Source organism: Gossypium hirsutum, chromosome D12 (genome assembly GCF_007990345.1).
Source record: "Gossypium hirsutum isolate 1008001.06 chromosome D12, Gossypium_hirsutum_v2.1, whole genome shotgun sequence".
NCBI classification, from domain to species: Eukaryota; Viridiplantae; Streptophyta; class Magnoliopsida; order Malvales; family Malvaceae; genus Gossypium; species Gossypium hirsutum.
This window is the reverse complement of record NC_053448.1, coordinates 10282896-10347463: the sequence shown is the minus strand read 5'-3', so window position 1 is coordinate 10347463 and position 64568 is coordinate 10282896. Positions and strand designations below refer to the sequence as shown.

Here is a 64568-nt window from a genome sequence, read left to right as displayed (position 1 = left end):
CAAACCTGTTAATTAACATGGGCATGGGGCTTGCACACACGGTGTGGGAGAAGCGAACGAAGCTAGATATGATCGTATGACACGGCCGTGTGAACCCACACGCCCAAGGAACACGGGCATGTACTAAATTTCAGACGCGCCCAAATTTTAAATTCGCGAATCACACGGGCTGAATTTGGGGGACACGGGCGTGTGACATGGCCTTGTGCCCCAAATCTTTAAATACTTTACACTATTCAATTTCTTCTCCATTCAAAAACCCTAACCCTAGCCGCTGCAACTCCACACGGCCCTCCTGCCACGCCTGTGCGCCGCCTTCACTTCATTTTTTACGTTCAATCTCTCTCCCTTAGCATTTGTTTACTCCCTTCACTTCTATTTTACTCATTACTAATGCTTATTATTAGCATAATCTTCATTTCTTTTGAACTATTTTTCATTTTGCTCATTATTTTATCATTTAGTTTGCATTCTTAGGTTAGTTATTATACAATGCATGTTAAAATCAAGTGATTAGTGAAACTTCATACCCATGACTTTACCATGCCCATCCTCATGACATTTCCATGCCAATGTCTCTCATGTAATTTGCATTTTTAAATTATTTGTCATACATTTCATGTTGTTAGGAAAGCTTCATTCTTTTGTCTTACATATGCCATTACTACATACATGATAAAGTCATGAAATTATTATATTAGTATGTTTGGTTGTGGTGAAATTCAGCTTTTTAATTCAAATTGTATTCCTTCTACTTTGACCACTCATCAAGATGACTTGATGATTCTGATTGCAGGTACCATGTCGTCTTCAAGAGGAAAGAAAACCACCGTACCAGCCTCGAAGAAAAGGAAGGGAGCGTCATCTTCCGTGGGTCCAACCGTAAAAATTCGTCACCCTCTCCAACCTTAATTGCAGGCCGTTACATTGATTGGGCTGCCATAAAACAAGTTCAGATGGCTGACGCATTTGGGCTCTCCTAACCACCGACCCTTGGGAGCTATTTTTCGGGATTATCGAGCCGACATACCTCGAGCTCACAATGGAACTCTGCTCAACGTTCCATATTCAAACTGTAATGACAAGGTAGGATGATCCCGGCATGGTTAAATTTTGCCTAGGCAGATTAATCCGCCAGCTAAGCGTCCTAAAGTTTGGTGCGGCACTAGGCTTATATATAGAGGAGTTCAGGGAGGAGAATGAACTACATGCTCTCAGTCGCCACATACATTTCTCTCCCTCGAAGTGCTAACACACTTTAGCCCCTAGCACAGGCTCGTCCAATCCTAGCAGCTCCAAGGAATTAGTTCTCCTACCATCCTTGAGGTACTTATACGCTATTTTAGCTCACACGATTATAGGGAGGCGAGAGAGCACTGGCGTCGTCAACACCCAAGACATCTACTTCTTATGGTGCATGTCGCAAGGGCACGTCATCGACCTTGCCTATTTCATCTCCCTTGCAATTCAGCACCAGACGGAGTGGCATCGGAAAGGGGTCATCTCCATTGGCCCCTACGTGACTAGGCCGTGTGACACTTTGGGCTCCTCGACACCGCAGCCCAAGAATCATCCCTCACCCTCATCGGCCAGATGTCTCCACAAGGCATCTCGAGCATGTTTAGCATGAGGATGATCGAGAGGCACCGAGGAACCTACCCTCCCCAGTATCGTCTTGCCCAACCTACCGAGGAAGAGGTCTACGAGAACATTCTTGATGATGTCCCACCACAACACGAGGACCACCGACTCAGCCACCACCACCCTCTCATCCAGTTCATGCGGCGGCTTCATATGCTGACATATTTGAGCGCCTCACCCGATTGAAGCAGCAGTGTTTTCAACGATTTGACAACATTGATGCTACTCTTCAGCAGATTTGTCAGCACTTCCACATCTCATCGCCAGTCCCACCTCGCGAACCATCCAGCGATGAAGATGTTTAAAAATATTTATTTATTTTATGTTTTTAATTTTTATTGAAACTACTTTTTATTTTATTAGATTTTAGAAATTTTATTTTTAATTATTAAATTCGGTTATTTTTTTGAGTAATTATTCTTCCTAATATCCCCTAAAAAGTTCTTGATTTTATCACAATTATATAGAGCTCTTAAGCTCATCGTCACATAGGAACTACAACTCCACCGGGAAAGGTTCTCTACCACTACTATGTCCTGATTGACCACAACCATAGCTACCACTAGATATAATATTCTTTTGGCGCAAGACTTATGGCCTAATGAACCTCTACGACCGCCAGAGTATCCTCCTCCACTCTCGAACCGATTCCTCTCCAGAACTCCAGTTCGAGGATTTCATCATACAGGAAGTTTCACTTCTCTCCCTATCTTATTTTTATACTCTAATATCTATCTTTGTACATTGAGGGCAATGTACATCTTAAGTGTTGGGGGTATTTATTTCATTATCAGAAAAAAAACCCTGAATAATCACCTTGTTCTCTTGAAAACTCTCATATCATAATTAGGGAAAATTTTAATTGATTTATGATTTTGATTGATATATCTTGAATTAAAACATAGGCATTTATGCATTGATGGTTTAAACTTTAAGACATTAAAGAATCAAGCATGATAAGTTGATTTTTAAGAATTTAAAATTATAGGTTGTTTCCCTAAGTCTAGGTATTACTTTGAATTGGAATTCACGAGTCTAAACATCAAAAAGCCATAATTTTTGTGAGATTTTTTAGCCTTTTGATCATCTATTAATCCTTTTATGCTCACTTTTATTATTGCTTTGAGTGCGTCAGTATTGAACTGTTATTCTAGAACTTGCTTGATTCTGCATGACGAGACTACACCATTTGGTTTGATATATCAAAATGATTAAGGCACTTGGGATTAAACCACTCATGCCATGAAAAGCCTACCTCCACAATTAACCCCTAGTAAACCCCCTAGAGCCTAACAAGCCATTTCTTGTATTACCCTTAATATTAACCTTTAACCCATTATTGTTGAAATTCCCTAATTTAATCCCTATTTTGTCAAGATTTCAGTTGAGGAAATTTCTTAGCTATGTCTTGTTTGTAATAAGTTAGTCTATCAATATTTAACTTTTTCTTAAAAAAAAACTATGTATACATATCTATAATTTCATATTCTGAGAGAAGCTCTATTGTACGCAAGTGAAGATTAACTCTTTTTCTATTTAGGCAATTTTTCAATTCAATCTCGATTCTAACCCTTTCTTTCAGTTTGTGACCACACCCCCTAACCAAGCCGCACTACAATCCTCTAAAGACCTTTTGATTGATGTATCATCTTAAATTATAGTGATGGAGATTTGATTTTCATGCAAGCCTATGGTAATAACTTTTCATTATTGACTATAGAGTGCTTTATTTAATGTCTTTAAACACCTCGAATGATTTGAGTGAATCTTTAGTGAGGATGTGAAACTCTGTGATATTCTGAATCAAAGGTAATTACTTGATGCGGAGAGACACCTAGTTTGCATGATTGAATACTCAACTTGGAATGTTTGAAACTTTTATGTCTTTTTAATTGAATTCTCAATGTATAATTACCTATGGATTATTTTGAGATATTATCGATAAGAATTATAAGTTGAGGAGAATTTATTTTGATTATGAGTTGAGGATTTTGCTTGAGAATAAGCAAATGCTTAAGTGTGGGGGTATTTGATAAACCGTAAATTATACATATTTTTACCCCATGTTTAATGCATTTTATGGATGATTTCTCATTAGAATTGGTGAATTTGATGCTCCTAATGCTTTAATTTCATGTTTTAAACTTAGGAGAGCATAGGAGAGCGAAAGGAATGAGAAATGGGCCAAAAACAGAGAAAATGGGCCAAAGTACGAACTTAACACGGCCTAGACTTCCTCACACGGGTAGACCACACAGCCGTGTCAATCTGACAGAATCTAAGCACAACTCACATGGGTATAGCACACACCTGTGCCATCCTAACAGGCTCGAACATGGCCTGAAGTAATCGCACACGGGCGTGTCCCTGCCGAGCCCAAGTTGAATCCAATTCTGAAAAGGCTAATTTTGAGGGCTAAAAGGCATTCCAAAGGCTATAAATACACCCTAGAAGAGGAGAAAAGGGGACACACAGAATAGGGAGTAAGGAATTACTCCAAGGAATCCGATTGATTCATCTGAGAAGCCATATTCATCATCAAGACTGAAGATCTCTCCTCAATTCCCCTTCAGGAGTTTTGGGTTTTCTTTATGTTTTGTATTCTTTATTTTTCTGAGATGTTCTCTTATTTAGTTATGAACTAAATCCCCTAAATACCTAAGGGGAATGAAACCTAAGATGAATCTTGTTATTATTTTCTGAATTGTATGATAAATATTTAACTTGTTCTTAATTATGTATTTTTAATTCTTGTTTTGATATCCCAGGATACTGATTCAAGATAAGCTCTTATTCAGAGGAGGAATAGACCCTATCTAAGGGTACATTTATCATAATTAAGCGGAGTTGATTGCGCGCTTAGACATAGGGTGACAAGATTTTTCCAAATTAGGGTGAAACCTAATAAGGGGATCCATAGATCGAGTTAATGCAACCTTAGAGTGTTAATTAGAGAAAAGTCTCGGTTATTCAATCTAGGGATTAGACGTTACTAAGCCTTGAATAGGGATAATAATATTACTTAGGGATCTCTTGTTCTCTATGGAACAAGTTGAATGAATAAATCGTCCGATTCGGAGCCATAATAACAAGTAAAGTATAGGTGGATTTTTCCTTAGGTATTATCTTAATTCAATCGATTTTCCCAAAAGCAATTCCCTAATTCTATTCTCTGTGAGTTCTTAGTTTAGATAATTAGTTAGTTAAAAATAAAACCCCATTATTCTTAGGCTAGATAATAAAAGACAGTCATTACTAGTACTTTTAGTTCCTTTGGGTTCGACAATCCGGTCTTGCTAAAACTATACTACTATTTGATAGGTACACCTACCTACATCACGATAATAGTTAGTTTCAAGAATGATTAATTATAATTATTTAAAACCTATCACGAAATATCACGATCAAAAATCATTATTTGCACTGAGGGCAATGAACGCCCAATTGGCCTTGTTAGAGGATGGTTTGATTCTAGCTGAGTTAAAAGCTAGACCGACGTCTCTCCATGAAATTCGTAAAGTTCAGATGAGTGACAGTGAATTGTTAGCTAAGAGAACTCAGTGTGAAACGGGTATTGAATCAAATTTTCATATTGATTCTACTGGTTGCTTGAAGTTTCGGGATAGGATTTGTGTTCCTAAGGATAATGAATTGATTCGAAAAATTTTAATCGAGGCATATAGTGGTTGTTTGTCAGTACACCCCGAAATCACGAAAATGTACAATGATTTGAAGAAAATGTATTAGTGGCCAGGGATGAAAAGAGACATTTCGAAGTTTGTATCAAAATGCTTAGTGTGCCATCAAGTGAAAGCCGAACGCCAAGTACCTTCGGGTTTACTTCAGTCTATCATGGTCTCCGAGTGGAAGTGGGTTCAAATTACTATGAATTTTGTAACGGGTTTTTCGATAACTCCAAGAAAGAAAGATGCCGTATGGGTTATGGTTGATCGACTAACAAAGTCGGCTCACTTTGTCCCAGTGCGAATGGACTTCTCACTTGATAAACTAGCCGACCTGTACATTTCTGAGATTGTGAGGCTTCATGGAGTACCCTTGTCGATTATCTCGGATAGGGACCCAAGGTTTACTTCGAGGTTTTGGAAGAAGTTGCAAGAAGCTTTGGGGACAAAGTTGAATTTTAGCATAGCTTTCCATCCGCAAACCAACGATCAGTCGGAGAGAGTAATTCACACCTTTGAGGATATGTTGCATTGTCGTGTCATGGAGTTCCAAGGCAGTTGGGAGAAGTATCTACCGCTGGTCGAATTCTCCTATAACAATAGCTATCAGTCGATTTTGAAAATGGCACCTTACGAAACCTTGTATGGGCGTAAGTGCTAAATACCTTTGTATTGGACCGAGCTTAGAGAGAATCGGATTCACGGGGTCGATTTAATAAAGGATACTGAAGAAAAAGTTAAAGTGATTCATAATTATTTAAAGGCCCTTTGGATAGACAAAAATCCTACGCGGATTTGAAACGAAAGGAGATCAAATTTTAGGTTGGCGACAGTATTTTGAGAGTGTCTCCTTGGAAAAAGGTTCTCAGATTTGGTAAAAAGGGTAAATTGAGTCCGCATTTTATTAGACCTTATAAGGTGATAGAGAAAATAGGATCGGTAACTTATCGGTTAGCCTTACCATCAGAATTGGAAAAGATCCACAACGTGTTCCATGTGTCCATGTTACGCCGATACTGCTCCGACCCATCACATGTGATTTCTTTGACTGAAGTAGAGATTAGATTGGACATGTCTTATGGAGAGGAACCCGTTAAGATTCTAGTTCGAGAAGTTAAGTGATTAATGAAAAAGAGCATTCCCCTTGTGAAAGTGTTATGGAAGAGACACGGAGTCGAAGAGGCCACGTGGGAAACTGAAGAGACTATGAGAGATCAATACTGGAACTTATTCACCGGTAAAATTTTCGGGGACGAAAATCCCTAAGGGGAAGAGTTGTAACAGCTCGATTTTGGGCCTAGTAGGAACAGTGGTTTCAGAACCACTATTCCAAAGATAGAGAAATTATTTTAATATTATTTTATGTGTGACGACATGTTTATAATGGTGCATGAAAATTTTGGCGAATTAATTTTAGCGTTTGTAGCTTAATCGCGAAAAAGTACTAAATCGCATAAAAAGTAAAAGTTCAATTTCACTTGATAGACATACCAAATAGCTAGAGAGTGAAAATTTAAGGTCTTTAAATGGAAAATAGACCCTTAAAATGCAGCATGGCCGGCCATAGGGATAAAGAATTAGGCTAGTCAATGTTAGGTAAAAATTTGGTAACTTGTTTGACTAAAAAGAAATAAAATAAGAAAAGGTGATATCACCCATTACATCTCTTCTTCTTCACTGAAATTCTCAGCAAAAATAAGGGTTTTGAAGCCTTGAAATTTTAGCCAAGCTAGCCTCTTGCAAGTAAGTCAATTTGAGGGTTATTTTTGATAATTTTTGTACTTTTAGGACCCCTAAAGCTTAATCTAGCTATTGAAGGGACTATTTTGTCAAATGATTGATATTCTAGGGCCTTATCATGAAAGTATTTGTATGTTTGCTGAGTTATGGAAAAAAATGAGTCTTGGTTGTTGAGTGAACAACTTTTGTGAAGGGACTTCTCATGAAAACCCTAATAGGACCATTTTGTAAAGTTTGTAAAATAGATAGTAATGTTGTGAAATTTTGAGAATTTGGGGTGGTTATTAGAGAAATAAATGGTCTGTTAGGCTTGGCTAATAAGGAAATTCGATAAATTTTAATTTTTGGGCCTAGGGGTAAAATCATAATTTTTGTGAAGTTCAAAGGAAAAATGATCATTTTACCAAAGTATGAGTCTTAAGTTGAATTGAATGATTTGTGTATTAAATAAGCTAACTTTTGAAATTTTAGATCAATAGAAACGTGATTCGAGTCTTGATTGAGGGAAGAACAAAATTTACGAGGATTAGGCTCGTTTCTATTATTTTGTGCCGAGGTAAGTACATATGTAAATAATGTGTTATTGTATCTTACTTTTAAATGTTTTATATATTTTTTATCTATCATAATCTTACTTGATACCATAAAAGTATAAGTAGTGTGAAATAAGAGTAATCCACAATATGAACAAGTGCGACAACATCAGGTTAGACACGAGATCCTGTCGAACCTCGGAAATATTATAAGATATAAAATATGAGTCATGAGAAATTGAGTGGTCTGAACTCATGAGTTGAGTTTGAGTTCAAAAGATAAGTGAATTACGTAATGTGGGTCCCGGTACTGACTTTGTGTGCAGACCTTGAGTAGCTCAAGGTGTGACAGCCCAAAGTTGACCCTAGTCGGGAAGTGGTTTCGGGACCGCTAAACCGAGTCACCGAAATGTTTGAATGTGATACTTATTGTGTAGAATATGTAATTATGAATGTGTGAAAATTTCAAGCTTCAATTTGGTTGATTTCATGTGAATTTAGTCAATAGGACTTATGTGAGAAAATTCTAAAATGTGATAGGTCAATGTGTGAGGACCTATTAGTGCATGAGGACAAAGGGGGACTTGCATGTCAAATTCCCCCCCTAATGAGTAGTGGCCGGCCATGACAAGGAAGGATGGGCAAAACATGTCATGAAACATGTTTTGTTAGTGGAAGAATAAAATAAGGAGTATGGGTAATAAAGAAATGGAAAACAAAAGAAAAAAAAATGTGTGTGTAGTGTTTGTCCCCCCATTGCCGTGAGCTAAAGAAGAGAAAGGGGGGATTTTGTTCATCCTTTTCTCATCTTCATGCTTGCCAAAAACTAGAAAAAAAAAACAAAGAAAAATTTTCTCATCCTTTGGTTCATCCTTGGCCAAAAATTTTAAGGAGGAAAGAAGAAGAAAGGTGAAGAGATTCGGCCATGCATGTAGCTAGGCTAAGGTATGTTTGATGATGTTCCATGAGAGGCATGCATGTTTTAGTTGTTAGCTTGAGTTCTACCTAACCCATGGTCTAAATCTTGCTATGTGATGGAAATGGCACTTGACCATGGATGAATCATTCTTGGTTGATGTTTGATGTTGTGGTGATGAGGCATGAGGATGAGTTAAGATTCGGCCTAGGTGGAGGTTGTGTTAATGCCATTGCATGCAAAATATGAAGCTTGTTAATGATGCATGTGATGATGGCTTGATGATTCTTGAACCTCCTTTTTAGCATTTTTTTTGTGTGAGCACATATGTGCATTGGTTGCTAAATGGAGAAGAATCGGCTAGCAAGATGTGTGCTAAGGCCGAATGTAACTTTGCATGTTAATGAGCAATGCATGTGTTAAATTGATGAAAAGGGGGAGGATGCCTTACTAGTGTGTATATGTGTGTATTAAGTGTTGAAATCGACCCCAAAAATGGACATGCATATTCGGCCAAGGGCAAAGAAATTAGCTAATATGTTGTGTTGATGCATGATTTTTGCATGTATGAGACTTTAATGTCTAATGTATAAATATGGGCTAAGTGCCTTGTGTTCATCTTTTGATGCCTAAATGATGAAATCAATTTATTTGTTTGATTAAGCTCAAGAGCAAAGGGGAAATAAAACCGATAAAGGGAAGGAAAAAGTGGTTGAATAGCTAGCGGAATCGTTCGACAACACCCGAGGTAAGTTCTTGAGTAAGAGAGCTTAAATTACGATGTGATTAAATCATGCTCTATGTGTGGCTATTGAGCCGAATGTGCAAGGACAATATGTGCCTTTGTTTGAGTTTCGAAACGAAAATGAAATATGAATGTACCATGAATTATTGTTAGATGTGCATGATTAATTGAATGCTGTCCGGGCTAAGTCCCGAAGGCTTTGTGCTAAGGAATATATCGGACTAAGATCCGAAGGCCTTTGTGCGAGATACTAAATCCGGGTTAAGTCCCGAGGGCATTCGTGCGAGTTATTAAAGCCGGGTTAAGTCCCGAAGGCATTCGTGCGAGTTGTTAAATCCGGGTTAGTCCCGAAGGCATGGTGTGAGTTACTAAAACCGGGCTATGTCCCGAAGGCATTTGAACGAGGAGCTATATCCGGTTAAATCCCGAAGGTACGTGATTTGGTAATGAATGAGCTTGCTGTAAAATTCCAGCGAATACTCGAAAAACATCCCAATATGGGGATATGTTACGTATGTGTTGAATTAAATCGAGCCCTTACAAATAAATGTTCGCTCAGTTGATAAACGAGCTACGGCCTTCGGCAAGTTAGTTATTGTGTATGTGCATAAGGGTTGTTAATGTTGTGAAGCAAGTTTAATATCGTAAATTGCGTATTATGAAATATTCCGTTTAGCTAAATGTGTGCTATTCTTTGTGCATGCTGGAATTCCTTGCTCAAACTTACTAAGCATAAATTGCTTACACGTTACATTGCTCCTCTGTTTTATAGATTTTTGGTTCTCCAGCTATCGGACTCGGGATCTTGAAGTCGAAGTCGCCCACACTATCAAAGGCTCTTTTGGGTACTATTTTGGTTGATTTTGTTATGGCATGTATAGGACTACCCATTGTTGTCTTTCGAGTACTTTATGAAATGTATAAGTGTACAGCCATGCGAAAATGGCTTGTAGAAGTGGAGTATGGCATTAGACCATTCGTATTTATGAATGTATAGATGGTTTCATGATGTAACTATAGTTGGAATGGAAGTGTTGAGCAAATGATCAGCCACTAGAATGGCTAAGTATGATCATATGTGGGCTTATGTATGACAAGGCCCTAGTTGGTCCATGAAACCCCAAATTAGGTAAGGTTACTTTGAAAACAGAAGCTGATAGCAGCAGTGGTGTGGATTGGAAAAATCACAAGAATTCGTAGGAGTGGAATTAAATAGTGAATAAATTATGTAATCGAACCTTGATGAATCTACTTTCATATGGAAGTAACGAAACAATCATAGGAACAGTACAGTAAGAGATATTCGGGTTCTTGTGGAACAGGGCCAGAACAGTTTCTGGATTCCTGTTCCGCCTTTGGAAATTCACTATAAATTGACCAGAGATAATTAGGGGTCATACCATATATGTATGGATTCCTCTCTGAGTCTAGTTTCCATAGAACAAACGGCATCAGTATTGAAGCTCTGTGCAGAGAGATATCCCAGTCGTAATGGGAAAAGGTCAGTGTAGTCGACCCCTGTAACATGGGAGATTTGACTAATAAACTGTACTAATTGGCCCGACCAAAAATTCTAGAAAAAAATACATAGGTGGGGACATGAGTCTGTTTCAGGGAAAAATCACAAACTGATTTTCGAGTTGTGAAACTCAAGATATGATTTTTGAAGTGACTAGTACTCAGACTGGGCAGTGTCTGGAAAAATTTTCAAAGTCTGTTAACATCTCGTGTCCGACTCCGGTGTCGGTCTCGGGTTCGGGGTGTTACATTTTATTGGTATCAGAGCTACGGTTTAGTCGATTCTAGGACTACCGTAATGTTTTGGGTCTAGCTATACATGCCATTTTATGTGATTACTTGATAGTGTGGTGATTTCTGACAATTGTAAATGTGTTTATTTATAGTAATGGATCCCGATCGTGACCGAGAGGTAGCTGATGATCTTGAGAGTGTAGCGCCTGCTCCCGCACAAGGGACAGTGCCGGCAACTCTCAACCTAATGCTAGTAATCAGAATGATGAAGCTAGACAAGCATTCTATAGCGTGATGAATGATTGGTTTAACCAATACATTCGAACTAATATGGCTGTTCCACAACCTCCATTCCCGACAAATACTACCCCCGCACCTACAATACCACCGGTAACGGACCAAATAAGGTCAAATAAGCCCCCAGTTGACAGAATCCGAAAACATGGGGCTATGAATTTAAGGCTATGGATAGCGATGATGCTGAGCAAGCTGAATTTTGGCTGACAACACTATCGGGTACTCGATGAGCTATCTTGTACACCCGATGAATGCCTAAAGTGTGCTATCTCCTTGCTACGTGATTCTGCCTACTATTGGTGGAGTACTCTGACTTCTATTGTGCCCCGAGAGCAAGTAACTTGGGAGTTTTTCCAAACTGAGTTTCGGAAAAAGTATATCAGTCAGAGATTTGTTGATCAAAAACGGAAGGAATTTCTTGAGCTTAAGCAAGGCTCCATGTCGGTTACTGATTACGAGCGAAAATTTGTTAGACTTAGCAAATACGCTCGGGAATGTGTTTCGTCCGAAGCTATTATGTGTAAACGCTTCGAGGATGGGCTGAATGAAGATATAAAAATGTTCGTTGGCGTTCTTGAAATACGAGAGTTCGTGGTACTTGTTGAACGAGCTTGTAAAGCCGAAGAGCTTAGAAAAGAAAAGCAAAGAGTTGATGAGGGAACTGGAGAGTTTCGTAAAAGATCCTCGGGAAGGTCTCTTCAACAGACATCGAAGAGATTTCGAGATGATGCGGGCCAGTTTAGAGGCACTTCGGGCTTTTTGGACGAGATCGTGATCGACCCCCTGTGGGTACACGATGCACTTCGGTCGCCAGTGTTGGGAATGAACGTCGAGACAGGACGAAATGCCGATATTGCGGTAAATGGCATTCGGGGAGTTGTAGATTTCCTGACCGCTCCTGTTACAAATGCGGATCAGTGACCACTTCATTAAAGATTGCCCGAGGTTGTCGGGGACAGAATGCAAGTCAGAGTGGGAGACCGGGTGCTACCACTGCTCGAGGTAGACCATCTGGAAATATGGGCAATGCTAGTGGTGGTCAGAGAGGATCTAGAGATGATATAACCAATCCGAAGCCCGTGCGCCTGCTAGAGCTTATGCTATACGTGCCCGCGAGGATGCTTCTTCGCCTGATGTTATTACCGGTACATTCACCTCTTTGATACTAATGTAATTGCTTTGATTGACCCCGGTTCTACTCATTCTTACATATGTGAAACCTTAGCCTCCAGTAAGACTTTACCTATTGAGTCTACTGAGTTCGTAATTCGGGTGTCAAATCCCTTGGGTCGTTACGTGCTTGTCGACAAAGTGTGCAAGAAATGTCCCCTGGAAATTCGAGGTTCCTGTTTCCCGGCGAACTTGATGCTTTGCCGTTTGATGAATTTGATGTTATCCTTGGTTTGGATTGGTTGACCGCGCATGATGCGATTGTGAATTGCAAGAGCAAGACTATTGATTTGAGATGCGCAAATAACGAAGTAGTCCGAATTGAGTCTGCGGACTTGGAGGGGATGCCAGCTGTAATATCAGCAATGTTGGCACAGAAATATGTAAGAAAAGGGTGCGAAGCATACCTTGCGTATGTACTTGGTGACAAAGAATTAGAAAAGAAACCCGAATCTGTGTCGGTGGTTTGTGAATACCCAGATGTTTTTCCGGAAGAATTACCGGGTTTACCACCTGTTCGGGAGGTAGAGTTTGGTATTGAGCTTGTACCTGGGACTACGCCGATTTCGATAGCTCCGTATCGTATGGCACCAACCGAGTTAAAGGAGTTGAAAGCTCAGTTGCAAGAACTGACGGATAGAGGTTTCGCTCGACCAAGTTTCTCACCTTGGGGTGCACCAGTATTGTTCGTGAAAAAGAAGGACGGAACCATGAGGTTGTGCATTGACTATCGTCAGCTGAATAAAGTGACGATAAAGAACAAATATCCGTTGCCGCGCATCGATGATTTGTTCGACCAACTGAAGGGAGCCTCAGTGTTCTCAAAAATAGATTTGAGATCGGGCTATTATCAGTTGCGAATCCGAGATTCAGATATTCCCAAAACTGCCTTCAGAACGAGATATGGTCACTACGAATTCTTAGTGATGCCGTTGGGCTCACTAATGCCCCTGCAGTATTTATGGATTTGATGAATCGGATCTTCAGGCCGTATTTGGATCGGTTCGTAGTGGTGTTCATTGATGACATTTTGGTCTATTCAAGAGACGAGACCGAACATGCTGAGCATCTGAGGCTAGTGCTGCAAATTTTGCGGGATAAGCAGTTATATGCTAAGTTTAGTAAGTGTGAGTTCTGGTTAAGAGAGGTTAGCTTCTTGGGTCATGTGGTATCCGCGTCGGGTATTCGAGTTGACCCGAACAAAATTTCAGCCATACTTGACTGGAAACCTCCGAGAAATGTTACTGAAGTTCGGAGCTTTTTGGGGCTCGCCGGTTATTACCGATGATTTGTGAAAGGTTTCTCGATGATAGCCACACCAATGACGAAGCTACTTCAAAAGGATGTTAAGTTCGAGTGGACGGAGAAATGTCAGAAAAGTTTCGACCAACTGAAAACTCATTTGACTGAAGCTCCAATTTTGGTGCAACCCGAATCAGGTAAAGAGTTTGTCATCTATAGTGACGCATCCCTACTTGGGTTGGGTTGCGTATTGATGCAAGAAGGTCGAGTCGTGGCCTATGCGTCGAGACAATTGAAGCCACACGAGAGGAATTATCCGACCCATGATCTCGAACTAGCTGCCATCGTGTTGCTTTAAAAATATGGCGACATTATCTGTTTGGTGAGAAGTGCCATGTATTTTCGGATCACAAAAGTCTCAAATATTTGATGACTCAACGAGACTTGAATCTGCGACAAAGACGTTGGCTTGAGTTGTTGAAAGATTACGAGCTTGTCATTGATTACCACCCGGGAAAGGCTAACGTGGTTGCGGACGCCTTAAGCCGGAAGTCATTGTTTGCTTTACGAGCGATGAACGTGCATTTGTCTGTTCTACCAGACAGTGTGTTAGTAGCTGAATTAAAAGCTAAACCATTACTGACTCACCAAATTCGTGAAGCTCAGAAAGTCGATGATGAATTGGTTGCAAAACGGGCTAAGTGTTTTCCGAACGAGGAATCGGAGTTTCAAATTGATGATGATGATTGTTTGAGGTTCAGAAATCGTTTGTGTGTTCCAAGGAATTCGGAACTCATTTCGATGATTCTGAACGAAGCCCATTGTAGCCGAATGTCAATTCACCCGGGGAGTACGAAAATGTACAACGATTTGAAACGTCAATTTTGGTGGCATGGTATGAAACGGGACATCTCCGACTTTGTTTCGAGATGTTTGACATGTCAACAAGTGAAAGCGGAACATCAAGTGCCTTCAGGATTACTCCAGCCGATCATGATACCCGAGTGGAAATGGGATCGAGTCACAATGGACTTTGTGTCCGGACTGCCCTTGTCAGCAAGTAAGAAGGATGCGATATGGGTTATTGTTGATAGACTGACTAAGTCGGCTCATTTCATCCCCGTACGTACGGATTTTTCATTGGAGAAACTAGCTGAATTGTACGTTTATCAAATTGTGAGATTACACGGGGTACCTGTTTCTATCGTGTCGGATAGAGATCCGAGATTCACCTCACGATTTTGGAAGAAATTGCAAGAAGCTCTGGGTACCAAGCTGCATTTTAGCACTGCTTTTCACCCCCAAACCGATGGTCAATCCGAGCGGATAATTCAGATACTTGAGGATATGTTGAGATGTTGCATCCTCGAGTTCAGTAGTTCATGGGAACGGTATTTACCTTTAATTGAATTCGCTTACAACAATAGTTTTCAATCAAGTATTAAGATGGCACCTTACGAGGCTTTGTACGGTCGTAAATGCCGTACACCATTGTTTTGGACCGAGCTCGGTGAAAGTAAAATTTTCGGAGTTGATTTGATTAGAGATGCTGAACAGAAAGTAAAGGTAATCCGTGAAAGTCTGAAGGTAGCCACGGATCGTCAGAAATCGTACGCAGATTTGAAACGAAAAGACATCGAGTATCAGGTGGGAGACAAAGTGTTCCTTAAGGTTTCACCTTGGAAAAAGATACTCAGGTTCGGCCGTAAGGGCAAGTTGAGCCCAAGATTCATTGGGCCGTACGAAATCTCCGAACGAGTTGGCCCGGTTGCGTATAGATTGATTTTGCCCCCGGAGCTTGAAAAGATTCATGACGTCTTTCATGTTTCGATGCTTCGACGCTATCGATCTGATCCATCGCACATAATTAGCCCAGCAGAGGTTGAAATTCAAGTCGACATGAGCTATGAAGAAGAACCGATGCGTATCCTAGCTCGTGAAGTGAAGGAGTTGCGAAACAAAAGAGTTCCGCTAGTAAAGGTGTTATGGCTCAAACACGGGATCGAGGAAGCTACTTGGGAGACCGAGAGCTCGATGAAAGAACGATACCCAAACCTATTTACCGGTAAGATTTTCGGGGACGAAAATTTCTTAAGTGGGGGAGAGTTGTGACAGCCCAAAGTTGACCCTAGTCGGGAAGTGGTTTCGGGACCGCTAAACCGAGTCACCAAATGTTTGAATGTGATACTTATTGTCTAGAATATGTAATTATGAATGTGTGAAAATTTCAAGCTTCAATTTGGTTGATTTCATGTGAATTTAGTCAATAGGACTTATGTGAGAAAATTCTAAAATGTGATAGGTCAATGTGTGAGGACCTATTAGTGCATGTGGACAAAGGGGGGACTTGCATGTCAAATTCCCCCCTAATGAGTAGTGGCCGGCCATGACAAGGAATGATGGGCAAAACATGTCATGAAACATGTTTTGTTAATGGAAGAATAAAATAAGGAGTATGGGTAATAAAGAAATGGAAACAAAAGAAAAAAAAATGTGTGGTTGCCCCCCATTGCCGTGAGCTAAAGAAGAAAAGAGAAAAAATTTGTGTTCATCCTTTCTCACCTTCATTTAGCCTAAATTAGAAAGAAAAACAAAGAAAAAATTTCTCATCCTTTGGTTCATCCTTGGCCAAAAATTTTAAGGAGGAAAGAAGAAGAAAGGTGAAGAGATTCGGCCATGCATGTAGCTAGGCTAAGGTATGTTTGATGATGTTCCATGAGATGCATGCATGATTTAGTTGTTAGCTTGAGTTCTACCTAGCCCATGGTCTAAATCTTGCTATGTGATGGAAATGGCACTTGACCATGGATGCATCATTCTTGGTTGATGTTTGATGTTGTGGTGATGAGGTATGAGGATGAGTTAAGATTCGGCCTAGGTGGAGGTTGTGTTAATGCCATTGCATGCAAAATATGAAGCTTGTTAATGATGCATGTGATGATGGCTTGATGATTCTTGAACCTCCTTTTTAGCATTTTTGTGTGAGCACATATGTGCATTGGTTGCTAAATGGAGAAGAATCGGCTAGCAAGATGTGTGCTAAGGCCGAATGTAACTTTGCATGTTAATGAGCAATGCATGTGTTAAATTGATGAAAAGGGGGAGGATGCTTTACTAGTGTGTATATGTGTGTATTAAGTGTTGAAATCGACCCCAAAAATAGACATGCATATTCGGCCAAGGGAAAGAAATTAGCTAATATGTTGTGTTGATGCATGATTTTTGCATGTATGAGACTTTAATGTCTAATGTATAAATATGGGCTAAGTGCCTTGTGTTCATCTTTTGATGCCTAAATGATGAAATCAATTTATTTGTTTGATTAAGCTCAAGAGCAAAGGGGAAATAAATCCGATAAAGGGAAGGAAAAAGTGGTTGAATAGCTAGCGGAATCGTTCGACAACACCCGAGGTAAGTTCTTGAGTAAGAGAGCTTAAATTACGATGTGATTAAATCATGCTCTATGTGTGGCTATTGAGCCGAATGTGCAAGGACGATATGTGCCTTGTGTTTGAGTTTCGCAAATGAAAATGAAATATGAATGTGCCATGAATTATTGTTAGATGTGCATGATTAATTGAATGCTGTCCGGGCTAAGTCCCGAAGGCTTTGTGCTAAGTGAATATATCTGGACTAAGATCTGAAGGCCTTTGTGCGAGATACTAAATCCGGGTTAAGTCCCGAAGGCATTTGTGCGAGTTATTAAATCCGGGTTAAGTCCCGAAGGCATTCGTGCGAGTTATTAAATCCGGGTTAAGTCCCGAAGGCATTCGTGCGAGTTGTTAAATCCGGGTTATGTCCCGAAGGCATTGTGTGAGTTACTAAAACCGGGCTATGTCCCGAAGGCATTTGAACGAGGAGCTATATCCGGTTAAATCCCGAAGGTACGTGATTTGGTAATGAATGAGCTTGCTGTAAAATTCTAGCGAATACTCGAAAAACATCCCAATATGGGGATATGTTACGTATGTGTTGAATTTAATCGAGCCCTTACAAATAAATGTTCGCTCAGTTGATAAACGAGCTACCGGCCTTCGGCAAGTTAGTTTATTGTGTATGTACATAAGGGTTGTTAATGTTGTGAAGCAAGTTTGATATCGGTAAATTGCGTATTATGAAATATTCCGTTTAGCTAAATGTGTGCTATTCTTTGTGCATGCTGGAATTCCTTGCTCAAACTTACTAAGCATAAATTGCTTACACGTTACATTGCTCCTCTGTTTTATAGATTTTTGGTTCTCCAGCTATCGGACTCGGGATCTTGAAGTCGAAGTCGCCCACACTATCAAAGGCTCTTTTGGGTACTATTTTGGTTGGATTTTGATATGGCATGTATAGGACTACCCATTGTTGTCTTTCGAGTACTTTATGAAATGTATAAGTGTACAGCCATGCGAAAATGGCTTGTAGAAGTGGAGTATGGCATTAGACCATTCGTATTTATGAATGTATAGATGGTTTCATGATGTAACTATAGTTGGAATGGAAGTGTTGAGCAAATGATCAGCCACTAGAATGGCTAAGTATGATCATATGTGGGCTTATGTATGACAAGGCCCTAGTTGGTCCATGAAACCCCAAATTAGGTAAGGTTTACTTTGAAAACAGAAGCTGATAGCAGCAGTGGTGTGGATTGGAAAAATCACAAGAATTCGTAGGAGTGAAATTAAATAGTGAATAAATTATGTAATCGAACCTTGATGAATCTACTTTCATATGGAAGTAACGAAACAATCATAGGAACAGTACAGTAAGAGATATTCGGGTTCTTGTGGAACAGGGCCAGAACAGTTTCTGGATTCCCTGTTCCGCCTTTGGAAATTCACTATAAATGGACCAGAGATAATTAGGGGTCATACCATATATGTATGGATTCCTCTCTGAGTCTAGTTTCCATAGGAACAAACGGCATCAGTATTGAAGCTCTGTGCAGAGAGATATCCCAGTCGTAATGGGAAAAGGTCAGTGTAGTCGACCCCTGTAACATGGGAGACTTTGACTAATAAACTGTACTAATTGGCCCAACCAAAAATTCTAGAAAAAAATACATAGGTGGGGACATGAGTCTAGTTTCAGGGAAAAATCACTAAACTGATTTTCGAGTTGTGAAACTCAAGATATGATTTTTGAAGCGACTAGTACTCAGACTGGGCAGTGTCTGGAAAAATTTTTCAAAGTCTGTTAACATCTCGTGTCCGACTCCGGTGTCGGTCTCGGGTTCGGGTGTTACAACTTTTATGTATTTCATGTAAATACCTATAATAGTTCATATTGAACTCATATAATCTCGTAACAGAACTGTGCTCGTTGAACCATTTAGAATATCGTTGGATACGCGGGTAGTACACATGAGGTGTACTCAACTGTAATCCGTCAATTCCTGTACATGTATACTCATACGAGCTCTAAATCGGTATGCTCTTACAAGTTGTAAACGATAAGCTCTTTTGAGCTGAATAATGGTAAGCTCATACGAGCTGAAATCGGTAACCCTAATGACATGTCATTTGTATCCTACGAATTCCTAAGGTTCAAATGGGGTTCGGTAGTCGTTGTACATCATTGGATATGCTATCAGTATCCATAAATGGCAATTACACAATTCACATACATATAAATCAATTGAAACATAAAAATATACATTTTAATCACACGAACTTACCTCGACGAGTGTACGTAGATACAGAGGCGACTAATCTGAGATTTTCTCTTTGCCTCGATCTAACTCCGTATGAGGTCTGATAGGATCTATACGAATGAATTTAACTCAATTCAATATAATTCATATTCAATTTAGCCCAACACACATTTTTGGAAAAATTATCATTTTGCCCCTATACTTTTAATTCTTTGAGTTTAGTCCCTAGGCTCGAAAAATGAAATTCATTTAATTTTATCCCTACCCAAGCTAGTCGAATTATAAACATACTAATAGAAGCACATATATATTTCACAATTTTACAATTTCACTACATAATAATTTCTATTTTTCAATTTAGTCCTTATTTGGCAATTTCATAAAAAATTTCTTTATAAAAGTTGTTTATCTAGCAACAACCATTCATTTTCTATCATCAAATTTCAATCTCATGCATATTCATCAATGGAAAAACCCTAATAGTTAACAATTTTGCAAATTAGTCCCCGGGCTAGCTAGATTAAGCTACAACGATCCCGAAAACATAGAAATCATTAAAAACAAAATAAAATTGCATACCTAATTAAAGGATTAAAGATGGTCGAATGTTAAGGATGAAAATGGCTTCCTTTCCTCTTGAAAATCGGTGAAAGAAGATGGAGAAAGATGATAGCAAATTAAATTTTATTATAACTTATCATTTATTATTTAATTACTTAATTAACCTTTAAAATTAATTCAAATTACAAAATTGTCAAGCCATTATCATCCACTAACATACTAATGAGCTAATTACCATATAAGGACCTCCACATTAATGTTCTATAGCTATTTAATACATTTATCTATTAGAACTCAACTTTTGCACTTTACGCAATTTAGTCTTTTTTTATCAAATTGAACATGCAAATGATAAAATTTCTTAACGAAATTTTTATACGGTATTTCTATTATGCTGTAGACCATAAAATAATAAAATAAATTTTTTGACTTCGGATTTGTGGTCTCAAAACCACTGTTCTAATTTCACTAAAAACGGGTTGTTACACCTAAGTTCGAAGTTGACTTGGTATCGCGATATCCTCTTCTGGGTATCGCAACACCAATATCGTGAAGGGGACAAAATTGGATAAAAAAGGTAGTCTTTGTCCACTCAATGCGCAACAAAATTTCATCAACATTCAGCCTAAAATAATTAATTTTGACTGAGGAGAAGAGACACACACATTAGTTTAGTTTTTAGCTTTAGTTTTTCTAGGTTTTCTCTTAGTTTTTCTGCAACTTTTCTATTGTTTTTATTTTCTCTTCTTTTATCTTAGTTTTAAAGTTTATTTTTCTGCATTTACTTCTTGTTCTTAGTGTTTTTAGTGTTAGTTAAGTTAGTTACCACTGTAGCTTAGGTTTATTTACACTTTCAGTCCTTGTACCTTGGTTGTAAGACATTTCTAGTTTTAGTTTAATGTATTTCAACTTCTTTTACTTTAAATCAACTAAAGTTTGTTCCTTTTATGTTTATTGCTTTAGATTTTCTTTTTGAATGCTTTTAGTTTCATGTTCTTTAAGTTTTCTTGCATAAAAATCCAAACTTTTATACTTTTGTTAAGCTTTACTTTAGTGGTTTCTTTATTTTTCATTTCCATGTCCATCAACATGAGTAGCTAAACTTCAAAGGGGGTTGGTTGATGGAGATGTGGGCAAGTTAAAATTTTTTTTACAAGGGGCTAAATCATAATAAATTGAACTAAATCAAATAGACCTAAAAACTTAGGAATTAACGCCCCTAAAGGAATATCTAGACAAGAGAGACCGAGAGATAATCTTGTTGTGCACCAATTCATTAGTCCCGAATTAACCGGTGAGATCAAGATATAAACTAGATTAATTTTTCTAAGTTGGTAAAATTGAGATCGAGAGATAAAATGAAGCCACTTAGTATTTTAAGCGATTTAATTCCCTCATTCAAAGATCGACGAACCACATTGAAATCAACCAGCCACCGTTAGTCATTTATTATTTAATCTTGTAGTTTTGTACTCTTTACAATTTGGTCCCTAGATTAGCATATTTAATTTCCTTGCAAAACTTTCTTGTTATGATTTGTCGTACTATAAAATCATACCAGTAGCCGGTTGACTCTATAGTGTACACTATTTATCACTCAATCGCCATCTCATTTGGGTTTGACCCCTTGGAATACTTCGTGTTCCATCAGAACTATAAATATTACAACTGACCTGTACGCTTGCAATAAAACTGCGCTTTAAATTTGTTTTATAAAATTGTTTGTTTTATGCGCATGCGCGCACATAGTCAGAAACACACTTATGACAAGGTTATTAGACGAGCACTAATCGAGTTGCTTTCGTAATGGTATATCATTGGGGAGAGCTCAATCACGATACTATAGTGGAATAATTTCGTGACTAAATGAGTTTATAATTAATAGGTGAAAAAGTTGGAACTTAATTATAAATTATTTGAGCCTCAATTGCTTATGTCTAATTAGTCCCTCCACTAGCTCGTTGAAACCATAAATGAATTGCATGTTGAATCAAATGAACATAAATGAATGAAAATGGTGAAATGGAGAAATAAGAAACATTTGGAAATGATTAAGGTTTCCTCCAAAATGAAAATGAAAATGGAGAAATGAAATCATTTGGAAATGAATATGGTTTTTTCCAAAATGAAAAAGAAAAATGAAAATGACCTGAAAAATGAATTTATGTTTTTCAAATTAAATGAAGTTCAAAAATGGAAATAAATCATTTGGTCATAGTGAACCGTTAAATGTGAAAATATTAAATATATTTTGTTATAGATTCTTTTATGGTAAAGTTGTCATAATTTTAACGGAATTAGAATTGAGTTGAGAAAATTATTTGATTGGAAATATATTGAATTTTTTTGAGAAATAGAAAAACAAATATTGGGTTGGATCAAATTATAAACTATTAGGTTAAAAGACCACGAAGTATTTGTACTTGGACCCGATGTGGAAGAGGCCCAAAACCCTTTATGTAATAAAGGGAGACGACAAACCCTAGTATTATTAACTAGAGTTGCTGCCCCCTACATCCTAGTAAAATTAGGATTTCATTTTTCTAGTTGAAATAAACTTCTACAATTCAGCAAGGGCTGTACCTTCTCTTCCTATGAATAGATGGCACGGTAAGGCTATTTAGACAACTCTAAGATATTATTACTCTGCAAAAAAATAAAGAATTTATTCTCAACTGTTAAATATATTTTTATAGAATAACAATTCTATCGGTTTCTATTTGAGAAGAGAATTTTCGTTTTCACCCAAAAGAAAAGAAAACTATTTCTAGTTTCTTTGTTTGATTCGATTTGTTTGAATCCACACTTAAAGCAATTCAGGGTATAATAATAACGGAGAAGATCATTTGGTTGAAAGTCGAGAACAACCAGGATCCGTCTATCCGAAAACATAGGTACAATTTCGGTCTAGGGTTTATTGCTATAAATATCACAAACCGAGTCGATTTTTAAAATTTTTATTTTCTGCTATACAAGAAAATCATTTTCAAACTGGATTTTTTCCGACAATTTAAAACCATTGCATTCAATCAAAACTAGTGTAGTTTGTAATCAAATCTCATATAGTTTCATACCAAATATTTTCATTACCATATTAACATGCATATGATCATCTTTACATACCAAATCACTAGTATGTATTCTAACCTACCATTTCTCAGTCATTTCACAGTAACTTAACCAATTCATATTATCATGTATAGGCACATATATTTATTCATTACTATTACTAACATACCAACTCATATATTCTATTTCATATTAAGATTTCAACCATTTCCAAGCCTATTGACTTATTATTACTCAATTGACCCCCAGGGCTCATTTTCAGTTCATTTCATTTCATATATTATATTGTCGCATCATGTTTATTTTATAACCCTATTAACCAGACACGGACTCAAAACGAATATGTGGATCTGTCACCCCAAGTTGCCCGAAAATAATGGTTTTCACAATTTGAATATTCTATCACGCTGGATTACCCGACAGCGATGACTCTATATATACAATCTACCACCCCGGGTTGCTCTATAATGATGGTTTTCAATCAATATCCTAACCCTATAGCATGCAAATTATATTCGACTTTATCCGAACAACTAATATGGTAACCAAATTTCCAATTTCAATATACGATTCAATTAATACTTTATCATATCTAATTCACCATTAATTCATCATGTAATATAACATGTTTCAACTCAATTTCATGCAAATTATTATATATCAATTAAATCATACTACTTTCTATTCTATTTAATTTAGTCATTGTCTCAATATTCAATCTCAACTAGAGCAATTCAATTCAAATAACCATTGAAAACTCACATCAACATTATATGATGCAAAATGTCATGAATATGTAGTAATTAAATTGATCCCAAATCATAAAAATACAAACTGAAAGTTCGAGTCACTTGTCGTCGACTCTTGCCTTTCCTTTCCCTCTCGATATCTCAACGTCGTTTTTAGCAACAAATAATAATTCAACAATAACATAATATCAAATTCCATCCAAATCACATTCAAATATAAAACCAAACATATTTTACAATTTATTCAATTTAGTCCCTAAATTTGGGACAAGCATAACTTTTGATCTAAAGTTTTGGATTAAAATCTGATTTCACATTTACACATTAGGGACCTTCTACTTTCTATTCCTTCCAAAATTTTGTAATAGTTTTACATTTTATTCAATTTGGTCCTTAATGTACAAAACTAACAATTAAGCTTTACAATTTAGTCATTTTTATAGACTAAACTTAATTTCTATCAATTTCACACCTAATTCTTCAAGAAATCAACAACGACAACTTTCTAAAACTTTAACAGTTTCACAAATTAGTACATAGGCTAGCTAAATCAAGCTCTCATGATTCAATTTCCATAAAAATTAAAGAAAAATAGCCAGGGAGTTACTTAAAATTGAATGGTCGAATATAAGAAAACCTATAGCTTTTGTTATTTTATTTTCTTTGGTTTCAGCGTTTGATGATGAATATGATAAAATTTTTATCTTTCTTTCCACTTTGTTAACTTTTAGCTTTTAATTAATCTTAGTTAACATATTTAATTAGGTTTTATTTATTTAATCTCTAATTACTTAAGTTAAAAGACATACATCATTACCATCCAATAACACTTTTTTAAAAATGGTTTATTAACCATTTTGGCCCTTTGAGTATTTGCTATCTAAGTCCCTAAGCTTTTTCCTAATTAAAAATTTATAACAGTTAAAAATTTACAAATTAATCCCTAGGCCTTAATTAACCACAATTTTAACTAAATTACTTAGCCGAATTTCAATTCAATTATATAGTAACTATGTAAATATCTCTATTTAATATTTTCAAACTCGGTTACAGAAACAAGGTCTCGAAACTGCAATTTCCAACACCACTAGAAATCGGGTCATTACAATTGTAAAAATATCAAAAGCTTCAAATGCTAAGTTATACTACCTGTCTAATTAGGCCTTTGCATTTGGTAAGGAATATATCAATGCTAAGTTGGTAAGGAAAGTTCTTCGATCTTTGCCTGATAGGTTCAACATCAAGTCTACTACCATTGAAGAAGCCAAGGACATTGATATTATGCTTATTAATGAACTGGTTGGATTCTGAAGACCTTTGAGATCAATCTTGATGAAGCTAAGATGAGTAGATCTAAAGAGAAAAAATATTGCTCTACAAGTGGCAAAGATAGTGCCCACTAAGTTTGGCACAACCATTGAAGACTTACAAGAATAGATTAGTCTACTCACCAAGAACTTCAACAAAGTTTTCAAATCCAAATGAAGTCAAAGATTTGACAAATTCAAGTACACTCAACAAGGAAGTCTAAAAGGGTTATCATCAACAAGGATGCAACAAAAAACAAAAACAAAGGAATCCAGTGCCATGAATATCATGGTTTTAGCCACATTCAAGCAGAGTGTGCAAATACCTTGAAGAAGAAGAGGAAAAAGTCTTTTTGTGTCACTTGGAGTGATGAAGAGTCTAGTAATAAATCAAACTCTGATTAGGAGTTATTTAGAATATTTAACAATTTAAAATCTGTAATTAATGTCAATGGAAAAAATCATATTTAAAAATTTATGGATTATTATCCTATACACGGCCAATGGAATAAAAAAAATTCTACAAGCGGATTTAAGATGATGCCATTTATTTTAGGGTATAGTAAAATAATTAAAAAGGACACTTAGCATTATCCTAAACCCAATTGTGGAGTTTTTGTACTCCATCGCCAGTGGATAGAATAATTATCCAAACTTTATTTTTGAAACGGGACCACTCTAAATATAACTAAAAAGTAAAAATATTTTGAAGCTCAAATAAATAACTTAAAATTAATGTATGTTTGGTTTGTTGTAATGGAATAAGAAATGAATAGAGTAATAATAGAATAAAATGAATGTAACAATAATTTAGTTAAATGATAATAGAATTAATATATTTGATATAAGGGAATAGCCACAGTAATAGCATAAGAAAAATACTTAATGACAAATATAATCATTAAAAGATTAAAAGAAAAAACAATGCAAATATTAACGCACATAAATTAGCAAAGTATAGATGCATATTTAAAAGCCTATCATCCGTGTGAACTGTTTTCATATCCACTTGCATTCTTCTCTCAATCGACTCAATAGCTTGTATTCATGAAAATCAAGCTAAACAAACCCTTTTTTTAACAACTTCATTATAGGTTTATATATGCTCTTTATAATATAATACCTAAAATTATCCACAGCCTCTCGATAACCCATCAATAAGAAGATAATGTATTTTAATGCACTCGAACCGACATCCTCCTGCATCCATACTAATCGAACTATAACTCAATCATCAGTTAAACAAATTTATCCAAAACAAATTCAATCAATTTTACTTGTATTTCAAATCAAACATTTAAAATTTTAAAATAAAATTCGATGAACTTCAATTTCACCTCAAAAAGACTTAACATGAAATTCAATCCACAAATGTTTTTTTCTTCGTTTTAATTAAGAGAAGATCATTCACCAAAATCAACCCAAAATTTGAAAGGAAAAAAGAAAGACCCTCGTTCGGCCTGTAGTTTAATTTCGAACTAAAAAAGAAAAAGCCCACGAAGAAGCTCAAAAACAAAGAACGAAACACAACTAAAATCTTCTTCATGCCAAATTTAAAACACTAACTAAGGGTGGGTTTGGATGGACGATTAAATGCGATGCGGTGCGTTTAGCTTACTTTTTATTTTTGTCTCACACTACAATATCTAATCTCACCGCTACCGCTATTTACACACTAAGCGTAGGTAAACTCAATGCCCATCAAACTCTCCCTAAAACTCTCACAAAATCCTAAAACTCTCACAAAATCCCATTGCAAAACAAAAGAAAAGGAACCAAACATAATCCATTTCAGATTTTGACTCTCCTTTTTACTTCCTCTCTTGCTCCTATATATTCTACTGTCTCTTCAATTTTGTTTCTTTTTTCCCTTAAATCTCTTACACAACCGAAACAATATAGACAAAACATATAGGATCAGAAAAGAAAAAAGTAACTGGTTTGGTTTCTTTGTCTTCCCCCCCCCCCCTCTTGTAAGATCTGTTTCAGAGGAAAGTAAGTTCTTTTAACTATATTGTTAAAATGGGTTTCTTTTTATTTCTTCAAGGATTACTAAAAAAATTCACTTTTCCTTTCTATTTACAGGATGAAGCGACTAAGAGATGATATATATTCTGGTTCCCAATTTAAACGTCCCTTTGGTTCTTCAAAAGCTGAATTGTAAGAAGTTTTCTTTTCCTTTAATTTGCTCTTTTTTTTTCTAATCTGTTTAAAAAATAGAATATATCACTTGGTTTTCAAAACGGGATCATTACACTGAATAGGATATATCACTTGGTTTTGCAATATGTTGTAAATTTACTTCTAAATTTGATGAAAATTTCAGGTTCTTTTTAACAGTAATCATCTGCTGAAAGCATATTACGTTTATCACAAAATTTTTTTGTTGTTTATCAGTGTTGGCTGAATTGTTGTGGTTCTGAATTTCTTTTTTATTTTTTTATTTTCTACCTATGAAGCAATGGGCAAAACCAGATTCCAGGTGGAGGTGGAGAACGGGGAAGTGGAGGTGGAGCAGTGGGAGGGGAAGGGGAAGTTGCGGTGCAGAAACTGACTACAAATGATGCCTTATCGTATCTAAAGGAAGTCAAGGAGATGTTTCAGGATCAAAAGGAGAAGTACGACATTTTCCTTGAAGTCATGAAGGATTTCAAGGCTCAAAGGTATCCTCTTTTGAAATGGAAACCTTTTGTTAATGAAGATGGATTCGTGCTTTAAACTACTAAATGTTCAATGTGTCTTTTGTCTTCCACAGGACTGACACAGTTGGTGTCATTGCCCGAGTAAAGGAATTATTCCGAGGGCATAACAACTTGATTTACGGATTTAATACCTTTCTGCCAAAGGGATATGAAATAACCCTTGATGAGGAAGAGGTTCCACTAAAAAAGACTGTTGAATTTGATGAAGCAATCAGTTTTGTAAACAAAATAAAGGTGAAATTATTGTGCCATAATCTTCCACCTTACTCTTGTCCAAGTTTAGCCATCTAATTTATCCATTTTACTAAGCAGAAACGTTTCCAAAATGACGAGCATGTTTATAAGTCATTCCTGGATATCTTGAATATGTACCGGAAGGAGCACAAGGACATAGATGAGGTCTACAGAGAGGTAAAATGTCTTATTAGGGTTGTTACCAATGTTCATTGGCTCTTTGGTACTTACTGGGTCTTAATTTCTTGGACACTTCTTTTTTCAAAATACTGTACATGTTTTTGGTCTCATTATTTTCAGGTTGCTTCTCTTTTCGTGGGCCATCCAGATCTGCTTGAGGAGTTCGCTAGATTTTTACCCGATGCTTCAGCAGCACCTTTGACTCAACAAGTACCAAATGGTCGAAACTCAACTCATCGTTATAACGAGCGAAGCTCTGCAACACCCACCTTGCGGCATATACAAATGGACAAGGTAACTCTTCTTTTCAATTTGGTACTTTTCATGTCCGTTTTACGGTCCATGTTTGGGCTTTGTGGTTGCCCCTCCCAACAATGTTGTCTTCAAGGTTCGAACCTTGTTCTCCCCTTGGGAGTGCAATGTGCCTTGCTACTGCACCCCAACACTTGTTGGTTTTAATGTTTATATTTTTGTTAGATGCTATTTCAACAATTTTCTTTTCTTTTCCAGCAAAGTCGGAGGGAGAGGATTATTACTTCCCATGCTGATCGGGATCTCAGTGTTGGTCGTCCAGACCTGGAAGATGACAAAGCTATGGTGAAAATGCAAAAGGAGCAGAGAAAGCGCGTGGAAAAGGAAATTAGGGATCGGAGAACTCGTGATCAGGATGACCCTGAGCATGAAAACAATAGGGATTTTAACATGCAGCATTTTCCTGATAAAAAAAGAACTGGAAGGAAGATTGAAGGATTTGCTTCTTATGATGAAAAGGATACTTCAAAAAGTGAGTCCAGAAACCTCTTTTACAGCTTTTATATAGTTATAATATGCAAGTTATCACTTTTACTTCCCTTTTTTAAAGCATATTATAGGTATATGTATTTACGGTGTTTAGGATGACAAATTTTGTTCTTCTTTTTCTATATGTTGCTAGTAAATAATTTTAATATATTCTTCTCAATGCTTCTCTTCATCAAACATTAGCATGATTTATTGGTGAGAATGTGCTTGTAGTTTTATTTAGGCGTCTCAGCCGGTATCACATGTGCTTACCTCATGCTGGGTGCAATTATAAATGATGCTTTTGACTGAAGGAATTTGCATAGGAATATAACATATGTTTCATGTTATTTTGAAGCAATCAATGTCTGTGAGAAGAAATATTAGGTTAGTTTGTCTGTCATGAATTTGCATCTTAATCTTCTTAGCAAAACCAGTTCTAATAATTTTTTTGTCCAAAAAAGAAAAATCAGTTCTAATAATTTTCTATTTGGGCATTCTCATATATATAGAAATGGCGTTTTTTTTAACCTGAGGGAAATATTTTTGGTAGTCCTTTTGAATGTGTTTCTCCAAATGGTTTTTAATCCCATTTCAGTCTGTTTTTTGAAGTTTTTAAACATTTTCCGTTTCTTGTGTAATGAGATTGGGTGTGCACATCTTGTCTTTCATATATCAATCTTTTGAGTTTTAGGTTTTTCTATTCAAACCTCAGGCATGTGCAACCAAGGGATCGTATTCTGTGAGAAAGTTAAGGAAAGGCTATGCAGCTCAGATGACTACCAAGTGTTCTTAAAGTGCCTTAATATTTACAGCAACGGAATAATCAAACGAAATGATTTGCAAAATTTGGTATGTTTTACAACATCTCCAGTAGTTATCTTTGACTTTTCATATCATTCAATCTACTTGTCTTCATAGAATTATCAAGAAGCACATCTCTTACCTTTTATCAGGTGGTAGTTCAGTTTTATTGTTACCTTGCTTTATGCATATTCAGGTGACTGATTTACTTGGCAAGTATCCTGATCTTATGATTGAGTTCAACCGGTTCTTGGAGCGTTGTGAGAACACTGGTAATTGATGAAGTTTCATCTTTGAGTTGTTTTATTTTACTATTTGTCGGTATGGCTGTTTCTAATCTAAATGTCTCCTGCAGATGGGCTCCTGGCTGGTGTCATTAGTAAAAGTATGTAATTCATAGCCTCATTTATTTGTTCTTTGTTATTCATTTTCTTATTCTTCTTTGCTGTTCTCTAATTTTCCATCAACTTGAGTGTGCATGGTTTAATCATATAATATGCAAAAGTATATGTATATGTATAATGCAATGATGTTTACCTCTTGATTGTAGAATCACTTAGTGGTAATGCATCAAGGCTATTCAAGTCAGAGGAAAAAGATAAAGAGCAGAAACGGGAAACAGACAGCGCTAAGGAAAAGGAGAGATACAGGGAGAAGTACATGGACAAATCAATACAAGAGCTTGACCTTTCTAACTGCCAACGTTGTACTCCAAGCTATCGGCTTCTGCCTGATGATGTATTAACTTTTGATTAAAATTTTCACTTTCAAACTATGCTTGATTTAGTATTAATTTCGATTTTTTTGGTGTTTGTCTCAGTATCCGATACCTATAGCAAGTCAGAGATCAGAACTTGGTGCTCAAGTGCTGAATGATCATTGGGTGTCCGTTACTTCAGGAAGTGAGGATTATTCTTTTAAGCACATGCGCCGAAATCAGTATGAAGAGAGTTTGTTCAGATGCGAGGACGATAGGTAAAATATGCTGGTCTTCCTTTATTAGTGCGGGTACCGTGTACTGTGTATGCAATAAATATCTATGTTACTCGGACTCTTCATTTGTTTTGAAGTACTTGTGTCCAGTCAACATTCGGATATGGATATGGGAATATGACCCTCTAAGGACCTTCCAAATACATGGGAAAAATTTGGACATACCTGTGTCAGACACATACTCGTAATTGAAGCTCAAATCAAAGTCCGTGTAACATAGATGGATTCATTCTCTCTTTAGTAATTTGATTGTTCTGTTAATTTGTATACAATATTTTATACTGCATGTGAAGGTGAGGATGAGTTTTGTAGATGAAAAATCAACGTGCACTGATTAGTTGTTATGTTTCCTATTCCGTTTGATATTCTTGATATTATCTCCTAGACATAATAGACTTCTTGTTTCATGGTCTTAGATTTGAGCTGGATATGTTGTTAGAATCTGTTAGTTCAACTTCCAAGCATGTCGAGGATTTGCTGAACAGCATTAATGAAAATGAAATCAGTTTGGAGTCTCCATTTTGTGTAGAAGACCACTTTACTGGTTCGTATTTCTTGCTAGATTGTTTAGATTATGTGTGAGTCTCTGCTATGTGTACATTTCTCGTCTTTTTAACTTTTGCTTCTTCTGAACCACTTACCGCAGTTCTAAATTTAAGGTGCATTGAGCGTTTATATGGTGACCATGGTCTCGATGTAATGGAAATATTACGTAAAACTCCTGCTCTTGCTTTACCTGTCATTTTAACTCGCTTGAAGCAGAAGCAAGAAGAGTGGACAAAGTGCCGTTTAGATTTTAACAAGGTTTGGGCTGAAATTTATTCGAGAAACCATTACAAATCACTTGATCACCGCAGTTTCTATTTCAAGCAGCAGGATTCAAAGAACTTGAGTGCAAAATGTAAGTGAAATTTCTTTATCAAAACATCATGCTACATTTTCCTATGTTTCAAATTTAGATTCAAAGATTGATGGATGATTCTTAACAACTTGTTCTAACATTTTTTCTTAAAGAGTAGATTTAGAAACCATTTAACTACATCTTTAATATGAATCTTTTGTTGCAATATCTAGCTGAAGAGTTCATGGAATATTTTCATTTCTACTGAATCAAAAAGTTTGTTAGATTCTAAATGTATGGGCATGCTATTCCATGGTCTCTTGAAGATATTGTGTTCATTTCTATGCTGCTCTATATTCTATTACTTTCTTGTCTATCCTCGTTGATCGCTTTTCCTAATTGCAGCTTTAGTGGCTGAAATCAAGGAGTTGAAAGAGAAGAACCAGAAAGAGGATGATGTTCTTGTGGCTAGCGTTGCTGGTCACAGACAACCCCTAGCTCCGCACCTTGAATATGACTATTTGGATGTCAGCATTCATGAAGACCTATATAAACTTATAGAATATTCATGTGAAGAGATTTGCTCAACCAGAGAAGAGCTAAATAAAGTCATGAGGTTATGGACCAGTTTCTTGGAGATGATGTTGGGTGTTCCTCCTCGACCTAGTGGCAGAGAGGTTACTGATGATGCTGGTAAAGCTCAAAGTCCTGCTGTAAACTGCACTGCATCAAGCATTGCTGAAAGTGATGGAAATCCCAGAGCTGTTGCTGCTGTTAGATCTGGGCAACAGAAGGCCACTAGTGATGGGGATGGGAACAGTTTTCCAGAACTAACTAATTCTTGCAGAAATGGCTTGACAAATGAGGAAACTAGAGTGGAAGAACGCTCAGATCATGTCTATAGCGATGATTCGAAGCTAGAGAAAGAGATCAAATTTATAGCTGATAAAAGGCCTGTAATTAACAAGCTTGCAACTGGACTTGGCACCATTGCAATTGAAGCAGAAAATAATCACATTGGAAACAGTGTTGAAGGGGCATCAGGTGTGTATGACAGAAAAATTTAACATGAAAATCATTTCCATGATTATCTTCTTTGCTAACCTAGTTTTGTTATTACTTTTTTTTTTCTAATTATTCCTTCCTTTCCAAAATCATGCTGCGATACTGAGATTAGTTTGAATTTCAAGGGTCTGGTGCAACAGCATCTAGACCTAGCATTTCTGCCAGTGTGGATCATGAACCTGAAGCTAATGCTGATCTAGCACATTCATTAGAGGTACGAATTTATGCATATTGGCTACTGTATTCCTATGTCACTTGGACTTGGATGTGAGTGTTGGATGTGTATGTGTCTACCACAGGTATACTCAAATTTACCAATTTTTTTCACGTATTTGGAGGGTCCTTGAAAGGTCATATCCCCTCACCCATGTCTGAATATGTGTCAGACATGGATACTTTAATAAAAATGAACTTTGACGTGGAAAAGCAAGGAGCTTCTCTCTTTGATTTCTTGTTGTAATATGCTTACACAAACTTGTTTGGTACTTTAGGGTGGTGATGTAACAAAACATGGTTTAGTAGCAGCAAACGGAGTGCCTACTGATGGATCCAATGCGAGTAGATACCATGAATCTGCTGGTCCATCGAGAACTGATAAAGAAGAAGGTGAATTATCACCCAATGGTGATTTTGAGGAGGATAATTTTGTTTCTTATGGTGATAATGGTGTAAAGGCAGCTTCAAAGTCAAATCATGGTGGTGAAACCAGACAGTACCAGTCTGGAAACAGGAAAAAGTTGCATTACGAGGATGCTGGAGGAGAAAATGATGCTGATGATGACAATAGTGAAAATGCCTTGGAGGCCGGTGATGATGCATCAGGAAGTGAGTCTGCAGGTGATGAGTGCTCTCATGGAGAGGAGGAAGAGGTAGAATGCGATGAAGTTGATGGTAAAGCCGAGAGTGAAGGGGAAGCTGAAGGGACGGCCGATACACATGTGGGAGGAGATGGCGCTTTCTTGTCAGTTCCGGAACGGTTTCTTTTTACGGTGAAGCCTCTTGCAAAGCACGTACCTGTTCTTTTACCCAAAGAAGCTAGAAACAGTTGTTGCATTTTTTATGCAAATGATGATTTCTATGTTCTTTTCAGACTTCATCAAGTACGTCGAACATCTAAAGCTTTTTAGTTATTGCTTCTAATATTTTTGTCAACATTTTAATAAGTATTTTTCGATGTTTGATTTTCATTAGATCCTGTATGAAAGAATACTGTCTGCGAAAACAAATTCAACAGGTTCTGAAATAAAGTGGAAAATTCCAACAGAGGCGACTCCTACAGAATTATATGCCAGGTGATTTACATATAAATGTTTTTTTCAAACAAGATGAAGGATCCAATGCATACTAATTTTGAAAACATCATCTCTGCGCTATACAGATTTATGAGTGAACTGTACAGTCTGCTTGATGGATCTGCTGATAATGCTAAGTTTGAAGACGAATGTCGAGCTATAATAGGAAACCAATCATATGTGTTATTCACATTGGACAAGTTATTATATAAATTGGTTAAGCAGGTTTGCTTTATTCAGTCATTTTCCCTTCATTATTTCATTATCATTTCAACTGCAACTGCTCTGAATTATAGTTTTCATGGCAGCTTCAAGCTGTCTCAGCAGATGATATGGATACTAAGCTTCTCCAGTTGTTTGAGTATGAAAAATCCCGGAAACATGGGAAGACAATGGATTCTGTTTATTATGAGAATGCACGTGTCCTCCTTCACGAAGAGAATGTTTATCGATTGAAATGTGTAAGTTTGCATGCTCTGCTATCTTTCAAACTCTTAATGTATGTTTATGCAAATCTTTTTATCCCTTTTCTTTGCAGTCGTCTTCGCCACCTCGTTTGTGTATCCAGCTGATGGACAATGTCATTGAAAAGCCAGAGGCATTTGCTGTTTCCATGGAACCTAACTTTTCAGCTTTTTTGCACAATGATTTTCTGACGGTGTTTCCCAGCAAAAAGGAGCCACATGGCATTACACTAAAGAGGTAATAACTGATGGCATATAAATGTTAGGTTCAACAAAAAGGGAAGATTCGGAATCTGAGTCTCATACATATTTGGACATGACTATAGCACTTACCTGTATCTTAGACTCCTCCTAGTCTGAGTAACATATGCTTAAATCTGCTTTTGTTTAATGATATTTGCAGAAACAAGAAAAAATATGCAACCCTGGATGAATATGGTGCTACATGCATGGCCATGGAAGGTGTTGAAGTGGTTAATGGTTTAGAGAACAAGATAGCTTGCAACTCATACAAGGTATTTTGCTGTTATTAATATCTGGTTTAATCTTTTACGTTTCCTTACATGATCTGCCACAGAGCATGCGTATCACTAATAAATCACTTACGCCATGCAATGTATGTTTGGCAGATTTCATATGTGTTGGACACAGAAGATTTCTTCTTTCGTAGAAGAAAATCACCACAACACAAATCTTCAAATATTTATCAGGCAAAAGTACAAAGGTTCCATAGATTTTTATCTGCTTCACAGTAATATACCATTCTTTGTCTCGGACTAGCACAAATGGTAAATGCAACAACATTATTATGATTCTTAAATCTTCATAACCATCATCTCTCTTTGAGAGTTTTCCAGTGATGGTACTGAACCCGTTGTTTTTTTCTTTGTAGAAGCCGTTGGTGCAATGAAACCTTGACAGGCTTCAGAAACCGGAGACGATGTTTAATGTATGTTCATATATGGTGCTGGTTGGCCGTAGTAGTAGTGAAACAAGGAAAGAATGGTTAGGAAATGTAGCATTTTGGTTATATCATATGAGCAAAGGATCTGGGTCATTATTGTGTAAATAGAGTTTGTTCTTTTTATAAAAGGAAAAAAAAAATCTGTTTATTAACGTTGCTTCATTACAAGGGTCGCATGCATACCAAACAGTGTCGGCTTTCCATGGATAGGCTTGGCTTGATTTTGGTTGGGCTCGGACAAGGTAAGTTTTGGGCTGATACTGTTCAAATTTAATTTAAATAATAAAATTTAAAATTAATTATAAAAAATTTAAAAATTAGTTTTAAAAATATTTTATTAATTTTTAAACAGTATGAGCTGGTTGGGGCTGAATAAAATTGAATTTTTTTTTTGAAGTAGTTCGGCCAATGAATAAGTTTATTATCATCACATGGCAAATAACTAAAAACATGACGCAAAATATACAAATATAATATTAAATATGAATATTCAAACATGTTAAAATTTATAAAAAAATTAAATATAAATATAAATATAATATAAAACATATAAATTACATAAATGTAAAATAATGTTTTTATGTACTAATAAAATTCAACCAATCACACCTTAATCTCTTTTGTTATTGTCTAAATCAAAATAGTCAGTATCATATTGATAGGTGTACCGTTTTTGTCTTGGTACAAGTGTCACGGACTTAGAATTTTTCCACGTGATCCGTGCGGCCTTAGGCAGTTTCTTTGCTTTAAAATGCCTAAGTTAGCCTAACTCGCAATGATAACGGATTCAACAGTAAAAACACCTACTCAGCCTAATCTTGCAACGATAAAGGATTCAACAGAATTCCCTCAAGGCACCCACGAAGAACAGCAGAAGAACGAAGTAAGAACGAACTTTGAAAGATGAACAGAAGCCATAGAAGAGAAAGAACACTTGAGAGAAAAGTTTGAGTGAATACTCTCAAAATTCTTATTTACAACTGAATGAATTACAATGAGCAGAGAGGTCTCTATTTATAGTTGAGTCTCCTTAAAATCAACGGTGTAAATCAAAGTACATCAATGGCTACAATTAAAAGCTGTATACAATTAGAACTCTAAGATTACATAATCATATCTTCTTGGATCACTTTCCATATTTACCAGGCTCTTGAGATGGGTTTTTAATCTCTCCAGGCAACGGGCCAGTTTGGTTAGGCCAAATGACCTCCCTCAAATACGATGGATCGCACAAATTTGTCATGGTTGCGTGCTCCCATGCGCAACCCATGACATTCTCCCCCACTTGTTCTAGCGACGCCCTCGTCGCATCTTCCTTATGGAACTGGTTAATCTTCTCTTGGAACTGCCACAAGGCCTCGACAGGTTCCCAGCTTGCTTCGCTATCAGGAAGTCCCTTCCATCGAACTAAATACTCATGCTGTGGTCGGTGGTACTTTTGTCTAATTACCCGATCTACCTCAATGTTTTCGACTTCACAATCGTACGACACCTTTACCCCCATCGGTGCTTGTTCGGACTTGCCTCGATTCGGATCTTCTTGATCCCCATGAAATGGCTTAAGCATGCTTACATAGAAGACTAAGTGGACTTTAAGTTTTGCTGGCAGCTCAAGCTTGTAGGCCACCTTGCCTACTCTCTTCACAACTTTGAACGGCTCTTCATACCTTCCCACAAGACCCTTGTGCTAGCCAGTATATCTCAAAATCAAGTGTAGTTTAGCGAGGACTGAGTCACCCACTTGAAATTGCACATCCCTTCGTTTTTGATCAGCCCACTTCTTGCTACGCTTACTTGCCTTGTGTAAACAAGCTCTAGCCAAGTCATTCTTCTCTTGCCAATCTTTGCAAATCGATAGGCTGTCGAATTTGGTCTTGTATAATGGGTCACAACAGCGTTGGGTGTAAGTGGCTGTTGACCCGTCACTATTTTAAATAGACTTTGATTCGTGGCCCCACTTCGCTGCAAGTTGTATGAAAATTGGGCCACATCTAACAACTTTGGCCAATCCCTTTGTGTGGCACTTACGTAGTGTCGAAGATATGTCTCCAACAATACATTTACTCGTTCAGTTTGCCCATCGGTTTGTGGATGCATGCTCGTGGAGAAGTTCAAATCTGAGTCCATTGACTTGAACAACTCCGTCTAGAATCGGCCCGTAAATCGTCCATCTCGATCACTGATAATAGACAGTGGCACTCCCCAATATTTCACCACGTGTCTAAGAAACAACCGAGTTGCTTCCTCAGCATGGCACTCCTTGGTCGCCGGAATAAATGTCGCATACTTTGAAAACCTGTCCACCACAATAAGAATACTCCCAAACCCGTCAGACTTAGGCAAACCAATAATAAAATCCATGGATAAACTCTCCCATGGCCTTTCCGGAGCTGGCAAGGGTTGAAGCAAACTGGCTGGAGTCTTTAACTCAACCTTGTCTTGTTGGCACACTAGACAAGTTTTTACATAGGTTTCCACATCAGCACCTATGTGAGGCCAGTAATAACGTTCCTCCAAAAGGGCCAACGTGCGATGCATCCCTGGATGGCTTGCCCATTTTGAGTCATGACACTCCTTCATGAATTCCTTACGGAGTTTCCCATAATGGGGCACATAGAGGCGGTGTCCTTGAGTGTATAACAGCTCCCCATCAAGCCAAAATCTTCTTGTTTTTCCCTCTTTGGCAAGCTCAATCAAATTTTTGGCCGTGGGATCATGGGACAATCCCTCTTAAATGCGTTCCAACAAAGAACTATCAGGTTGGCTAATTGCTGCGAATTCCATCTTTCGACTGAGTGCATCAGCCACAATGTTGGCACTTCCTGGTTTATATTCCATTGTAAAATCAAACTCCGCTAGTAAAACCTGCCAACGAGTCTGCTTGGGAGACAAATTTTTCTAGGTTAGAAAGTAACTATTGGCAACATTATCGGTAAGGACCACGAACCTAGAACCCAATAGATAATGTCGCCATGTGCGCAAGTAGTGTACTACCGCAGTCATCTCTTTCTCTTGGACCGTATATCTACACTCCGTCTCATTAAGCTTTCGACTCTCGAAAGCAATTGGGTGCCTATCTTGCATTAGCATTCCTCCTATAGCATAATCTGATGCATCCGTGCGTACCTCATAAGGCTTCACAAAATCTGGCAAGACAAGTACGAGTTCCCTCATCATTTCTTGCTTCAATTGATTAAAGGCCTTCTCACATTCCGGTTTCCAATCCCATACCTTTCCCTTTTTCAACATGTCCGTCAAGGGAGTGGTAATTCTAGAGTAGCCTTCAACAAAGCGTCGATAGTAATTTGCCAACCCAAGGAAGGATCTCAATTCCGTTACCTTGGTTGGAGGCTCCCACTCTAAAATGGCTCGAACTTTGCTCTTATCCATTCGGATCTTACCACCTCCCACAATGTGGCCTAGGAATGACACCTCTTGTTGGCCAAATGAGCATTTCTCCTCCTTGATGAACAACTCATTTTCCCTCAAATTTTGGAGCACTTCCCTCAAGTGTCCCATGTGCTCTTCAAGAGACTTGCTATAAACCACAATATCATCAAGGTAAACAACCACAAAATGATCAAGAAATGGTTGAAGTACCTTATTCATTAGGGTGCAGAATGTAGATAGGGCATTCGTGAGTCCGAAAGGCATCACAAGGAACTCATACGAACCGTACCGTGTCACACAAGCTGTCTTTGGTTCATCTCCCTCGGCTATCCGAACTTGATGATACCCCGATCTCAGATCTAACTTGGTAAACCATCTTGCACTACCAAGCTGATCAAACAAATCTGCAATAAGAGGAATAGGGTACCTATTCTTCATGGTGATCTTATTTAGAGCTCGATAATCGATGCACATTCTCAAGGACCCATCATGTTTCTTTTGGAACAACACTGGAGCACCGTATGGGGATTTAGATGGTCTAATGAATCTGGCATCCAAAAGTTCCTTCAATTGTTTCCGTAACTCTTCTAATTCTGGTGGAGACATACGATAGGGGGCCCTTGCTGGCGGCACCACATTGGACACTAACTCGATTTTGTGGTCCACCTCCCTCTTGGGTGGCAAACTTTTAGGCAACTGAGCAGGCATTACATCTCAAAATGATTGCAACAATTGACCCACTTCTTTTGGGGTCTCACTAACAGACTCAGTGGTCTCTTTGATATTCAAGGTTGCTAAATATGAGACTTCATTTCTACGTACATCTTTAGCAAACTGAATTGCTGATAGTGTTTTTCCCTCAAAGCTTCTTTTCCTTGTCACTTTCACCATGCATTAATGTTTCGAGTCTAAAATCACCATGTAATTGCTTGAAGGGGCAATAAGAGCATTAACTTGATCTAGGAAGCTTAGTCCAACCACAAAATCATAATCATCAAGCGGTATTACCTTAATAGATACCTTTCCAGACCATTTGCCGAGCTGAAGATCCACCCCTTTGCAACCCCTTTAATTGGAACACTTTCTGAGTTCACTATTTTGATCCGACCCACTTCATTATCTATCTTGAGGCCCAATTTACAAGCAGCCTCCTAGGACATGAACAAATTAGAAGCGCCTATGTCAACGAGCGTATTCAATTTTCTGCCAGCCACAATGATGTCTACAAACATCAAACCATGGCTCATTCTATCTTTGACACCCCCTAGTATCGAACCAAGATTGTTATCCTCCACATCGGACTCCCCCTTTGCTTCCATAGCCGTGAGAGCGGCCTTCTTTAGGTAGTCCTTGATCATATGTGAACTATCACAGTGAAAGCAACTTATAGGCCCACACTTTTTCTTGTCCCAAGGCTTCTTACCGTTGTCATTCCTAGTGGGCCTTTCTTTATCTCTTCCATGATTACCCTTTTGATTAAATCTGGGCTTAGAAGAATTGGCATTGTTTTTCTTCCCACCAAATTCAGCAAACGATTCTGCTACCGACAGAGCCTTGGTGAGTTCTTGAACTCCTCAGTGTTGCAACTCCTACTTCGCCCACGATTTTAATCCGTCCATGAAGGAAAAGAATGCCTCTTTCTCCCCCATATCTGAGATTTGAAGCATAAGTTCGCTAAACTCCTGCACATACTCCCTTACAGTGCCTTGTTACGCAAGTCGACATAACTTTGCCCGAGTCTCATCCTCGACATACTCTGGGTAAAACTATGTTTTGAACTCACATCGAAACTCCTCCCAAGTTTCGATTTCAGTCCCACCACGTCTCACATCAGTGGACCTACGACGCCACCATAACAAAGCAACGTCAGATAAATACATCGCAGCAGTAGTTACCTTAGTGACATCCTCTGTGATGCCTTTGGCACTGAAGTATTGCTCGATTCCCCACAGAAAGTTGTCTACATCTCTTGCGAACCTTGTTCCCTTGAATTATTTGGGCTTGGGAACATCAATATTGGGCTTGGGCGCGACAGCAGCTAACCCACCATTGCCCAAAGCAGCCTTGTAGATTGTGAGTTCACCCTTGAGCTCCACAATCTCCCCTTTCAAGGCCGCCACCATAGTCTCAATGGCATCATCTCTACCTATCAATTGTTTCACATTGTCCAACACATACACTTTGAGCTGCTCTTGCATGGACTGCAATCCATCATGGAGCCTATCATCGACATCATCAATCCTCTCCTTGATATCCCCCACGAAATTCTCGAGAGTAACGACACGATCCTCTAAAACTGACAATATGTCCCTCGAACGGCTAGCTTTCCTAGCCCTTCCACGAGTCTCTATTCCCTAAACTTCTTTCGACATCTTTCAACGGTGCTCGGATACCAACTATCACGGACTTAGAATTTTTTCACGCGATCCGTGCGGCCTTAGGCAGTTTCTTTGCTTAAAAACGCCTAAGTCAGCCTAACTCGCAATGATAACGGATTCAACAGTAAAAACACCTAAGTTAGCCTAATCTTGCAACGATAAAGGATTCAATAGAATTCCCTCAAGGCACCCACGAAGAACAGCAGAAGAACAAAGTAAGAACGAACTTTGAAAGATGAACAAAAGCTACAGAAGAGAAAGAACACTTGAGAGAAAAGTTTGAGTGAATATTCTCAAAATTCTTATTTACAACTGAATGAATTACAATGAGCAGAGAGGTCTCTATTTATAGTTGAACCTCCCTAAAATCAACGGTGTAAATCAAAGTACATCAATGGCTACAATTAAAAGCTGTATACAATTAGAAATCTAATATTACATATCATATCTTCTTGGATCACTTTCCATATTTACCAGGCTCTTGAGATGGGCTTTTAATCTCTCCAGGCAACGGGCCAGTTTGGTTGGGCCAAATGACCTCCCTCAAATACGATGGATCGCACAAGTTTGTCATGGTTGCGTGCTCCCATGCGCAACCCATGACACAAGGTGCAAACCATGACACAAGTACATACTAGTGTTGACATGTTTCGGTGTATCGTTTCGAATTTATTGTTGTTTTTAAATATTTTTTTGCATATACATATATATAGTCTAATTTTTAGTTTCTTAATAAATTATATATATTTAAATATTTTAAATATATATATGTATAGCCTAATTTTTAGTTTTTCATAAATTGTATGTTATTTTGGTTAAAAAGTAAATTATATATTATATATACATGCAAATATATCCATATAAATTATTTATATCTAAATATGTGTTTTAAAATTATTCAATTTGATAGCTTTTCACTTTATAAGTGATTTTACAAAAATTAAATGGTTAAGATAAAAAAATAAAAAATAGTTTAAAATGTTAAAATTTTATATCAATTAGTAGAAATTGGTATGCATTGGTATTGACTAAAACGTACCAAAATTTTGATCAGAATGAAACATAAATTATTTGGTACCGATTTAGGATCAAAACTTTACATACCAGTTAATATTAGTACAATAACGATTACCATGGTCTAAATTATTATTATTAGATATATATATTATCTAAAATATAGTTTTACATGCCTTTTAAGGAAGTTTGGATAGATGTGTTACTATTACAAAAGTAGTAGAGTTGTTAGCTTTTACGTATCTTATGGATCCATTTTAGACATTTCAACCAACATTTATTGCATTAAAGATTAGTTAAGGAAGTCAATTACATATATGAATTCAGTAAATTTGGTAAATACAATTTCAACCTGAACTGATTATGAAAATAACATATTCATTAAGTCAATGATTAATATGGTAAATTTTATCAGTAATTATTAAATTTTAAACATCAATCATGAATACAATCAAATTATATATATATAACACAAATGAATTGAAAAAAATCGAATTAAAACTCACACATCCACACATCTAATCACGTATGATAAATTTCAACTTAAGCACTTAAGATTTAGAACCTTTACCTTTATTAATAACTAGAAATTTTATCGCACATGTATACATATGAAAACTATATATTTAACAAAGATGTTTGTTTAAAAGTAGCATACAATAAAACATATAGTTTAAAACTAATTATATAACTAATGAAAGTAATAAAGTGTACACAATAAATTAAAATGTATAAATATATTAAAATAAAGCTTTAATTAAATGGTAAATTAAATATTTTTCTAATGTAATTTATTTGAATTCAAATTTCATTATATACATGTTTTTTTTAAAAAAAATTAAAGTACTCTCAAATTATATAACTTATTTTACTTGTAAAAAAACATTTCTATAAATTTTCTAATTTTCTAACCGAGTTGATGACCTAAATGAAAATGAAATCAACTGAATCAAGAGTTCTATTAATAATATAAATTTTGCACACCAAAAACATGTCTTGTGTTAATTATATCTAGATGAGTTTTATTACGAACTAAAATTTATACTGGGAACATAAATGAAAAAAAATATATTTCACATGAGTTCTTGTATCATTTTATATCTTCTATTTTACTTATTCTTTTAAATAATGCTCGTGTAATTTTAAAATTTTGAAAGGTTATAAAATCGAATAACTCTATTTGATTAACTCGAAATTCAATTTTTTTAAAATTGAACCGAGTTTTGCTCACCCCTAACCGGTATACGTACATACTAATATTTATATAAATATGAATTATTAATATGTCAACTTCCAACTTATATAAACATATAACACCTTAAACAAGTAATAAGATAAAAATATATGAATTGCAAGGTGTAAACTCAAGCAAGCTTATTTTAATTTTTTATTTTTACATATGCTGCCTGCCTGCCTAAGATAGGAAAATAACCTGAACAAGGTTTTGAAATCTGACTTTTTCATTTTTTTTTCTTGAAGTACTAGTGTCAAAAATGGATGCTGAGCAGGTATGAAAATATGCCCCTCAAAGTATAAGGGAAGGAGTAAACATACCCGCATCCAGCACATATTTGTATCCGACACAGCTGCGTATAGGTTGGTTACTTCATCCTAAGATTTTTCAAGTTCTCACAATGAATCAATAATTCATGTTAAAGCAGGCAGAAGAAAATGTTGATGCGATAAACATTAGCACCTTCAATGTAAATGAATGTATGTTATCGGATTAACCAAAACTGTAACAAAAAGGACCAAAAACGAAAAGAATACACATATGTCATACGTAACTTACTTTACAGTAATCCAACAACACAACTTAGATGCAATCTGTTTTCCAAGCCTCTCAAATGATGACCTAATAGCATACACCTGCCAAAAGAAACTGGCTTTAATCTCATAATAGTATCACTACATTTGATATATTGCAACTAAAAAGTAGTTATCGATCTTTTTTCTTTGAAACCAATAATTTGCAAGTTATGTTATGAATGACAACCCAGAATCTCTTTCAAATTAAAATCCTCATAGACTTTCTTATTTACCCCCTTCTCAACAACTACAATGCGCGTGCGTGGTGGTACACAGATGTCCGTGCATTACAGGGGCCTTGAGTGAAAGAAAAGGGTGAAACTACTTATCAAGTCCCTCTATTATAGGGACGGGATCAAATTAGTTCCCCATACTGCTAATTGGATCAATTTAATCTTTGTACTATTAAAAGAATCAAATAAACCTAAATTGTAAGAGAGTTAACATTTACTGTTTAAAAATAACATGAAAATTAATTTATTCCATTTATAGCTCAACTCCAAATAAAATTTTATTTGCAGAACCATCAAATGCTTTCAAAATATTAAATATTAAATAATAAATGACATTTTTTTAACAGTAAATGTTAGCTCTGCTGAAACTTGACGTTATTTGATTCTTTTTAATGATACAAGGACTAAATTGATTCATTTAATAGTAGATGGACTAATTTGATCTGCTCCTTGTAATAGAGGGACCTACCAGATACATTCACTGAAAGAGAAGCTTAATGTGCCTGCTTTTACGAAACATTCGAACCTAACTTGTAAAAAGCAAGAGCATGAAAACATACCAGAAAAGCAGCTTTGCAAGGTAATCACGTGAAGTGCCACAAGTTTCATCAGCAGCATCTTGAAGATTTCCCGTGTTTACTATCCCTGAATCTCTCATACAGGCATCCTTGAAGAACCTTTGCAATATATTCTGAACAAGCTGATGGATCATTTCCTCCACTTGTACCGATGATGGTTGGGATAATTCTGTCACCTGAAAAATAAAAAGTACAAACAATGAGAAAGTTTCAAGTAAATTGTACGATCAAACAAAGTTAATTCAGTTTCACAACATGACAATCTATTAAAGAAACACTTTCCAGCTCTTACCATGTCAGCATCCAAGGATCGTAAATACTCTAACAAACCATTCATGTTTTCCCTGCCACACTCCATTCGCACATTTTCCTTCTTTTGAGCACTCAGTTCCTGAAACGACATAAATCTTATATAGAGGGAACACGGAGAACACATTATATCGAGCTATTGACAATGAGTTAGGTACCATGACCCATCAAATGGAGGAACGAAGGATTCACCATTACAGGAAAGCTCGGATATGTATAAAAACATTCTTTATAGCACATAACAAGAAAGAAAAGAGCAGTATAAAATTGATTGCCAAAACATGTTTGTTGCTAGAGCACCTTAATAACAAGAGACACAGTCAAGAAGAAGAAATGCAATCAAGACAAACCGGAATTCAAATAACCAATTGGTATGTTTAAAGTCAAGAAAAATCCAGAGTTAAATTTTCTCAAAGACAACTATTTCCAAATTGACCAAGAATCATCTAACTTCATTTCTCTTTCATTAATTTACATATTAAGCAAGTATAACAAATTTTTAATCACTTCTAAAAAGAAAAGAACATGAGCTTCAAATTTTGCATCTTTTAACCCTCAATCGCATTATTTGTAAATATAGTATATGTATGTGTGTGAGAGAGACTGATTTTATAATTAATTACAAAATTTGTAATTACATAAAAAGTCTAAAATCCTCACCTCCTCCATATCAGATAACTCAGCTTGCAGCTTCTCAATATACTTCAAAGCCTCCGGCGACAAATCCTCAAAAACCCTCGGACTTATCTTCTCTAGTTCTTCATATTCACCATTTCCACCCTCTCCCTCCTCAATATTATTCTTCACCACCTCTCCGTGCCGGTGACTAGCGCCCTCCTCCGTCTCCTTCACTAGGTCCTCCGCCGGTGCCGCTCTTTCCAGATTTCTCATCAATGAAACCCTATACTCCGCGTTCCACAAGGTATACCTAAAAAAAGTATAATTTTTTTTAATTGCAGTAAAAAAAAAATTTGAAGAAGAAAATAAGATATATTACCCTGTGATGATGGATGAGAAGAGGAGACGATGAAGAGGAGGTTTCGAGAGGGAAACCAAAACGGAGAACTGATCAGAAGGGAGAATTCCGAGCATAGTGGAGATAGTTCGCTTCATAGCTTCCTTGGCGGAATCAGAAACCCCTTTGGAAATAACGGAAGTGTCGAGTGGTTCGATGTGCTTTAACATGTTAGATATTACTATGAATCCACGATCTAAATTCGATTTCTGCGTCGAAACGGAGTAGTCGTCGTAGGCTCCGCCGTCCTTTAAGCAGCAGCTCACGGTCAAGGCTGAAGGAGGACGGTTGCGAGGGCTAGGGAGGAAGCGAGAGAGAGAAGGTGATAGAGGTTTGACTGAAAGGGCAGTGATGCGGGAGAGGATGACAGCTCGGGCCGTGGCTGCCGATGCCATCGAAGATGAGAGCTTCTGGAGCTCTTTCTTTTCTTTCCTTCTAGTTTTCTCGCTTTCTTACCCGTTTTTGGAGCAGCTAAGCCTAAGTTTGATTTTTTTTTTCTTTAATATTTAAGAATGGAACTGCCAACTGGCCGAACCGGGCTGATTCATGCCCTGTTTTCTTCTTCTTCTTTTTTTAAGTAAAAATTGGATACAATCAATTACAAACTAATAGGGAGACTATTAGAATTCGATAGTAATAATAGACTATTTAATCGAATCTAATCCGCAATTTTAACAGGAGAAACATAAAAAATTTGGTATCAAAGGAAAACTCTTTTATTAATCCTGCCATAATGTGAGGAGTAAAATTCGTTTATCTTGGAATTTGCTTAATAATCACTTGCCATTCACATCTACATAATTTTTGGATTCGTAAAATCAAGTTTGTGTTATTGATCTATTTCATGTCGAATGAATGTTTTAATCGACTTTTAATTATTGACTACTATAAATTGTTTGTGTTTTAATCGTAGTTGCTTCGACAACGAATGTGACATCTCATAACTCGGACTCGGTGAGCAGGTCGAGTACCTGGGTGTTACAAATTGAACATGTGTGATTAAGGCTCAAATAATTTATAATTAAGTTCTGGCTCTTTACCTATTGATTATAAACTCATATAGTCACGAAGTCATTCCAATATAGTATCGTGACTTAGCTCTCCCTAATGACATATCATTATGAAATCAACTCGATCAATGCTCGTCCAATGAACTTGTTATAAGTGTGTTACCCTCATAGGGTATCCTTAATTTCTTTGGGATAAATTCGTTCTCCTAATATGATTCTATTTTATCTCATGGTAACCATTACATTTTTCTTCGTGAAAAGTCAATTACTATCAAATAGTAATCAAGTCATTCATCACAAAGATGAACGACCTGTGACCACATTTACTTTTCATCTATCATGTCCCAATGAGAAGATATCATTTACCCATATCTCGGTCTATGAATTTAACTATTGTGAATGACGCTATATACTATAGAAGTCATATACACAATACACTAGCTTTCGGTTCCTTACCTATTTGAACTAAGGCTTGTACTTACATCAAAGTATACTAGTCATACATACATAATTTGTCATCCACTCAAGATTAAGGTATATCACACTATGAACGCCACAATTGAATAAATCCATAAATGGGTTTAGGATTTATTCTTCTTGGATCCAGTCCAATTTACTATCAATCTAGTTAGTCGCATATATGTCTCTATCTTTTAGGAGTAATTCGCTCCGATGCCCAAGATAAGACATTTCTCCAGTTGGAATTGATAGATGACATATTAGTCTTTCAATAGATTTGTTCATTTCCTATTAGACTAAGGATTTGTTTAGGTTCGTCTACTAATATAAATTGTCTTTTTGTATTACGATCCAACCACATAATACTGCTTAGTATTAGTTTAAACACCAGACAACCAGTGAGCCAATATTTGCTTCTATTTTTCTTTACATGCAAAAATCACGTGAGGATAATATACAAAGGGAATTAATGCAATTCATGAATAATTTTATTAATCAATTTATTCGATAAAATTACGAGTGTACATAGAAGAAAATACTACACTTAGAGCACTAGATTCAACATCCTACCATTGGAATACTCAATCTCTTCTCCGGACCTCTTGTCATTAGCTAGAAAAACATCACCTGCACAAAATAGACAATGCAAAGGTTTGCATCGACTTAGTATATTCGACATCATAAGGCATAATAAAATTTGGCACCCAAACCATTATCAGGAGAATTCATGTCGAAGTTAGAGGAACCTGTTGGATAAAGATGGTGATCCCTGAAAAGCTGAGGCATTTTTGCGGGTGTACCAGTTGAGACTTGCCACTTCAGACCCGGTTGACTGAAATAGCGAGTAATGTAATCCATAGGTTCCCTTTTTACCCCTGGAAGGCACTTTGTTACTCCAAATTTGAGTAGAAAGGAAAAGCGTACGCAGCTTGTGGCCAACTCCTGTTATTTCGGTAGCCTTCTGTAAAATCTCATGTCATGTACTCACAAGCTCCTTTGTCCTAAAGACAAAATTTAAACACACTTCTTTGAGTGATACCAAGTGGGACCACTAGTATCCCCTATTGGTTCATGATATTTTATTGTTGAGTGGCACTTGGACTATTTATCAGCCTCAAACGAAAGGTGCACTTAATGGTAAAAAGTCGTTTCCACTTGATTAGGAAGTCAAACTTTCTACCAACTTCAGCTCCACAAGAATATACTTGCTATCGTTAATATTGATCCTAGTTGTCCCCCAAAGAAAATATTCTCTGTTTTTGGGTGGGTTCCTCACGCGTAGATTTCAAACATTCCCAAAAGTCGCTCGTCATCTATTTCCCTCAAGTAATACATACATTGGAAGACGTGCTTGCAACATTAAATAAAATACCCAACTATCAGCCACCAAGAAATGTTTTGTCAGTTGCTCGAGCACTACATTGTAATCATTAAGCAAGTCTCGTATAAATTCAGGAAGAGGGAATGTGAACTCTGCTTCAAGTAAAAATAGCGGGAGGTAGAAGTCAGGCTTCGCACTAGTAGTTGGGACCAAATACTTTACTCAAATGGTGAATGCCTTCTGACATGCTAAAATCATATTTATAATGTCTATCAATCAACCCAAGACACATTAACAACCTCTGCATCTCCAACTTGGTTGTGCTACACAAGTAGCTAAAACTTGTTATTGGTTCATCTTTTGTTATTTCGAGTTACTTGATAATAACCCTTTGTTCTTTCACCGCCTCTCTTGATGTCACTGTTGGAATATTTTTAAATATTTATAGTGTTCCAATAACTATAAATGAATGTGTGTAATTAATCAAAAGATTATATTATTTGTTTTTTTAAAGAATTATAACTATTTAAATATACTATTTAAATAGTTATAATATTAAATGAATAATTATGTATTTATTTTAAAGACATTGTTATTCAGAAAGACACCTATTGATGAAAGATATTTCTATGAAGAGACATGAAAATTCCTATAAATAGGAATGAGATTTTATTTGGAAAATACACCAAAAAATTCTAATTTTTTTTATTTCCTTCCTTCATTTTCTAATATTATTAGATTATTCTATAAAGTATTACTGTAGAAATCCTTTGTAGAAATTGAGTTTTTGTTATACATTGCTCAGTGCGTAGTGGACTATTCTCGTCAGTGCAAAATGCAAATAGTCATTGGCTTCATTGTATCCTCGAGGTTAATTTGCTTGGAACTCATTTGCACACCGAAGATAGGTGGGGGTGAATATAGCCTTAAAGATAGTGGCTTGTACACGCCTTGGAGCCTTGTCCTATTTCTTCTTTTTCTGTTCAAATTTTGTTCGTGTGTTCGAGATTTTCCTCACCGGAGATTTAAACTAACAGGCACATTATTAGACCGGCCACCACCTCTGGCCATGTTTTCCTAAAGCACCAAAAATCACTGGAATAAAGTCAAAAATGAAGTATTGTACCAGAAATCAAAATAGAAAAGACTCAAAATAAGAAACCACCACAAAAATCCCAAAAGAAATTCAGAGAACAAGAAACCTAAAAAGAAAGAACACAACTATAAAAAATTAACAACAAAGGGATTTCAAGAATCGCAGAAGCAAAATGACCTCAAAGAAGAACAATTGAAGAATATATAGAGGCTTCCTCAAAGCAAACAGTTCTACTACCAGTCCGAAAACCAATGGCAACTCAACACATGTCGGTAGAAGCTATCAGTCATCAGTGCCTTGATTCTCCAGAAACAATTCCCAATGGGCATTTATAGAAAAAATTTTAGAAGTTTTCACGACGACTTTTCACTTTCCGTTGCAAGTCACACCAACGTTCCTCACCACTTGCTATTATGATTCTCGCAGAAAGTGAAAAAACAACTTGTCTTGAGAAAGGCCACTTTATAACCTCTCCCTCACTCGTCTTGAGGGGGGAATATTGTTATACCTCCACCAACTTAAGACATGTGGCAACATGATATGCCACCTGAGAAGTGACCTCCACCAGTTACAAACTGGGTGGTTATTAGAAGTTCTGTCTCCCAATTTGACTATCTGACCAAGTAGGATGTAGGCATTCAAAGAAGCTAGCTGGTTGTTTCCCAAAACGATAGCACCACTCGTTTCCCTTGGCATCCGATCTCCTATTGAGAATGTGATTCTTTTGGCCACCAAACCCCACGTGGGTTTAACCACTCCATACCATGATTTAAAAGGAATGACGGAACATGTTCTATCACGGACATCCTCCTTATGCGTCCAATAATGATGGCCTAATAGTAGATCCGCTATTGTTAATGCTATCTAACATGGGACCTTGCCTATAAATAACCTTCAGGACGATGAAGAAGGGATCAACTCTCCAACATCCTAGCCTACACTTTGCCACCTTCCTCTCAGTTTGTCTTCACCACTATCACCTTCATTCTCAGTATTCTTAGACTCTTAACCCAAATAAGATTAATTGACCTTCGTCATCTCCACCACTCCTTCCTTGTAGATCTACTATCTTATCTTTGTTCATCCTACACATCAACAACATTTAATGATAATTTATGAAACATCATAATATTCACCAAAGGAAATTTGCGGAGCAGTAAAAAACTTTGGTGAAACGGAATATATTTATTTTAAAACAAAATTTTGAATTTAAAACACCATTTTCTGTTAAACGGCCATTTTTGTTTTCTTTTCAAGGACCAAAACATTTTTTTTTCGTGCTTTCTCATGTTATATACATATACTCATGCATTCAAGTAATATGATAAATTGCATTAAACAATTATAAAACATAGAGAGAGAGAGAGAGATGATGTTTTTCAAATAAGCGCATATTGAGTTAACTAGCAATGCATCATGCATTGTATCAATACCATATATCACATGCAAATAAATAATTTGTGATGTTATTTGGGTATGAAATAAATAATCCCTGTACAATTGTAGTGACTTTTACTTAAAAAGAAAACTTTTTTATATTAATAATTAGTATTTTGTGTATTTACGATCCGAGAATTTATATATAATAAATAATTATTCTTAATTACGGTATAAAAATTGAATATAAAATTATAAAATTATAATGAGTCAAGTGTTGATATGACAAACTATGGTTGTTGAGATAAAAATGATGATGTGGCAAGTGACATGACAAATTGATGTGAAAAAATGATGATATAGACTTAATTGATTTTTTATTATTTTACGAGGACTTAATTAATTATTTAAGTAAAAATAGTATAATTCTAAAAGTATAAAATATTATAAAACAATAAAAAATTAAATGTTATAAAGTTGTTTTTAGAAAAAATATATAAAATTTAACAAACTTTCTAAAAATTTAAAAATTACTACACTTTTTTGTTTTCACATACAACCTCAACTTATCTCTATCAACCTCCCTCACATTTATCCTTCTTTAATTAAAACATTACCCATAGCTTGAGCCTTGAGGTGTTTATGCGCATAACCAAGCTTAGGCTCAATTTTTAAAAAAATATTCCAGGCCCGTGTTCAAATACACTCGGCTTGTCCAAATAATTTGTTTTCACTATTTTAAAAATAATAAAAATATTTTTATTTAAATTTAATTATAAAATATATAAATTATTACTATAAATTTATTTTTATATAGTTTTTTTTAACAGTAAATCAGATCAGCTGATGAATACCTCTACCCATCACTCACCTTAAGTCAATGATAGTCACCTCAATCTTCCCATTTCCTTGTTCTAAAAACCAAAATAACAAAAAAATTTTATAAATTTTATAAATTTTTAATATTTTAAAGAATTTTTAAAGAATTTTTTATTTATAAAATTTTATAATTTTATAATAATTTTTGTAACTTTAATAATTTTCTAGTTTCTTTTTGTAATTTTTTAAATTTAATTAAGTCCAACATGCCAACTAGCATTGTCAGTTGCTACGTCATTATTTTCTCATGCCAATCGCCACATTAGCTCGTCATGACTTCGATGATAGAATGAATTCAAAAGGCTCAAAATGGGATACTATTCAACGAGGGGCTTAATTGAATTTTAAATTATTTTCAAAGAGCTTATTTGATATTTTAGCCAAAAAAAAATATTGAGACGAGTACAACATAGTGGGTGAGGTTTTAATGAAGAGGAGTGTTTAAACTATGGAATTATCTGTATGTAAGATTTGTTTTATATTTATTCTTATTTAGGTTTTATTTATGGCATTGTTCAGATATAACGGGTAAATTATGTAATTTTTTTAATATTTATTTTGATTTAGGTTTTATGCATGGCATTGTTCAGATATTTTGTAGTTATTATTCCCATTATGTTTTATAATGATTGATTTGATTTATAATTTATTATTTATAAAAAAGAGTAATTCTAATTATTTAAATTTATTTATAATTGTAATTATAGGGTCGTCAATAATTAATATTGTTTGAATCGGATCGGAATGGTTGGTTGGATTATGGAATCGATTTAGAAAGTGGTTTTAAATTCGTTAGATCGGGACCAGTATGAACTGAGATTTTTGAAAATTTTTAATCGGATTGGTGAACCGGTGATCTGACCAGTTTGACCACTAGTCCGGTTTTAAAAACATTGTCAACAACTTGATTTTTAAATTCAAAAAGTTCATTTTATTATTTAGAAATATTAAAAACAATATTTTATTTTTACAAATAGATAATAATATGGGTGAATCCAAATTTAAAATTTGTTGTAAAACTGTTGATTGAGTCTTAGTTCAGATAATATCGACATTATTACTAATGTAGGAGGATGTGAGTTCGAGCACGAGCATGAATATGAGTATGCTGAAGTGCGTTTATCTTCTTATTTAAGAGTTAGAGGTTACGGGTAGTTCTAGTTATTGTATCAAAAAGTTATTGTCAAATTTCTTTGGTAAAAAGACTTCTCCTGTCCCTCTCAATTTCGAAATTGAGCAAATTGGTCCGTCTAAAAAAATTGAACCAAAATATGTAAATTTTGAGGGCTAAATTTATTATTATACCAATTAGAGTCATGTACAACTAATGAAAAATATTAACGTCGTAATTAATTGTCCTTAATTGCTTACTTTCTAAAGTGATAGGGATTAAATTACTCTAATTTTTTACTAATTTCTTTAAATTCAATTTGAATTTATTTTTTTCGAGATAAATATACAGATACAACCATAAATATATGTTTAGATTATTAAAAATAGAATTAAATTAATATAAAATATAAATATATAAAAGAAAATCAGAATATACCAAACAAAATACACCAATAACAATTATCATGATAGGATTTATAACTTAAAAACCCAAACCTCAAAATTTGCCCATAATACCATAACTTTATTTTAAAAAGTGAAAAGATAACTCATGTCAAAGCTCTAATCCAAAAATGGATAATAAAAAAAGAAGAAGAAAAAAGAATGAGTAATGAAATGGGTAAATCACAAATCTGAACAGGTAGGACAAAAAACAAGTGGAGGTAGTCCATATGGCTCTCAATGGTTTCCCACCAAAGGCTTAGAACCACAAAAATCTATGATTTTGATCCTCCAAATTGCAACTTTGCCACAAAATAGAAAGAAAAACGAATGTTGATGATGCACTGCAATTGGTTGAGGTTTAAGAAGATACGGATTTCTTATTAATGTTATAAAAAACAATGAATAATGGCTTTTATAAGGGCCACCCTGTAATTTATTTAAATTTTATTTAAGCATATAAAATATATAAGGATTTCTTTTTTTGTCTAAACTTAAACTCTGTTCAAATGCCCTCAAACTATTTATATAAAATTATTTTTTATTAAAATTAAATAATAATAATAATATATAAGTTAAAAAGTCTTTAAAGCTCTTCAACATTTCAAAAAATAAAATAAAATCAATTAAGCCCTTAATTTTTTTTTGTACTTAATTGAGCTCTTGAACATTAAACTTTCAATTAATCAAGTCTTTTGAACTTTAAAATTAATGGTCAACTATTAAAGAGCAACAACAACTGTTATGGGTGGTTACTTTTGTCACGTGGCATGTTAAGATTGTGCCCATGACGAAATATAATGTTTTATATTTAAAATAATTAAAATATCATAAAAAATAAAAAAATATAAGAAACCATAAAAATTACGAAAATTATAAAATATGAAAATGAATTATAAAAATTAAAGTGACATAAAATTTATATAAATTATAAAAAAAATATTACAAATATTATAAATTACGAAAAATAAAAAAAATTGTAAAAATATGAAAAATAGAAAATTATTAAAAATGTTATAAAAATATAGAAAAGTGCAAAATTTATAAAATATGGAAAAATATAAAATTACAAAAAAATATTACAAATTATTCAAAAATAATAGAAAATTAAAAAAATTATATGAAATTAAAAAAATAAAAAAATAAAAAATAAAATATTATTATGAACTAAGAGAATTATAACAAGAGAGAAAGTAGAAAATGAAAGGATGATTCAACTTTCACTTTAGGATACAAAAAGGCTTATACATGACCTCTATACAAAGCTATAATAAAGATAATTAACATACCTTGTAAACTTTTAAAGGTTACAAGAGTTGCAATGGGAGTTATATGGACATCCATTTTACAACACTCCCTCTTGGATATCCATTAACAAAAAACATGCTTCATTAAAACCTTATTAGAAAAAATCCTATGGGATAAAAATCTAATGATGGAAAAAGAGTACACAATCTTCTATTACAAGCTACCTCATTAAAAGCCTTCACTAGGAAAACCTAGTGGGACAAAAACTTTTATTAAAAGACAAGAGTACAACGTGTTTTAGACTCCCCCTAATGGCAACATCGCAATACATTTTTGAGCCAACACATTCCAATATTATATACTAGTCTTTCAAATGTTGCGGTTGACAATGCCTTGGTAAAAAGATCAACCAAATTATCACTAGAATGAATTTGTTGAACTTTTATATCACTAAACTTCGTAATAATTTTGGTGAAATATGTTTCGTTTTATCACATTTTATGTAACCACCCTTCAATTGAACTATACATGTTGCATTATCTTCACATATGATAGTTGACATCTTTTCTTGCAGAGGCAAATCACATATCTTCTGGATAACAACCATAGCTAAACACATTCTCAACTTGCCTCATGCATTGCAATTATTTTTGCATGATTTGAAGAGGCAGGAACTAATATTTGTTTTGTTGAACGCCAAGGTATGGTTGTACCTTCTCATGTAAATAAATATCCCATTTAAGATTGACATTTATGTGGATTTGATAAATATCCTGCATCAACATAGCCAACAAATAGAGATCTTGAATCACTTGAATAAAATAACCCCATACCAACAGTTCCTTTTAACATATCTAAATATATGTTTAATTCCATTCCAATGTCTATGTGTTGGAGAGAAAGTAAATCTTGCTAACAAGTCCACAGTGAATGCTATATCAATTCGTGTGTTGTTTTCAAGATACAACAATGCCCCTATGGCACTTAGATATGGTACTTCAAGTCCAAGAAACTCTTCACCATTTTCACAAGGATGAAATGAGTCTTTACTCACATCCAGTGATCTTACAACTATTGGGATACTCAGTGGATGTGTTTTATCCATGTAAAAATTTTTTAAGATTTTTTTTGTATAAGCTGAATAATGGACATGAATTTCATCCTTTAGATTTTCGATCTGCAAGCTAAGAACAAACCATATATTTCCAAGATCTTTCATCTCAAATTCTTTCTTTAAATAATTTACCGTATTTTGAAGCTCTTCGAGAGTTCCAATAATATTTAAATTGTCAACATAAACAACAATCATCACAAATTTTGATCCAAACCTTTTTATAAAAACATATAGACAAATTGAATCATTTTTATAACATTCTTTCAACAAATATTCATTAAGACGAGTGTACCACATACGTCCAAATTATTTTAATCCATATAAGGATTTCTTTAATCTGATCGTGCAATTTTCCTAAGGAACTCTATATCCTTTTGGTATTTTAAACCCTTCGTTGTTATTTTTTTTCTGGTGGTTAGAAGTACTACCATTATGATCACCATGATACCGGTTACTAGTACTTCCTCAACCACATCATAGCTACGTCCATAGCCACAATCATGATTGTGACCTCTATAGTTGCTTAATATGATTAATTGATTGTAAATGTTAATATGTTGAACGATAACATCTGAAGGATTATGCGAATGGGATATTACTAGCCTAAGGGGTTGATGTTGATATAAGACGAGTTGAAGTACTCATTTGGTGAAATTCAGACAAAAATAATGATATTATGATGTCATATATATATAAATGATATTGAGAAAGTATTGATTTTATTATATGATTTGATTAAAAATGTAGATACTAAATATGATAATGTAAAACTTTGAAGGCATTTGATAAGATGAAATATGGAACTTAAACCGAATGATGAATCATATGAAGACACTAATGAAATGAATCATGAGACAATAATAGATATTATAAGCATGTATATAGATGATTTAATAACTAATGTACATACTTGATTTGATTATGCATTGTTTTTAAATTATGTTAGCACCACTAAGTTTATTTGCTCAATGTGCGGATTTGTTTATTTTAGTGCTCACATATCGAATAGGTCTCAAGGATTCAAGAAGGTTGACAGTATCCATTACTCACATCTCAACTTAGGAAAGTTTGTATAGCCTTTTGTATGTTGTGTTTCAAGTTGGTATGTACCTAGTGTCAAGACTTAGCTTTAGAGTTCTTTTTGATGTTTTGGCATTTGAAATACAAGGAATTTTTAATTTTAAGCATGATTATATATGTATGAAGATGTGTAATATGTATTTATATGAATATGATGGTATGTATAACCTTATTGCAATGTTTATGCCATGTTTCAAGTGTTGCTTGCATGCCAAGTAAGTGAACTTAATGTTTGAATTTCGAGATGTTGTGATCATGATATTATCCATGTATTTGAATGTGCTTAAATAGGCATGTATAATGTTGAGAATATGCATTTAAAGTCCCAAAAGATTTGGAAATGAATTGGTGTTTTAGGTCAAAATCAGTAACTTTAGGGGTCATTTTAGGTCCTGACAAACTTGTTTCCGTACAATGGGTCAGATGTATTGGTACAAGTAAGTCAATAGCTAGAAATGAATAGTAACAAGTATTTGTATCGGTACAAGTACCCACTTGTGCTGATACAACTGGGTCAAACAGGGGTTCTTATTGGATTTAGTGCCCTTAGTGTAGTATTTTTTTTCTTTGTATGTTTGTTTTTTTTTAACGAATTGGTTTGATTAAGTATCCATTAATTACATTAATATCCTTTGTATACAGTCCTTAATGATTTTTTTCACACAAAGCAAAATGAAAGCAAATATTTTCTCATTGATTATCTAATGCTTAAGTAATACTAAGCGGTATTATGTGGTTGGATTATAATACAAAAAAAACATATTATATTAGTAGATAACCTAAACGTGTCCTTAGTTTAATCACAAATGAGCAAATCGATTGAAAGACTAATATGTCGTCTATCAAGTCCAATTGGGGAAGTACATTGTCTTGGGTATTGGAGCATGTGACTCCCAGAAGATAGAGACATAAACATGATTGATTAAACTGATAGTACATCGGGCAGGGGCATACCTTAATCTTGAGTGGATGATGGACCATGTATGCATGACTCATACACTTTAATGTAAATGAAAGCATGAGTTCAAATAGATAAGGAACCAAAAGTTGGTATGTTGGGTATATGACTTCTGTTGTATGTAGCATCATTCCACAATAGTCGAATTCATGACCCAACATAAGGGTAAATGGTATTCTCTCATTGGCATTACATGATAGACGAAAAGTAAACGTGACCACCAATCATTTGTCTTTATAATTAACTTTTCATGAAGAAAGATTTAATGATTACTGTGAGATAAAATATGTCATGTTGGGAAAACGTATTTATCCTAAAGAGATTAAGGATATCCTATGGGGATAACACACTTATGACAAGGTTATTGGACAAACACTTATTAAGTAGCTTTCATAATGATATATAATAAGAGAGAACTCAATCATGATACTTTAGTGGAATGACTTTATAACTAAATAAGTTTATAATTAATAAGTGAAAAGTCGAAACTTAACTATAAATTATTTAAGCCTTAATTATATATGTCCAATCAATCCCTTCGCTAGCTCGAAATAACCAGAAATGAATTGCATGTAGAATCAATAGATATAAATAAATAGAAACAATAAAGTGAGGGAAATAGATCACTTGTATCACTGCCTGCAGTGAATGCTTTTTTTTTGCTAAGTACAAAAATGACTTAAGGATTAATTTAAGGTTCTTTGAAATTTTATTAATTATAATAAAATAATTGAAGTTTGAAAATGAAATTAATTTAATCAGTCATTATGAATTTATTGAATAAGAAAAATAAATATATTTCCTCATAGATTCTATTATAGTAAAGTTGTTATGACTTTAATGGAATTAAAATTGAGTTGAAAAATTTATTTAATTAAGAATATTAATTTGATTAAATAATATTTATTTTAGGAAATAGAAAATAAATACTAGGTTGGATTAAATTATAAAGTGTTGGGTTAAAAGTCCAAGAAGCACATATAATTAGACCCAATACATGAGAGGCCCTAACCTATCCCTCACGTAACATGAGGGGCAACAACCGTAGTAAAAATACAAGGGTGTGCCACCCCCTCCCTCGACTCTCTCACACTTAGAGTAAGACTGTATGTTCTATTTAAATAATATTATTTATCAAAGACTTATTCAACTAGAACTCTTGTGCTTCCCTCTATAAATAGAGAGCAATGGTTGACCTAAAAATATACTTCACATGATGCTCATACATCGTTATTCTACTAGAAAGTAGTGAAAATTTATTTACTAAGAATAAATTCTATTTTCTGAGAATTACGAGTTTTATCGATTTATAAAGAGAACTTAATTTCTTACTGAACATAAGTAAATCGTTTATTTTTTTTGTGTGTGTTTTTGGTTTGTGTTGCTTAAGTCTACACTTGACGTGATTTGTGGTACGAGGATAATGGAGAAGGTCGTTCGGTTGAAAGCCAGGACGAACTTGAGTCCGCCTTGCACAAAGCACATGTAACATACGCGTTATGCCTTAAATCTGGGTACAGTGCCATGTCGGGTTATGAATATTAGAGAATTTTAGAAACGAACTAAATAGGAAATTTTGAGTGTTAATATAGAAAGTTACAATATTGCAATCAACAATACTGATTGTTCTTCCCATGTAATCAACAATAGATTCACCCGGCTTCATATGCAAATTCTCAAATTCAGTTCGAAGTGCTTGGAGCAACACAAGTTTGGCCCTTGCATTCCCTTGATACTTCTTCTTCATAACATCCCAAATATGCTTGGAGGTATTAATTTTTTAGAAATTAAATAGTATTAATTTTAATCATTGCACTGCATAATTTGAAAATAATTATGACTTTAAGTAAAGTCACACCTGGCATGATTTTATACAAGGGATAGAAGATTTGCATTCAACATTATAATGAGTATATATAATCTTTTTAATGGTTGGGTGTATAGGATTGAGCTTTGATTCTCCTATTATTAAAAGTGGATAAGGATGGGGGTGAGTTAAATTTTTTTTTTATTTCTTATAGAAGTTACAAATTTTATTTTATCTATTATAACAACATAAATTGCTTTAAATACAAAATAAAATATATATAAAAATTGAAAGGATTTTTCTGATAGAATGGTACACATGACTTTAGTAATAAGTTTTTTTTTTGCCACATTTACTAAATTAAATTCATAAAAGTAAATGAGCAACAAATTGTTAAAAATATTTTTTAAAATTTTCCTTTTAAGTTAATATTAATTATTATAAAATATTAAATGACTTTATATAAATATTGTTATAATTTTTTTTTGCAACTAAAAACCTTTTAACTATATAAATCGCATAGCTCCTTAAAATTTTCAACTGTAAAATATTTATCTTTGTTACAATATCACAATTTAGTTTTCAAAATTTTAAAGGTTAAGTTTAAGTTTTAAGTTAGTTATGTTATTTAGCTTATAATTTTTATATTTAAAAAAAAGTATATATATTAAATGATTAAAAATAAATTTCACAACGCAAGGTTATATTTTTAATGATATTTATATTGAATAAATTTTCTTAAATAAATTTTCTAAATTGTAATTGTTTTGTCTGGATAAATAAATAAATTATAGAAATTTTACAAGAGAAAAAGTTTGGTACACTGTTAGTGGAGTTTTTAGACTCCACAAGCAGGGCCAATGGGTTGATAAGTGTTTCATAAGAGTATAGTAAAATATTTTAAAAAAAAGAGACACGTGCAATTTTTAAAAGTTTTAAAAAAAAGAGACGTGCAATTTTTAAAAGTTGTTTGTGGAATAAAAAAAAACACTCCTAATGTAACAAATAGTAACACATTTTATTAAATTCAAAAAATAATTATATTAAAAATAAATAATATAAAAATATACAGTATAAATATCATTATATTTTTAAAATTTTATAAAATAAAATAAAATCTTAAAAAAATATTAAACTTAAATAAAAATGAAATTTGAAGTTTAAATTTATCTTATAGTCAGACAATTTGTAAAAATCAACTCTTACATAAAATTTGAAAATAAAAAACAGAAACTAGGCTAATCTTGAAATTACTAACAAATTTTAAAATTTTTTGATACATTTATGGAAACAAGTAAATTCATTTTTTAAATTTTAAAAACATTGATACAAATGAATCCCATCTATAAATTCCTCACCTAGAGACATTATCAATATTATCTTCATTTAGATTTTTTTTTTCTAATTAAATGTACATGGAACTAAAATACTCACTAATTTGCTGGTAAACCTACAGCATGGGTACTAGTCAGATAATTTAGTTACAACTATCTCAAAAGACAATTTAGGGGTGAAATCATGAAATGAAAAAGAGAGTTTTGATTCTCCACCCTCCTGGATTTTAGTACTCTGAAAGCATTAGGAATAATAAAGAAATGACCTGGAAATGTATTTGATGCAATTACAGCACACCCCCAAAAGGACCTTTGAAATCCATAGTCGTATTAGCAGAGTACAAGATGCAATTAGTTTGAAGAAATTCTAAGTAATAAGCCACTTTAACCACAAAGCAGTCCCGAGTCAACTTCCATTATAAACCTTTTTGGGTAGCTAGGCCAGCCTTGGAACTTGCAGATTGCACAAGGCAAAAAGGTTGGTTAGCATAAAAGACAACCTTAATGTATTTTTAGTATTGATTGCTGCATTTAATAACAAAGAAACTAGTTATTCTGTTTCGAAACTTCAGCTTCAGCCCTTGCCATTGGATCATCCTTCATCTCTGTTTCATCCTCTTTCTCCCCTTGTCGTTCTTCTGCCATTTTCTTCCTATGCAACTCCTCCGCAGCACGCATTGCTGCTTGGTTCTCTGCCTGAATACGCTGCATTTCTTCTTCTTGTTGCTGCCGCTCAAACCATGTGTCAGCATCAGCCCAAACTGCATTTTGTACAAAATGGGTCGTTAATCTCAGGAGCAAGCGACCAAGAAAATGTTCTACAATGAAAAGCCTAAAAGCAAACATTTACGATAAAAAGAAAAGAATTGACTATATTGAATCACAGTTACAAATCTCTAATCATAGCCAAAACATTCCCCAGACTCGATAGGATGAGCGTCGAAAAAAATCCTTGGAGGGGTTATCCTGGAGGCCACTAATACAGTATAAGAAACTAACACAAAATTACAGTCTTAGTTCAATTGGCACGATTGCTATTGCAATAACAAGGAAGACGTCCAATTTAAGGGTAGAAACGAGCATGGTACCAAAAAGAAAGTGTCAAAATCCCATCTTTTAAGGCTAGGAATGTAGATTCAAATAAACCCATGAAGAACCAAAGACAAACTTAATGCTACTATGAAAAGCTATTTCGTTTCAGATTTCTATGCCTCTCTTGATCTCTTTTTAGTCAACCCAAACCTCATTTATTCCACTTTTTTTTCTACGCACCCACAAGTTCAAATTGCTGCATATTCAGGGATCAAAAGACGTCCACATTCAAATCAACCCAACAAATTCTTTAGTTGGACCAGAAGTTGCAAAAACATAATCCTAACTGTTTTTGCCTAAAGGGTATTTAACATATCTCTATGTAACCCGTTTATAGAAACCAAACTAAAACCAGAGGTAGAGCTTGAAGCTGAATCCGACCGCCCGATAGAAATAAGCACCTTTCGAATCACAGATAAAGAGAAATACATGGAGATAAAAGAAAGGAAAGGTAAGGGGATTAGAGGACATACTGGGTTGAGCAGCCCAGCCCTGCTCACCACCCTTGATCCGCTCAGGGAGGGCGTAGTTGACAGTGAGAACTCGACCATAGAGCTCAGCCCCATCCATGTTGTCCATGGCAGCAGCAGCATCCTCTTTCTCCAAGAAGGTAACGAAGCCAAAGGAGCGGTGCTTTTGAGTGGCCTGATCTAATGGAGTCTTGACGTCCTTTATGTCTCCAAAGGGGATGAAAGCTGCATGGAGGATTGTTTCATTCACTTCCTCTGCTAGTCCTCCACGTACAACGTGTTCTTCTGCACTGCTTGCTGTGCCATTGTTTTAAATTCTTCCTCGATTCTTTTTTGCTTTGGTTTTTTTTTCCCACAAAGCGCAGGGAAAGAATAAAAAAGAACAATCGGGGTAAAGAAAGAGGAAGGAGAAAAGGTTGTCAACAGCGGCGGATTTCGCAGCGGCGGATTTACAACCAGGGGATAATGAGACGGCAGAGTTTTAAGGAGGAAAGCAGATGTTTGTAATTGTAAATGTAGGGTTCTTTTTAGGTTTAAAAGCACCGTCAAAACGATGCCGTTTCACTCTAAATAATAGACTGTCCCTTTTAGATGAGTATAGTCTCTCGTTAGACCTATATATTGCCAATAAGTTTGGTCTTTGGTTGGAGTTTGGATAAAGGTTTTTTTCTAAGATTGGGTTTTGCTTGAATTTAATTTAAATAATAAATTTAAATTAATTGTAATAATATATAAATATTAATAGAAAAATATATTTATAATATTTTTATTGAGTTAAAATGTGTTGAATGAGTTGAGTGACATTTGATAGTACCCACCGCAAGTTTCCATTAAAGCATTTAAATAACTTGTTTTATTTAAATTGATAATATAGCAGCTCGTTTTCAGTAGTATCGAAAATAGTAGTTTTAGAATTCTATTTTTTGAGATTCAATAGGTAAATATTATTTATTAATATTTACTAGTTTATTATAGAGATATATTAAATTTCAGTATGATAATTTTGTCAATGAAATAGTTAATTTAAAAAAAATTAAATCGTAAAAATTATAAAAATTAACCGCTATTGATTTATATTAGTTAAAAAGGTTTAAAAAATAAATAGTTAAGAATTTAAGTGGCAAATTATCCTTTTTAGTTATTATGGACGGTTAGTGCATCACTTTTATTAATTTATATGTTAAAATATAAGTTAAATTAAAATATTAAAAAGTAATAAAACATAAAACAAGGAAGAAAAGCATCACCATCTTCATTTTCATTTTCTTTTTCAACACTGAAAGCCCATTGAAGGGAGCTTGGAGAATTCGGTTAATTTTTTCCTTGTATATCAAGATTTGCACCAACCGGTAGATAATCGAAGAAAATGAAAAATTGTAAATTAGTCCTTGATACTTATGTTATTGTTGTTTGTACCTGGTAAGTTCATAGGATAAACTTTTATATATAATTGTGATGTTTGTGGTTGTAATGAATATTTTATGTGTATTGATTGTACCGTGATTTGTATGCAAATTGGTACGAATGTGAGAAACATATTGAACTATATTGAATTGTATAGATATGTAAATTGTGCCCGAATGAATAATAGAATAAGATACAGTTGGCAAGCCAATAGGGTTAGTCACACGCGTGTACGGAATTTGCAATTCGATGCCTACTGATTTGCACTACGGTGTCT

The 64568-nt window shown here is 35.1% G+C and overlaps 3 protein-coding genes across 8 annotated transcripts; 1 reads left to right on the top strand and 2 right to left on the bottom strand.

The window, feature by feature from the left end:
• The first annotated feature begins 26775 nt into the window (after nucleotides 1–26775).
• Nucleotides 26776–35524, top strand: LOC107945780 (paired amphipathic helix protein Sin3-like 2). Of its 5 annotated transcripts, none has more exons than XM_041108430.1 (24): nucleotides 26780–27038; nucleotides 27129–27203; nucleotides 27503–27706; nucleotides 27799–27979; nucleotides 28058–28156; nucleotides 28280–28453; nucleotides 28670–28943; nucleotides 29634–29791; nucleotides 29940–30015; nucleotides 30099–30128; nucleotides 30294–30481; nucleotides 30564–30718; nucleotides 31153–31280; nucleotides 31383–31637; nucleotides 31983–32621; nucleotides 32768–32856; nucleotides 33134–33742; nucleotides 33834–33934; nucleotides 34021–34159; nucleotides 34231–34395; nucleotides 34473–34636; nucleotides 34802–34913; nucleotides 35028–35186; nucleotides 35291–35524. In XM_041108430.1, exons 2-23 carry the CDS (start codon nucleotides 27130–27132, stop codon nucleotides 35151–35153), a joined length of 4140 nt encoding a protein of 1379 aa, XP_040964364.1. In that variant the 5' UTR covers nucleotides 26780–27038; nucleotide 27129; the 3' UTR covers nucleotides 35154–35186; nucleotides 35291–35524. The 5 variants fall into 5 exon arrangements, with proteins under 5 accessions (XP_040964367.1, XP_040964364.1, XP_040964366.1 ...); XM_041108432.1 differs by having other exon boundaries at nucleotides 26781–27038; nucleotides 29655–29791; XM_041108431.1 differs by having other exon boundaries at nucleotides 26781–27038; nucleotides 34243–34395.
• Nucleotides 35525–43474: 7950 nt separating this feature from the next.
• LOC107945782 (uncharacterized) lies at nucleotides 43475–46636 on the bottom strand. Of its 2 annotated transcripts, none has more exons than XM_016879912.2 (6): nucleotides 46071–46636; nucleotides 45734–46001; nucleotides 45057–45155; nucleotides 44747–44940; nucleotides 43937–44013; nucleotides 43475–43755 (listed from the first exon to the last, which is right to left on the bottom strand). In XM_016879912.2, the coding sequence occupies exons 1-5, from the start codon at nucleotides 46481–46483 to the stop codon at nucleotides 43938–43940; spliced, it is 1050 nt and encodes a 349-aa protein (XP_016735401.2). In that variant the 5' UTR covers nucleotides 46484–46636; the 3' UTR covers nucleotides 43475–43755; nucleotide 43937. The 2 variants fall into 2 exon arrangements, with proteins under 2 accessions (XP_016735401.2, XP_016735402.2); XM_016879913.2 differs by having other exon boundaries at nucleotides 43475–43840; nucleotides 46071–46624.
• A 14940-nt stretch (nucleotides 46637–61576) lies between these two features.
• Nucleotides 61577–63441, bottom strand: LOC107945784 (peptidyl-prolyl cis-trans isomerase E). Its single transcript, XM_016879915.2, is given in 3 exon segments — nucleotides 61577–62086; nucleotides 62891–63157; nucleotides 63160–63441. Coding segments are annotated over 3 exon segments (516 nt in total). The 5' UTR covers nucleotides 63194–63441; the 3' UTR covers nucleotides 61577–61871.
• Between the last annotated feature and the right edge of the window lie 1127 nt (nucleotides 63442–64568).

Bases quoted from the DNA above. Each gene is read 5' to 3' on its own strand.
- LOC107945782 (XM_016879912.2), bottom strand. From the start codon at position 46,483: ATGGCATCGGCAGCCACGGCCCGAGCTGTCATCCTCTCCCGCATCACT. The intron at 45,156-45,733 runs GTGAGGATTTTA...ATGTCGTTTCAG, and splicing joins AGTTATCTGATATGGAGGAG to GAACTGAGTGCTCAAAAGAA. The intron at 44,014-44,746 runs GTATGTTTTCAT...TTCTTTTGGCAG, and splicing joins CTTGCAAAGCTGCTTTTCTG to GTGTATGCTATTAGGTCATC.
- LOC107945780 (XM_041108430.1), top strand. From the start codon at position 27,130: ATGAAGCGACTAAGAGATGATATATATTCTGGTTCCCAATTTAAACGT. The intron at 30,129-30,293 runs GTATGTAATTCA...TCTTGATTGTAG, and splicing joins GGCTGGTGTCATTAGTAAAA to AATCACTTAGTGGTAATGCA. The intron at 34,160-34,230 runs GTTTGCTTTATT...TCTGAATTATAG, and splicing joins TATATAAATTGGTTAAGCAG to TTTTCATGGCAGCTTCAAGC.